The sequence below is a fragment of the Euleptes europaea genome, chromosome 8, assembly GCF_029931775.1.
Source record: "Euleptes europaea isolate rEulEur1 chromosome 8, rEulEur1.hap1, whole genome shotgun sequence".
Classification (NCBI taxonomy): domain Eukaryota; kingdom Metazoa; phylum Chordata; class Lepidosauria; order Squamata; family Sphaerodactylidae; genus Euleptes; species Euleptes europaea.
The window spans coordinates 64,489,102-64,561,190 of record NC_079319.1 but is presented as its reverse complement, the minus strand read 5'-3'; positions in this window follow the sequence as shown (position 1 = coordinate 64,561,190).

Sequence of the window (72,089 nt, the reverse complement as noted above, 5' to 3'; positions counted from 1 at the left end):
CTTTTCCTTTACAGTTTCTATCTAATCAACAATTATTGCTCTGTTCACAGTAACAGAGAGCCAAGTGATTTGTTTTGTTATGCTATTTATTTTGGATCAGGGGCATGTGGGGCAGGGGCCCATAGTGGCTCTCGGCAGCACTGCCTGGGCCTTCTCAGTGGTGGCCCCTGTTTTAAGGAATGGCCTGTCTGACCAAGCAGCCATGAAATTGCTCTTTTTTACTCTTTCACCTCCCCTCCCATCTCCCTCTGAGGGTTCTGAGGGCCTTGTTTAGTTGCTTTTGGTTTCTCCAGTATACAAACAAGGAAAAATGGCTTTCACACTCATGTCTTTCTTACAGCCTTGAATAATTACGTTTCCATTATGTCCTTGCAAGCTTTCATTAGCCAGTCTGTTTCGAAAGGTCACTCCTACACATTGTATCAAAAGACCAATCTAATTCAATCTTTCCATGGCAAATTACCACTTTCCCATATTTAGCAGGAAAACATTTTGCTACATCTCGAAGACTCCCTCTAGATGAGTCATTGTTTATTTTATTATAAAATTAAATATAAACAAGATAACTTTATTGGGGAGAGGGATATACAAAGAGAATCTGTGATGAAGTAGTTGACAGAGCTCAAGTTCAAAAGGGGAACTAAAGAAAAGAGTATCAAGGAAGCATTACCCTGACCAAGAAGGGAAAAATCTTACACAGTTACCTGTGGCTCTGTGGAATGAGCCACAGAGACATGGACCGCAAAGCTTGTTTCGAAATTGCTCCTTATCTAACCAACTAAGAAATATCAGTTATGGATGTTAGGGCAATCTGGCAGTGACATCTGTGACCCCATTGATCGCCAGGGTTGATTTGGCTGATTTGGCTGGCTAGGTGAGTGTCCCCTCCTTCCCTCACTGATAGGGTTGGCAGGTCCCTCTTTGCTACCAGCAGGAGGTTGTTGGGGCAGAGCCTGAGGAGGCCTGGTTTTCTTTGAGGGGAGTGACTTCAATGCCATAGAGTCCAATTGCCAAAGTGGCCATTTTCTCCAGGGGAACTGATTTCTACCGGCTGGAGATCAGTTGTAATAGCAGGAGATCTCCAACTAGTACCTGGAGGTTGGCAACCCTGCTAAAACAGCTGATCTCCAGCAGATAGAGATCAGATCACCTGGAGAAAAATGGCCGCTTTGGCAATTGAACTCTATGGCATTGAAGTCCCTCCCCTCCCCAAACCCTGCCCTCCTCAGGCTCTGTCCCAAAAATCTCCCACCGGTGGCGAAGAGGGACCTGGTGGCAACCCTACCTTCTCCTCTTCTCCCAACCAGGTCTGTGTTTTCATCACTTGTGGCCTGGGGGCAGGGAGGCCTTTCTGCTTGCTGTGGCTCCACCCCACTCCTATTATAGCCACTTTTATATTTGTTTGGGCTGGTAACGGTGGTTCTGATGGCCCCCTCCCTCACACATGTTTCTTAGCTTCCAAACGTTTGGCGCAGCTGGTTAGATATTATCTGCTTCATTCTTAAGCTTCACTATGCTTCGGCCTGCTCCTTAGACTATAGTTCCTGTCACGCTCAGATAGGGTTGCCACCTCTGGGTTGGGAAATAGCTGGAGATTTTGGGGGTGGAGCCTGAGGAGGGCAGAGTTTGGGGAGGGGAGGCACTTCAATGGAGTATAATGCCATAGAGTCTACCTTTCAAAGCAGCCATTTTTCTCTAGGTGAACTGATCTCTGTTGCCTGGAGATCAGTTGTAATCCCAGGAGCTCTTCAGCCATTACTTGCCAAGTACCTAGTGGTAACAGGCAAAATCCCACCAATCCACCTGGCTGCCTGCCGACCAGCTGAGGGTCGATGGGCCACGTGTGCACACATACCCACATGCCACACCCACATCACTTCTGGGTTTTCCTGGAAGCGACACAGATGCTCTAGCAACCTTCACTGAAACTCTATGAAAACCATAGAGTTTCGGCAGAGATTGCTAGAGTGTCCATGTTGCTTCTGGGTAAACCTGGAAGTGACGTAATGCAGTGTGTGGGGCACGCATGTACATCGCAACCCTAAACCCTATGCTCAGACCTCACACATCTCATGATTTTTCAACAAACTCTTAGGGCTATACTTTGTTTCAAACGGTACCATTCTAATTCCCATTATGCCTTTTTTGTCTGAGCTACTTTCTTGTTCTGTAGTGATATTCTACTGTGCCTTTTACCAGATAGACATTCATGCTCACCACATGTTATAGGTTGACCCCAACCGATCCCTTCTATTAACCAATAGTGCGTTCTAGTGCAAGGAGCTTTTAGCTTCCATTAATATAGGGTTGCTAGCTCCGGGTTGGGAAATACCTGGAGATTTTGGGAGTGGAGACTGAGAAGGGCGGGGTTTAGAGAGGGGAGTGACTTCAATGCCATAGAGTCCAATTGCCAGAGCGGCCATTTCCTCTGGGGAACTGATCTCTATCGCCTAGAGAGCAGCTGTAATAGCCAGAGATCTCCAGCCATTACCTGTAGGTTAGCAACCTTACATTAATAGAACATATCCGTGGGATGAAACCTGTTGAGTCCTCATTAGAGCTCCAGGCTACCAAGTTTGCAGAAACAAACAATTTTACAATATAGAAATAGAAGAAATAGAAATAGAATTTCTATATTTTACAATATAGAAATAGAAGAAAAAAAATGATGACAAGTTGGCGGGGGGAGTGAATTGTTCTGAGCACATTCTGCATAGTCTCACCTTCCTAACTGTGGCCTGTGAAATAGAAAAGACATGAAGAGACAGGACTTATCTATGCTAGTGATGAAAAGCAAAGCCATATATTACTCTACATGCTGCAGTATGATGATCCGTGTTGACAGACTACCCCTCTAGATTTAGGAATAACATTCATCACTTCAGCTACAGTAAATGACTTGCAGTGCTTTCGAAAGACAGCAAGGCCAGATGAGAAAAAGTCCTAAAATTACAATAAGAAGCTGGCATAGGACAGGATGTATTTCCAGAATGGACTCTGCTTACCTTTCTTCTTAGATAAAACCATGCAGATGAATTCTCATGGACAGACTTGCCATTGCCAACTAAGTGTCAAGAATAATTAGCGTGACAGAAAGGAAAACTTCTTCCTGACCTTCGGGGGCAGGTAGAGGAGAGTGCGGCACAGAGACCTCCAGTTAGCAATAGCTAATGTGAGATCAGTGCCTTTCTTTTAGCATTTTTCTTGAGAGAACTTTTCATTGTAGTTTCAAAGAATTATCTTTCCACTGGGCTATCAGTGAGGTCTGGCTTTGAAATGTTTTCAATAACTAGAATGCGGGAAGCTGAATTATCTGAATTATCCCAATTAAAAGAAGCTGAGCAAAGCTACTGCCCTCAGATATCATTCCTATCCAGAAAAAGAATAGAATTTGTTCCCATCATGACTGACTTGGATAGCTGAAGGTAAAACTAGAGAAGGCAATCAGATCCCACCCCAAGTTATCCAAGTTATTCTGATCATGAAGGATATGAGTGGGAATGGCAGGAAGCTGCCATGTACAAAGCTCTGCTGCTGATCTTTCTCCTCATCCCTCAGCTTGTTGGTACTGGTGAGGCAATCCAAAAAGGGAGGAAAATGTAGCATGAAAGGCCAAGCCAGTAAGAAGGAGGAACACTGGCTCCTTCATAATTGGAATGACGTGGATCACTTTGGGTGACATTGTCCCTATTTGGCCTTTCCTGCATCCTTGTGTGCCATCTCTCCTTGGTTTAGTTCCACCATTCTTGGCTTTGCAGCAAGTATATGGTGAGCAGGTGAGCCCTAGGTTGGGCCCCACTCCTTGCCAGATTTGTACCTTCTAAGAGTTGGAGTCCCTACTAGTTAAGGTTGGCAACCTCCAGGTACTAGCAGGAGATCTCCTGCTATTACAACTGATCTCCAGCTGACATAGATCAGTTCACCTGGAGACAATGGCTGCAATTAGACTCTATGGCATCAAAGTCCCTCCCCTCCCCAAACCCCACCCTCTTCAGGCTCTGCCCCAAAAACCTCCCGCTGGTGGCGAAGGGGGACCTGGCAACCCTACTACTAGGGTTGTGTATCCTTTCATAGGCCTTCAGGGGATATAACCAGAATACTGGATTAGGCAGACTATCAGGGTTGTTTTTTTGTTCTTGATATCATTGAAGACAAACTTAAACAGATTTAACTATCATTGTTTTTTTCCAGAAGATCTAGGAACACAGTTATTTTAGGAAGTCATGCATCAACATTTTCACAGAAGTACAATTTCCAGGGCTCCTTAGAAGCAGCAATAATACCATAATTTAAATAATTTAAACCTTCGTTCACATGTAGCATAGATGGAGATTTTGTGTACGTTTAGATTTTGGAAATGGGCATTCATGGCTCCTTCTTTTCTATCTGTGGCTTAACATGAATGCACAATTTATTAGATATCTTTAGAAAATACAGATTCAATAATCCAACAGGTACTTGCAGGGCTGATGCTATTCTCTGCCAACCCTCCATTCCTACACCCTAATATGTCCAGAATACATAGATTCTTTGGGAACATATAATAATAAATCATGCAAATCAAAGTTACAGTATGCAAAAGTGTGCAGCCGTTTCTGTGGGAATTTTGCCAAGGTCACTGTTAAATCTTTCCCCCTCATCAGCATCTACACATTCTCTTAGTTACTCCCATTGTACCCCAATGCTCTACAAAAGTAAATGCTTAGAAAGGCAGCCATTTAATTTGGTTAGTCCCAATATTTGATTTACCTTTTAAATATTGTCGGCCAAATGCGGGAGGATGTTAAACATCGAGTGTTAGTTAGCCTGCTGCCAGAAAGAGATGAAACCGAATGGACACTTTTTGTTCAGCTCATAGAAACATTACCATGTGCTCCCTCTCTTGCTCAGTGTGCTGCCTCCACAGTAGCAGTCAATTAACAATCAGACATTGTAGAGAGGTGCCAATAGCAGTGATTCGGTTGGCGCTGCTTCCTTCATACAAAGCATCGCGACAATGTGGTAAATTAGGGCTTTGGTCAAACATTATATAGGCAGCCAGGAAGAGCGACATTCCAGTGCTGGAGTTTTTGGCCCAGGCCCATAAACCCTCTGCCTACAAGCACATGCCTGTATTGTTTTTAATGGCAGTAAACCTAGATAAGCCATATATTTCTGTACCCCAAAGGTGGCCAGAAAAACATTGACTCCTCACTCGTGCCTAGTTGTTTTGCTTGGACAGTTTGAATGTACCTTTAAATCGAACAAAGGTCATTGTGCCGTTCCGGTACAGTTAGGTCCAATGTAGTGTGATGGAGAAGATCTTATTTCTCCTTGCAGATACAGAGCCAGTTGTCTCCCATAAAGTTACCCTTTTTGCTTTGGCAACAAAGAAAATCTGGGCCAGGCTGGTACAATGTAGCAATACTGAATAGAACTTAGACTAAAACTCGTCTTCTGATGGGAAGTGGGATTTACCTAGGGTTGCCAGGTCCCTTTACTCTACAGGTAGGAGCTCTGCGGGGGCGTGGCTGGGGGGTGCGTGATATGTGCACACACTCTGCACAATGCATGCGCCCCCCCACCCGACTTCACTTTTGGGTTTACCCTGCAGCAACTGGGTTTTCATGGAGTTTCGCCAGAGGTTGCTAGAGTGTCTACATCATTTCCAAGTAAACATGGAAGGAATGTTGGTGCAGCGCGCGGGTTCCACGTATGCACATAGCGCACCTCCCCCTCTTTTGCCCACCGACCCTCAGCTGGTCAGCGGGCAGCCTGGTGGATTGGCAGGCTTTTGTCCACCCACACCGGGCAATTGGTAAGCCTAGATTTACCAATTATAACTATGAACACTATTTGGGCAACCGTTCAAAGTTTGGGCTTGAGACCTGATTATTAGGGTTTATTTCATTTCATGGTAAGTCTGGAGTTTTAATCTTTTATCAATGATTGTTATATGGATTTTTATCAGTTCTTGTAATGGCCTTTGGTCAAAAGCAATTAACTTGAACCTAAGCCATTCCAGTACAGGTATCCCATGATTGCTGACAAGGTCCACATCCACAATGGCATTAGAAGACCAATCAAGAACTATATAATAGACCAAAAAGCACTCTGCCATGCACATAGAGAGTAATAATGATACTTAAGCCAGACATGGGCAAATGCCAAAGCAGAGGTAAGAGCAGCTCTTCATTCCACCAGATAAATAATTGTCTCTACACTCAAGTTGACAGATCTGTTTGCTTTGCTTCTGGGGATCCACATAAATCTATACAAATTGCACTGAACTTTTTACATGATCCCCTACAAAAGTTTAGCTTCATCATAACTGCATACATGTCATCTACTCCATACAATAACATTTCCTATATGGTCATGCTAATACTAAACAAGCACAACGACCAGGGCTTATCATGTCACAGACCTGGAATTTGATAGCCAATGAGCCTATGCAATGTAGTCTGTTTCTCTGCTCCAAATCACCACAGAGACTTCTCATGTATCTATGCTAAAGGGGCAGAGCTCTGGAAAAACAGGATCTCAAGTAAGTCTATTTCCAAATCAAGATGAGCTAAAAATACCCAATCACAACACCTCTACCAACTTCATTCTCTATCTAATCGTATGCTTACACCATCCTTTTAGAAGTCATATATTGAGTGTAGTGTTGAAATGAACTCATCTTGTCAGTCTTTTGGTGGTACTAGTTGGAGTTTCAGTGGCTTTATTCACAGTGGTTTTTACAGTTTCTAAAAGATCATAACATTTTGTGGAGCCTCCTTCACTACTCTTTTTCCTCTTTCCATGTCTCCATGAGATATTCTTAAGTGGCACATGTTGGGTACACATAAGGCATGAGATATAATATTAAGCATATTCCTGAAAAAACACATGAAACTGCCTTATACTGAATCAGACCCTTGGGCCATCAAAGTCAGCATTGTCTACTCCGACCGGCAGCGGCTCTCCAGAGTCTCAGGCAGAGGTCTTTCACATCACTTACTTGCCTAGTCCCTTTAACTGGAGATGCCGGGGCTTGAACCTGGGACCTTCTGCATGCCAAGCAGATGCTCTATCACTGAGGCACGGCCCAACAACTGCCGACTGCAGACATGTATTCATTCATTCATTCATTCATTCATTCATTCATTCAGTCAGTCAGTCAGTCAGTCAGTCAGTCAGTCAGTCAGTCAGTCATTTATTGAACTTCCCTGACTTTCAGGTCAGGCTCAGAGAGGCTTAAAACATTCTAACACAGTTAAAAACACAACAATTTGCAATTTAAAACCACTATATCTCATTAAAAATTACCAAGGGCTCCCTAAGACCATATAACAATAAACAATAGCTGGAACCAATTCACAGGGGAAAAATAAGGAGGACAAAACCAATTAGTTACTCTCAGAGAGGGAAGGGATGGGGATTAAAATAAATAGTCTCTCTTGGTATACTGCCCGAAGAGCATTATGCTCTGCTGATAATAACTTGTTGGTGGGCCCGGCCCGAGGAGTGTGTGGCTGTCCTCGACTAGGGCCAGGGCCTCTTCAGCCCTGGCTCTGGCCTGGTGGAATGCTCTGCCGAGTAACATTAGGGCCCTGCGGGACCTGAAAGAGTTCCGCAGGGCCTGTAAAACAGAGCTATTCTGCCGGGCCTATGGTTGAGGACGGCTGCAGGTGAGATTAGATGAGATCAGTGCTGGACTCCCTACTCCCCACCCCCTTTTAGTCTACAATTAGGTTCTTAGGGATGGATAGCCGACCCGGTTTTGAGCTGCTCTGTTTTGGGGTCAGCATCATTTGCTGCAGTGGGCACTATATACATATGGTAACCATCTTTTAAAAATTGAGGAAGGGTTTTATGGTTTTATATGTTTTATTGTTATACTGTAAAATTTAAATGTTATAACCTGCCTCCCGAACCGAAAAACAGCTGAATTTCCCCTGATTTGGCGGTTTTTAGTTCGGATGGAACTGAACTCAAAAAAGGTGGGAAAACGGAGAGCCGAATTCAGCAAGTTCGGGGTGTTCGGTGAATAAATTCGGCAAATTTGGGGTTTGGCGCAGCAGCATAACCGTCAATTAGTAAGCAGCATTCTCCCCCGGCCAATCGGTGGCCAAGCTGGGTCTTCTTCTGGCCAATCAGTCGCGATTGAGTGCATGAGCCCAGCTGCTGCGCGGCCCGGCTGGGGAGAGAAAGAGAGAGTATCTGTTTGGGTGAGAGAGAAATCCCCATGTGGGGGTGCTTGTGCACATTAGCTCCTTTCCGAGGCTGCAGGGGGCACATATTTTGGGGGTACAGCCCCTAAACTTTCAGCGTAGCTCCAGAGGAGCCTTCTTGCAAGAATCCCCAATTTTGTAAAGATTGGATCGGGGGAGCTGAGATATGGGCCCCGAAAGGGGTCCCCCCTTAATGTGCATTTTTATTCCATTTACAGCACACATTCGCTCCTTTCCGTGGCTGCAGGGGGCGCATTTTTGGGGGTAGAGACCCCAAACTTTCAGCGGAGCTTCAGAGGAGCCTTCTTGAAAGAATCCCCAAATTTTGTAAAAATTGGATCAGTGGGGGCTGAGATATGCCCCCCTTTTTCCCTATTGGGATGAATGGGATCAGCCGATCCTACGTGCATCTTGACAGCGGCAAATCCAAGGCAAAACCTCCCGTGCTTAAATGGAACCATATTGGATTACCCAGTCCTCCAAGTCCCTCCTGATGGAACAGAAGACATCCACAGTAAGACCCCTTTTGGGGCTTTAATCTATAATTTTTCTCCTGTGTGTGTGTGTGTGGGAGGAAGCAGAGTCTGTGTGTGTGTGGGGAGGGAGCGGTTTCTGTGGGTGGGGGGGAAGCCAAAGGGGGCTTTTGCCCATTCTGTCTGGGGTGTGTGTGCCCCCTCGAGTCTCTCTCTCCCTGATTTGAGGGGGGGCTTCAGTTGTGTGTCCTCAGGTTTTCCCTCATTCATAAGATTGGTTAGGTCTATTTTGATGCTTGCTCAAAACTGGTTTTCAAATGGTGACTTAAAGAATGCATTTTCCTGGTCCTGAGTCCGATGCAAAAGGGGAAATTCCACCCCCTCCTGCTCCTGATGCTCAGCTAGCATGCCTCTGTCCCTTTCCATGGTTTGCAAACTTCCAGGTGTCAGGTGTTGCTTTGCATGATTGCAAACGTGTTGCTTTGCATGGTTGTGTTGCTTTGCATGGTTTGCAAACTTCTTCTGTCCCTTTCCATGGTTTGCAAACTCCTAGGCATCAGGTGTTGCTTTGCATGGTTGCAAACATGATGGTTTGCATGGTTGTATTGCTTTGCATGGTTTGCAAACTTCTTGGCACCTGCCCCGCCCTTGCTCCCCACAGCTCAGCTGTTTGTCGGGGCTGGGAGCTTCGAGTGGGCGGCAAGCTCTGCTAATTGCAGATGCACATTAAGGAGGGGGACCCCATTCGTGGACCATATCTCAGCCCCCGCTGATCCAATCTTTACAAAACTTGGGGGTTATTGCAAGAAGGGTCCTTTGAAGCTACGATGAAAGTTTGGGACCTCTACCCCCAAAAATGCCCCCTCGGAGCCACGGAAAGGTGCTGTTGTGATTTTAATGGCTTTATTCGGCCGAATTTTTCCCTGAACTCCAGACCTCATGCCGAATTGCACAGACCCGAAGCGGGGGAGTTCGGACTTCGGCATTTCCCGAATAAAAACGGGCCAAATTTTCCTGAATCCGAATTTTACCGATCTTTTTTTTTCCAACAGCCCTTAACCTGTCCTGAGCCTGGCCTGGTTGGGGGAGGGCAGGTTAGAAGCATGAAAGATAGATAGATAGATAGATAGATAGATAGATAGATAGATAGATAGATAATAATGGGAAAGGAAGCGGGGAAAGAGGCCAGAAAGATGGAAAATGTTGCTGTCCTCAACCATAGGCCTGGTGGAACATCTCAGTCTTACAGGCCCTGCAGAATTTCTTCAGATCCCACAGGGCCCGGGACTCACTTGACAGAGTGTTCAACCAGGTTTAGGCCAAAGTCGAGAATGCCCTGGCTCTGGTTGAGGACAGCTGGATGCTTTTTGGACCTGGGACCACCAGTAGGTTGTTCCCAGCTAAGCATAACAAAATTGAGCTCCTGAGTAGATTGTGAAAATAAAATTTTATCCTTTCTACCTTGAAGAGGCTCTAAAGCTCAAAGGATGTAAGATTATGCTTTCTCTAAAGCTGAGTTCAGATTAAAAAATCTCCAGATAGTGAATTTTAGATTGAATTTGAATATCCCAAAGGATTGTTTCTATGTTATCTACCTAATTAATCTACACTTCATTATAAGACCACATGATGGTCGGGCAAAATTAATGCTTCTTACTGAGCAGGTCAGGTACAGTTAAGATAGCACCTACAATATTGTTCTCTGTTCACCACAAATTCAAACCCACCAATGGCATTCTAAGTTACAAAATCCAGATACAATCCTGTTCAAGTTCCTTATTTTGCACAAATTCAACCAATCATGCTGTTCCCTCGGTTCACACAGAGGAAACCCGAAATTTATCGATTTTTTTTGGTGTGTGTGACACTATGTTGAAGTAATAGAAAATTTGGTCGATGCTGCTCAGTACTAAGGGTGTTCCCGCCAGAACCTACCCAGCCACTAAACCCAATTGGTAGTTGGCTTGGAAATGGCCATTAAGGCCATCCTGTACTTTAGAACCTGCTCTAATTGCTGCCATACCTAGAAGAGGGGTAAATAGAATTAATTACCAACCCTCTAACAATGTAGATAAGGTAAAAAAAGAAGAAGAAGGTCCCCTTCAATGCCAGTTGGAAGGAAACCCTAAATATCCTGACTGGCTCCTAACCAGCTAATCCCACATGATTCTATACAGATAGCGAGGGAGACAACTTGCAGTTCCCCACTGGCTTGACCACCCAGGGGAAAAAGCTCTGCAGTGTGAAGCCGAGAGTCTCTTGCCCCATTTAAAATAGAGACTGACACAAAAGTGTTCCCCAGCTGGATCACCTGTGAAGTGGATAGCTTTTAAGAAAGTCAGATGTGATAGGTATATCATTAAACAAGCATTTCTTGTCTTCTACACTTGTTTCTGCCCAAGCAGGCTTTCCGTATGTTTTGAGGCGCTGTAAAAACCTGTGAACAGAAACATCAGTGGGATAATTGTGTGCTTTGCCAACAATAATGCCTCTATCTTAGCATACGCTACTCTCTGAGAAAAATTGCTGTCTCCAGCCAAATTGCTACATTCTGTCTCTTTAGATGCTTGAGCAGATTATTTATTTGAACAATAGCCAATTCTGTGTCCCACTGATGAAACCGAGCACAGAGGACTGGGTGTAGGATTTGCTTTGCCAGCACAAAATGATTGAATGTCCACAATCGCTTTAAAGCTAACTTACTGCAGATGCCAATGTATCATTATTATTTTTTTTAAATTAAAAGCCTGTACCTACTAAGCAAGTGGAAAGAAGTATGTATTTAGTGAAAACATACAACCGTCAAGCTTTACACAAGGATGGTTTGCCCATTGTGTCATACATGAATTGGGTCTTTGGAACAGTCTGATGTGAGTCGTGAGTTCTTTTGAATCCCCATGTGTACAGTGCCCCATTCAGATCAGGACCATGGCGCACAGTGAGAAGAGGTTTCAACTATCCCCTCACATATTTTTCCCCAAGTGAAAGAGTCCATGAGTGGACCAAATTGTGCTCCCTTAGGACTGATTCATGACAGGGAAATGGTGCAGAAAGAAAGCTGAAGCCTCTTCCCCATCTCCAATGGGGTCCTGATCTTAATCAGGCACCGTGCACACAGGATTTGTAGAAGACATGCTGCAACTCACACCAGCCAAAAGTGAAACAGTCCAGGGCCCCAATCCAAACTGTGTATTCTGTAATGTGTAAATCAGCCATCACCTAGGGTTGCCAGATACCAGGTAATGGCGGGCAATTGCTCACCAATTAAGGGGGCTGCCCGCCATCCCTCAGCTGGCTGGCGAGTATACCCTGGAAGTGACAGGGATACTCTAGCACATTCCTCCAAAAACTCTATGGAAACCACCGAGTTTTTGGGAGGAATGTGCTAGAGCGTTCCCGTCACTTCCAGGTAAACCTGGAAGTGGTGTTATTGCAACTATCACCCCCCCTGCCCCACCACCACAAAGCTCCAACTGGTGGCAAGGGGGGACCTGGCAACCCTAGCCATCACCAGAAGTTCTGGGCCCATGTTCTCCTGAGAATTCAGTGCAGAAAATGGTCCACTTCGGTATAATTACTTTTAGTGTACGGATCCAGAGGTAAATCTGCATTGATAGCATTATGACATCATTACCTAAAAAGGGAGAATTTAGCCCTGTGCAATGGAGCTCTTCTGTGGCTGCTACCACTGAAGCTATTCCCATTGCAAGTTCAGTTGGTGCTGACTGCTTTGCATATAAGAGACAGCCTCCATACTCCCCCAGCGTATTGTAGTCCATTCTCAATGTTATTTATCTAATCATGAATATTTAAAGATATCACTATGGCTGTACATGGTATTTAACCAAGGATTTTGAAGTCTAAAATAGACAATGGGGAGAACAACTAAGGAAGAGGAAGAAGAAATAAAGGATAGACATGGGAAATACACACATCTACACAAGAACATAAGAACATAAAAACATAACAAGAGGCCAGCTGGATCAGAAATGCGGTCCCTCAAGTCCAGCTGTCGGCTCTGGACTCACCATACAAATCCCACAAACGACTTCTAGGCAGGTTCTCCGTAGAAAGTTGATTTACCTAATCTCAGCTCTGGGCTCGCCGGATAAATCCCACAAACGAATTCTAGGCAGGTTCTCCTTAGAAGGTTGATTTAATGGAAAATATGCAGCAAGTTACAGAAACCAACTTGGAAAGAGCAAGCATACTAATGGGGGTAGGAATGAGAATACAGTAGATTTAAGTTGAAATGAACTTTCTGGACGACTCCTGGTTGCTACGGCAACCCATAGATAGCCCTTGTTCCCAGAGAAGAGCGAGTCAAAACATCACAGAGTTGAACAACAATTCGACCTTGGAGCACCATCTGGCCTAACCGCTGAGTACCAGCCCGTGCCTGACACCAGCATCCTGTATTTTCTGAGAAGGAGGAAAAAATTGTGTTTCTGTGCATAATTTTATAAAAATCTATCATATCCCCTCCCTAGCCGTCTTATTTCTAAACTGGTCCCAGACTAGGGTTGCCAAACTTCAGGTAGTAGCTGGAGATCTCCTGCTATTACAGCTGATCTCCAGCCGGTAGTGATCAGTTCACCTGGAAAAAATGGCCACTTTGGCAATTGGACTCTATGGCATTTAAGTTCCACCCCTACTCAAACCCTTCCTTCCTCAGGCTCTGCCCCATAAACCTCCCACTGGTGGAGAAGAGGGACTTGGCAACCCTATTCCAGACTCTTCAGCCTTTCCTTGTTCTTAAAAAGTGGTTACAGTTAGGATTAAGGGGGAAATCAAAAGTGACATGAAAAAGTTAGGTTTTGAAGAGAGGGCTTTTTGCTTAAATACTTCTAACGAAATCAGAAATTATTATCATGTAAATAAATACACCACCACCATGAGAAGTAGAATATTATGTTTTGAAATAGAAAAAAAATCTAATGAAGTTCTGCAGGCTGTAGGTCAACTGTAACATAATTTACATATCTACATGATCTAGTAACATCAGTATTTAAGTAATAATTCCTCTGTCTATTCTATAAATATCCTCTAACTTCTAATGAGGCTGTGTCATAGTACATAATGAAGCATATTGAGTCAAGTAAGTAGGCAGGCAACAATTGATCTTTTTAAAGGTTTAATGACTTAAATAAATGTTGTCAGTCATGCATCTATTGCTTACCATTGTATGATACTTGACTGGTCCTTCCTCTTACATTTCATTTTATCCCTTTTGGTTTTGAATGTAGTCTTCCTTTGTTGCTAACCTGACTAGTTGAGGAGCTGTAGAAATGCAAGTCTTGCAATGAAAAAGAATATTGTTTCTAGAGCAAATAATACCTCAATTAGTCTGTGGAACATTTAGGTTTCTTTGAAATCTGGACTTTGTTGTTTCCCTGTTCAAAGAAATTGGCAACCCGGATGCATTTGATTGAGAGAACTGCAAGTGGGATTTTATTAATCAAAATGAAAGTAGAACATCAAAAGAGCTATTGGAGTATGGCACAGTTCAATCAAGTGCATGCAATTTAAGTATAATTTGTATCAGCAAAGTAGTTAAACTAGCTTGTGGAAAGCGAGTTCAAGCAATCGGCAAGTGAACACTATTTGCTGAATATATATAGGTTTGGATGGGAAAGAAGATTTTCAGAGTGACCCTGTCATTGAGTGTCGAAGGCTGTACAGGTTAGGCTCAGGATCAGTGCCCCATTTAAATCCAGAAAGAAATCAGCATACAGAGAATCTTGATCCAGTGTATAGCTCTTGTGTTTGCAGAACTGCATCAGCACAAGGTAAAAAAAAGAAAACATGAGCATGGCAGAGAGGAATGAAAGTTATTCAGAATCTACAGTCATTGGTCATTCAGGGGTGGATTCTGCTGCTGATGTTGTAAAAGAGGTGGCATGAGTTAAAACTCAGCATCTGAAGTTAATAGAAAACTCCTAACATCGGAGTAACTCTTCAGCCAGTCATAGCATCCCAATAGGAGTATATAAAGGTGTTTTATGCATGGTCGCTTTAACCTCCTTTATTCCCCGTTTCAGCCAGGATCAAATTTTTCAGTATGCGCGATTCCTTGGAAGCTCAATGCTGTTTCGACACAAAATGAACCTGGCTTTTCCCATTCCTCTTCTGGCCCGAATTAAACCGTTCATCCTGGCTCATTCCGGAGTCACAGAGCGTACATACTCCATTCTCGGGTTGAGCTTCCCCGTGCCATCATGCCCCATCCTTTACCAACCCCCTCCTCAAAGCAGCATGCCTATGGTTAAACAAGGAAAAACAGAAGATTGGCTTCTCTCACATCCAATTACAAAGCAGTGGGTAAAGAGGTGGGGATTCAAGTGCTTCCTGCTACCTTGGAGCTCTTTCTGAGAAAAATAAAGACTTTGTTAAAATGAGGCTTGGATTTCTCCCCCCCCCCTTTCAGATTGCTCCATTTTTTGATTTTTGGCCTTAAAATGCTTTTTTATGTGGCAGTTGGGTTTGTGGGGAATGAAATCTCTCATGGGGAACACTGGAGGTAAGCCAATTACAGAGCAGCATTTAAAGGGGTGGGACTTGATTTGAGCTTAGGAGACTGTTTTTCTGCATTCATGGTTCGATTAGCCTACAGTTTCGTCTCGGATCATTCAAGCCAATGCATACAGTTTTCCTCAACCTGGGTTACTTTAATGTGCGATGAACCCAGGTCCAAGCAGGGAGATCCAACCCATGCATAAAAGGCCAAAGACTCAATCAGGGAACACAGATTACATATCTCAAGACATACAGAAGGTCACGTTACTCCATTCCTACATTTAAAGTACTATGAACACCCAAATGGGGACTTAGTGATGGAGATGTTGTGGGGAGGCATTGCACACAAAGGGAGTACTTCATTCGTGCCCAAAAGCTGGAGAAGAAAAAGATCATCATCAAGACACTTGTCAAACCAGAATCCTTACAGATACCTTGCCTCAAGTCTCCAGAAATTAAGATCTACCAGAAATAGCAATTCTACCTGTAACTGAAAGTTCTAGCAAAGGCATCCCACACAGGTATGCCAAGGAGTGGTATCACAAGTACAGGGAATACCTTGTCTGTTTAGAACAAAGTGTCTTAGTAGCTTGAACAGATGATCTTTATTTATTTTATTGGACTTGTCTATGGACTTTGACACACTCTATCATACTACCATATTATACCAAGTGGAGCAGGAATTTGGGGTGTCTGGACTGATCCTCCAATGTCTTTGGTCTTTCTTTCCTTTCCTTTATCCCTTAGAAGCTCTTTGATCCATTGATCTTGAGCAGCATAGTTTTAAATCTATTGTTTGGGGGATAGAAGGACTGAGATAAATTTTTGCCACTGCCAGTGTAGCCTTAGGATCCCTATCACTTAATAAAAAAGGCATTATATCAGACACAGAGGCATTATATTTATCTATTAAAAGAGGAGATATATATCGTAATCTAAGATCCTCATAGAAATGACATTCCGAGATCACATGAGCTAGTGAATCAGTGGAACCGGAAGAGCATGGACAAGTCCTTTCTGAATACGGTAGGTTCAAAAATCTACCTTGCAAAACCATGGAAGGGTTAGTGTTTAATCTAGCTAGAAAGAAGGCTCTATAGAGACAAGGATTTGTCTTTCTTATGTGATAGATGACAAAAGAATTAACATTAGGAAGTTGAATTATCATCATGGGAATATAAAAGTAGTGTTCCATCAAGATTCAGTATTCTCCTCTAAGTTTTAACATCCATTTGAAGCCTTTGAATAAGATCAGGTAGATTCAGAGATGAATTAAACATCTCGACGCACAGATGACACATATGTTGGTCAAAGCCTCCACATCCCACAATTGTTCTAAATTACTGCTTAGAAGCTTTGCTCAGGTGGTTGAGAGGAACAAACTGGAATTGAATACAACAAGATGGAAATAATGCTAGTGGGGGAAGTGGGTATTCTTGAAGGGATAGATTGGACATCTGGACGTATCTTTAGTTCAGGGAGAGCAAGTTGGTGTTGTTTCTAGAAGTGCTTTCTGTTAGTCTCATCTAGTGTATAAATTGTCCTGTCCTTCCTTCTTGGGCTAACCATGCTGATCCATAGGTCTGCATCTTCAAGGCTTTAGGACTCTAACATGTGCCACATAGAACTTCCCTCAATCTTGGCATTTTAAATTAGGGCAAAATGTGGTTGCCCATCTTTTGACAGATGTAAGTGACCACATGCATATGAGAGCAATCTTGATACAGGTGCATTAGCTATTGTCTTTCTGGTGCTTTTTTTAAACCTATAAAGCACTTTATTCAAGATCTTTGACTCACATACTTGAGGTATGGCCTTTCCCTGTATCAACCCACCCACCAACATAGGCCCTCATAGTACCTCCTTTTAAAAGGTCCATCTATTCATCAGGTATGGTTCTTCCTCAGCTAGAAGATCTTTTAACATCCATTTTATGGACTCTTCTGTCTGAACAGATCTTTAAAGCTTGCTTCTTAACTGCTCCCCACGGATTACGCAAGGTGAAACATCAGCAGGCTTTTAGTGATTATTGGAGAGGTCATTATTATTATCTTTAGTAGGGTATTACGATAGTCTCCTGTGATTTATGGTTGGTACTGCTGTTGATTGATTTCTTATTGAAGGTAATGTATTTTAAACATCTTCATTATGCAAGCCACTTTGAACTTTCTAGAACAGTGAGGTATACATTTTCAATTAAAATACCATGGTAAATGGAAACCCCATTGGTGAGCAGAAGAGACAGAATAATTCTAAAAAATCTTAGGAAAAGCATGCACAGATCTTGATGTCTTTCATTAAAGCCCTGCACCGTAAACAAATTATTTGAGACAGGGAGAGTAGCAGGGTTAGCAACTCTGGGCTCACTACATATAATATAATCATACAGGAATGTCTTTTCTGGCACACATGTTTGAACAATCTGCCATTTCAGCTCATATTCTGTTTGCTAGTCACATACAGGGAAAGGATATCTAATGATCAATTCAATTTTTTCTCAACCCCTTCATGGCTGTTTGCTAGGCGGTTTCACTGTATTCCTTCCCAACCCTGCAGTACAGTGCAATCAGCTGTTTGCACATGTGATTTTCATGCAGCCAGGCAATTGATTAACTAGACAAATAAATCAGTCATACATGGTGTCAGTCAAACATAAATAAATGTTACGTTTAACAAATTCTTACCCTTGTTCCCCTAAGCAGTCCCTAGTTAGACTAATGGCTACAGATGGGTTTGAATCAGCAGCATCTTGGTGCATGTGCAGTCTTCCACAAACCTGGTGCGAACCTGTTTGGCAGGCGTTCACCACTGTTTGGCACAAACCGAAACACTGCACCCTGCTTTTTAGCAGCTAGCTGCTGCATCATCATCTCAGGGACACAAGAGCTTGAACTACATCCAAAGGAGAAGCTCCAAGAAAAACTCATGCACTGAAAAATCCATGCTGTTCCAAGATGGACACCCTAGCTCAGACAAGCCTGAGGCCAAACTGGGCTGAACTAACAGTCAAAAGTACAAGATGAGCATTGATTTTTTTCTCCCAGTGTTTCTAGATATACTGCCGCTCCACAGCATAACACTAACTGGGAATGCTGGGCCAATCTCATCATGCAGCACTAGCATGTCAGTGACTCAGCCTGTGGGGCCACAGATCATTGGATTACTAATGCCGCTTGTGAAAAGTCTGGTACATATTTATATGGGGGAAAAGCAATCTCAGAATGTTACTAAGGCTGATAATACTATGGCTACTTGGACAGTATGCGTCATGGATTCAAGAGCAAATGGGACAGAATGGTTTCACTATGTGTATCTACATAAATGGTTTTAGAAACCACAGTAGAAACCACATACATGCATTTATGGTGGTTTGAATATCAATAGATCCCTTATACTGAGTCGGTTGATCCAACTAGCTCACCCCTATCTTCTTTGACTAGCAGTATCACGGCAAGATATTGGGCAGTGGGTTGCCCTGTTCTTAGGGTTGCCAGGTCTCTCTTTGCTACTGGCAGGAGGTTTTTGGGGTAGAGACTTGAGGAGGGTGGGGTTTGGGGGAGGGGAGGGACTTCAATGCATAGAGTCCTATTGCCAGGTGAACTGATCTATATCAGCTGGAGATCAGTTGTAATAGCAGGAAATCTCCAGCTGGTACCTGGAGGCAGGCAACCCTACCTGTTCTGCTGCTTGACATGATGATAACTGGTGATTAGGGATGCACACATTAAAAACGATTGTTTCAATTCTATATCATAATTTCCCCCAACCCAATTGTTGTGTTAACTGGGGGCAGAGGGCTGCTATTAGGACTGGAAGTAGTGGAAACTGTTATTCCCAGTTATCACCACCTTCCTGGGGGTGTGGCCAGCCCTGACGATGGCTGTCCTGCACCCCACCCCTCCAGAACCCCTTAAGGGGACTCCCCTTTTGGTTATGCAGGCAGCCCACCCTGCACAACCTGCACTATGTTCCCCAGCCAATGCCTAAACATCAGCAGCCAGTTGTGACAGTTTTGCTCTTTTTAACAGTGCAAATAAGCATATATAGTAAATATATTATTTTTGCTATGGGGAGGCAAAAATCTCAGGACCTATCAGCCCTTTAGCCTTGGGTGAAATTCCTTCCTGGGCCTGTTAACCAGTGACTCATGGCAGTCATAGCAACGGATGAGTAGCCACCCCAAAAATAAACCCCATGACCCCTGACTAGTTTGACTAGCAGTAGCACTGCAAGATCTTGGGCAGTGGGTTTCCCTACTCTGTTGCTTGACATGGTTTTAACTGGAGAGGGAGGGGGGTCTTTGCTGAATGCCAAGCACCTCTGCAGCTGGCCTCTTTCAATCTGAGCTCTGTGCCAGAGACAAGCCTGCAGCCCAAAAGTCTGTGTGCCCTACCCATTCCATGATGGGTCAACCTCTGTGGCGGGCGACAGGAAGCTGCTTGAGAGGTGTCTGCCTGATAGCAAGTGCTGGGCCCAGTTGTCCAAAATCACCCTGGCTTCCCCTCTAGGGCTGTTCATTTGGTAAAACCTGAACCGAAAAAATACTGAAAAAGCCATTTTGGTAAATTTCAGGTTTGGGTTTACCGAATCCCTAAAGCTGGGGAGGATGGCAAAGCCGAATTTGCCATCCCCGAAAAAGCCAGATAAATATCTGGCTTTTTTGGGATTGGCTTTCCATGGCCCCTGGGGGGGCGTTTTTTCAGGTAGAGCCCCCAAATTTGCAGTGTGGCTGCAAGGGACTCTCCTTGCAAGAACCCCAAGTTTGGTGAAGATTGTGTCAGGGGGTCCAATTTTATGGGGTCTGGAAGGGGTCCCATCTGATTCTCCTCCATAGAAAAGTTAAGCAATAGTGAAATGGCTGCAGTCAGAATCTCTATTGTGAACACTGCTAGTATTTTTCAATGGAGGAGCCGGGGAAACCCACCGCTTTAAACAATGGGCCATTTAAAGCAATTGCATATACAGCAAGATGAGGGCTTGCTGTAGTCCTCATCTACAGTGAGCATCTACAGCAAGACAGGGATTCAAACCTGGATCTTCCAGACCCGAGTCTGAAGCTCTGACCACTACAACCTACTGAATTTTGTAGGTGGCCGCTGAGTAGCAAGCAGCCAGGGCTAGTTGAGTCATGCAAGTAAAGGAGTCACTCAGTGGTTGCTCCCAGGCCCCAGTTAGTCCTCCCTTAGAGGCCAAAAAACCCCAGAAAGGACTCTGCCCCCCACCTTTTACTCTCAGAAACTGAAGCCTGGAAAGCTGTGGTTGCCTAGCAACAGCCACTGAAGGAATCTGTTTTTTCAAGCTCCTTTTATCATTTTGGGTTTTTTTAAACCCTTCAACATTTTTTTTTTAAAGATTTCGCTTTTCTTTTTTTTTTGCAAACCAGGGGCATTTTTCAGGTTTGTAAAAAGATCTTTCTTGCCCATTCACTGCTCCAGTCTCTGGATTTAAGTATCCTCAGATTTGGCCAACTGCTAATTTAAGGTATTAAATTAATAATGTTTATTATTTCTTCTACTTCTTAGAACTAAACTTTTTGGTCAAAAGTACTACAGTGCACTGATTTGTGCACCATTTATTCTTATTTAATGATTTTCTTTCTTCCAATGCTATATCTAAATAATCTATCACATTAATGGCAATGCATTTACCGTGACGTAATAACAGCAGCATGACATTTGAAGTGAACATAAATTTTACATATATATAAAGTAATTTAAACCTATTTGAGAGGAACAGGGTATGCTGAACAGTGCTACAGAATGACTTTATGGGTAAACTAGTAACAATAGATGAACGAGTCATGATTGTGTGTGGAGATTTCTCTTAAGAAAAGCAACCCAAGAGTGATAAAACTGTTGCAAAACTGAATAAATCCTTTTTTTCCCATTTAAAAAATGAGGAACATGATGTAATGAAACATGTCTGAAACTTAAAGGGAAATGTTCAGGAGTTTAATCACCAATGGAAGGTACTGAGTCTTCTGATTATGCAGAGCTACATAACTCAAAGCAAATTTTATTAGTATAAGCTATTTCAAGGGCAGAAAAAGGTGTAAATTTGTAATCAAATATTTATGCCAAACTAAGCATGTTATGAATCTTCATTGGTCTTTTGGCCTCCCACTACTTTGAACTGTATTTCAGATTTACAGAAGAAGAAGGCAAAAGGCCTTCTACACTTGTTATAGTAATGGCATTAATCTATAATAGGGACTAAAATGAATGGGCTAACACAAAACTGTACTGTTACTAATCTCCCATTTTGGGCTTTCTTTTGGTCTTCAACTTGAGAACTTGAAATCAGCATTGGCCTGTTAGACATAGTCTGTCTGTGATTGTGCAGAATGTAATATAAACTGTTGACTACCTTCCACCCCCTCTAAGTTTCCATCAAAAATGTTTTATTTCCTGTAAGTCATGAGAGGCCAAGACAGTTTTTGGCCATTAGATTGAGAGAGAAGAAGAAAAAGAAGAAGAGTTGGTTTTTATATGCTGACTTTCTCTACCATTTAAGGGAGACTCAAACAATCACCTTTCCTTCCCCTCCCCACAACAGACGTCCTGTGAGGTGAGTGAGGCTGAGAGTGTGTGACTAGCCGAAGGTCATCCAGCTGGCTTCGCGTGTAGGAGTGGGGAAACAAATCCAGTTCACCAGATTAGCGTCCGCCGCTCATGTGGAGTGGGGAATCAAAGTCGGTTCTCCAGATCAGAATCCACCACTCCAAACCACTGCTCTTAACCACTACACTACGCTGGACTGCGCCTGAATTTTATTGCACTGAGGAGAACAGCAGCTCCAGAGAGACACCAAGTCATAGGGGGATGTGGAGGTTTCACACTGGACTGAGGGGGATGGCAAACATTTCCCTTCCTTGCACCCAAGGGATCCAACCCATAGCCTTCAGTATGCATAGCTTTTTTTTTTAACCTCAGAGATCAAAGGGGAGTGGATATGGGAGTTGACAGAAGAAGGAAAGAGTTGGGAGGGGGATCCCGGGGGAAGTGAGGTGGCCCCCCACAAGTTCTTGAGGATTCCCTACCAGGCAAGTGGGCCTGGCCCAATGGCCACTACCACACAACTGAGTCATAGTTTTCCTAGGCAGGGGCTGCTGGGGAGGGGAGAGGGAAAGCTGAAGACAGAGGGGCAGAGAAATGTAGGTTGGCTTTTGGGTGTAGGGTCGCCAGGTTCCTCTTCACCACTGGTGGGAGGTTTTTGGGGTGGAGCCTGAGGAGGGCAGGGTTTGGGGAGGGGGGACTTCAGTGCCATAGAGTCCAATGGCCAAAGTGGCCATTTTCTTCAACGGAACTGATCTCTATTGGCTGGGGATCAGTTGTAATAGCAGGAGATCTCCAGCTAGTACCTGGAGGTTGGCAACCCCAATGATCAGTCAGAATTAACAGCAGAAAAGAGCAAGAGTCCAGTGGCACCTTAAAGACTAACACAATTTCTGGCAAGGTATGAGTACCTGGAAGTTGGCAACCCTAGTTGGGTGGAAAGGTGTCAAGGAAGCAGGCAAAGGGAAGAGACCATGGGAGTGTTCAGGAAAGGAAAAATGGGAGTGGGAAATGTGATGCCTCCCACAAGTCTTTGAGGGTTCCCACTTGTTTGTTCTAATAAGGATTGATCAGTTTCAACAAGACATCAGAATTCTTTTATAGGAAAAGAGCCATTCAAAATTAATCTCTTTTAAATCTACAGTCCAAATTGCCGTTGACTAAGGAGTAAGCATTATTGAACTCACTAAAAGTTATTTCTCAAGTATATATGGGTAGGACACATTTCATTCGATTGGTTCAAATGTATCAGAGAGCCATGGTTTAATTAAATTCACTATACACAATTGATCATCAAAACCTGTACCACCACGCTAACTCTTTATGGTTCAGATGCATCAAATCAGATCATGAAGCTGATTTACTAGCCATAGTACTAGCTTGCTTGCCCAATTTGTTTTAGCTTCTCTATTATCTAAAATGGCAGCGCTCCAGTCAGTGTTTTCCAAAGTATGGAACATTTCATTTAACTTCTTGTTACTTTTCAATGCTGCTTTTCCCCAGGCGCAAGGACTATAGGTACAAGAAGTGAAATGGACTAATGAAGGCAGGTGTTCGGCTATTCCTGTGCTTATTATGAACCTTGGTCTGCAAAGTTCTTTTGATTACAATTCAGTGCATTTAAAACGTTTAAAGCACACCTTGATTATCCCAGCAATTATTCACTGTGCCGACAGTTCAATCTCTGCTTTGTCAAAACTATTTGGGATATCTCCTTAATGAATTAAGTTGGAAACAAGCAGCAAAGCACCATGGAATCTTTAACAACCAGAAGATCTCATGACCTCAGTTTTGTGTTATGTCGGAGAGATGCCAATTTGACACACTCCGTTCTCTTTCTTCCTGTGTCCATTCCTATGTTTCCTCTGAAGTTTTAAGGACTGGAAAGGATACCACAGTAGCCTATAACAGTGGCTTGTTTAAATCAACCATTTAACAAGATAATAGTGCTTTTCAAATGTCTTTCTGAGTGACCAAGTTCATGCAGATATCACTGACATACATGTACTTAAGAAAAATCAAAATAAAATCCTGTGTGAGGGAAATGTCCCAGATGTCGGCCAGCATGGTGTAGTGGTAGGATTGCAATCCGGGTTGGGAAATACCTGGAGATTTTTGGGGCAGAGCCTGAGGAGGGTGGGGGTTGGGGAGGAGAGGGACTTCAATGCCATAGAGTCCAATTGCCAAAGCAGCCATTTTTCTCTAGGTGAGCTGATCTCTATCAGCTGGAGATTAGTTGTAATAGCAGGTGATCTCCAGCTAGTACCTGAAGGTTGGCATCCCTATGTAGTGGTTAAGAACATTGAACTGGGGAACTGGGATTTGATTCCCCACTCCTCCTTATGAGTGGCGGACTCTAATCTGGTGAATTGGGTTGGTTCCCCCACTCCTACACATGAAGCCAGCTGGGTGACCTTGAGCTAATCACAGTTCTCTCCGAACTCTCTCAACTCCACCTACCTCACAAGGTGTCTGCTGTGGGGAGAGGAAGAGAAGGAGTTTGCAAGCCAATTTGATTCTCCTTAAAAGGTAGAGCAAGTGAGCATATAAAAATCAACTCTTCTTCTTCTTGGGTAGTGATTCAGAGACATGGGGTGGGAATGCTTGGTGGATGTAGGTTAGTGCGAGCATGTGTTATGAATTCTGCTGATTTCAGGAATCCTGTAGATCTTGTCAAATGCAAAAGGCCTCTCTCCCCTTGAGAAGAAAAGATGAAGATTTCACCTGCAGGCCAATCAGAGTGCAAGCCTCCAAATGAGAGTGTTTTCCCTTTAAGGTCCTACTATGTCTCTCTAGCCCTATTCTGACAGTATCTGCTATACCACCCTGGCTTCTTTTTGCTTATTCACTTGCAGCCAAATATTGATGATATTGGTATCAAAATTTACACTACATAATTATTAAACTCACATTACATAATTGTTAAATTGCTTGAACTTTCTTACTGGGTTACCAAAAGCATGGAAAATCTTCGTTTTCTGTAAGCATGTTTATTTTTCTGGTAAGAATCATATGCTGAGTGAGCTGTGCAAACAGAATGTTCTGGTTAGGGTTGCCAATCTCCAGGTGGTGGCTGGAGCTCTCCCGCTATTACAACAGAGATCAGTTTCCCGGGAGAAAATGGGCACTTTGGAAGGTGGACTCTATGGCATTAAATTTCGTTGATGTCCCTCCCCTCCCCAAACCCTGCCCTCCTCAGGCTCCACCCCCAAAATCTCTTGGTATTTCCCAAACTGGAGCTGGCAACCCTAGTTCTGGTGACAAGGAGTTTCAAATGTTCTTAGAGTCTGCGTTCAACATCACCTTTGCAAAGTTGCAAGTTTTTACACAGATTCCTGCACCTTGCACATCAACAAGTCATGTAAGAAGGTGCACCATGCAACACAAATAAAATCATTATTGGAAATTACTGCAGACGGTTAAAATCTAGGCAGCAGATAGGACATTACTTACCCCTTGTGAGGAAGTCTTTCAATTCATACAGAGGGAATACTATGCTATTCAATGTTTTCCCCCCTGTTAGTTAACTACCATTTCTTTATTCCCTGAGGAATTCTTTCTGTACTGTGTCCTTATCATGGTGCTACTTTAATTACTGCTCTCCTACATACAGTTGTCCTCCCTCGGTAAATCTAATATACACTCGGGAGAAGACCCAGGCATTTTATCATGACCTGGCTTTCACAGTTCTGCATGTAGCCCTATTTAATTCTCACACAGTAGAAGCCAAATTAATGTGTCCACAACCAATGCTGCTGCTGAAGACACAATGTATGCCACAAAGATTTTTATTCTAGTTTTAACTGAAGATCTCTGCAGAGCTGTTCTGACATCTGGGAATGCTGCCATGTTACTCCCAGACTATCAGAGAAAGAAGGCACCTTTTATTAATTCAGGCTCTGTTATTGAGAATGTGAAAGTATTCAGGTTCCTTGGAGCATTCCCCCCCACCCCGACAGAAGTTCTAGTTAGAAGCTACAGTTTCACCGGCCTAAATTCATGGATGCGAATATTCTAAGATGTCTGTACCTAATAGGCATTACGAATCAATAGGAACCGCTTCTTCTGAATGGAATAAAGTACCATATGCTTTCAAAGTAAAGAAGAGCAGTGTGTACCTTTTATGTCATCTAGTGTAGTGTGAATTCAGTTGTCCCAAATTACAACACTGTATGCTACAGGGGTCACACAGGGCTTCAGTCTGCGCAGGTATCCGTGTTACTTTAATGGCAGGCAGCTTTCTGTGTACCTCCTTATGAGTTCATTCGGAAATGAACAGGGAAATCAGTTTGGATGAGGAGATTGAATGTAGAGTGAAGATTTGTACCTGGTTGATTGTGGGCAACGTAAAAAGTGGATAAAAAGAAGTAATTAGCTCTTGCAGCTCGCAGAATGTTATGTTCTTCTGCTCCATATAAGTAGCCACCTCCAGCAGTAAGCCTGCATGGAGCCATAGCTGTCCATAAAACAAAGGACAAAAGTCATGAATCTTCCTAGTTGAGTTTTTAAGGGTGACTGAAGGGTGCTCCAGGTATTATTTGAGCAATATCTTGGCCAGAATCTCAATTATTAATAGGATGCTTAGATAGTTTGTCTCTGCCATTTTTAGATGATGGCCCAGATATCCCTGTCTCTTCTTTCTTACTGACTATGGCATGCCTTTTAACATTTCTTCATATTGTTAATTGTATTGGTCTGCTTTACAGAGGGTGTGCTTCAGAATCCTGCATATTTCTCCTAAAATGTGGTTGGGTACAAAGGCTCAGTCCAGCTGTATACAACCATTGTGCTAAATGCATATGAACCAACACATGGACAAGCCTATGGAAAGATTGTGTTTTGAATCTGAGACATTGTATTAACTTACACAGATTTATTCACTTAGGGTCAGTTCAGATATGCAGTTGAATGTCCACAGTATGAATGAAAAAGGACTTTTACAGTGCAATCCTAAGAACACGTTCCTGGGAGTGAGTCCTACTAAGCTGATTTCAGTAGGATTCTGAGTAGACCCGCTTAGGATTGCACTGTTACTCATATATTTTATAATGCAGAAAGATCATTAAGCAAGGTGGTAGCCCATATATAAGGTTCATCTGCATATGAGTTAGTTTGGTACATGGTAATGTATGTAAGAATTTCCCACAGCCTCCCCGCCACCCCCCGGACTATGAATTTTGTCAAAAGCAGCATGGATAACGTTTAGAGACCATTATAGAAGAAAGGTATGTACAACTTCCATCTCATGAAGAAAGAGAAGGGGTCATCCTGCCATGCTACTGTTTTGTTTCTTAAGAACATAAGAAAGGCCATGCTGGCTCAGACCAAGGCCCATCAAGTCCAGCAGTCTATTCACACAGTGGCCAACCAGGTGCCTCTACAAAGCCCACAAACAAGACAACTGCAGCAGCATCCTGCCTGAGGTTTCACAGTACCTAATAGGATGGGCATGCTCCTCTGATATTGTAGAGGAGAATAGATATGCATCATGACTAGTATTCATTTTGATTAGTAGCCATGGATAGCCCTATCCTCCATGAACATGTCCACTCCCCTCTTAAAGCCATCACAACATCCTGTGTGAAGAAATACTTCCTTTTATGTTTTGAATCTCTCACCCTCCAGCTTCAGCTGCAGTAATGTAAGAATCAACTAGTACCTATTAAAGTTTCAATGTGTTCCACCAAAAGGTTCTTTATGTGCAACTGTTTTTTTAAAAAGAAGCATATCTTTACGTACATCAGTGCTTTTCAGGTTTGTTTTCCCTATTTATGGTTTCCACCACAGTGGACATACTATATTACGCTCATATGCCCACAAGTAAGGACTGAAAGAAATCTGAATATAAATAAAAGTTGTTGAATAGAAACCTTGGTTCTATATACAGGGACTCGACTCACCCGAAGACCCCAAGGTTGCTGGGTTGGGCCATGGAGGGCATGGGGGAGCCGGCTCCCCTTGTTGTGGTGGCGGGCGGCGGCAGGGCGACCGGGGTCGGGACCTGCCGGCTGGAACCGGCTCGCCGGCTTTGTCTCAGGAGGCTGCCGCAAGAGAACGAGGCCCCTACCCAGAGCCGCATGTCAGGCCAGGTGTCAGCCCCTGATTGGCTGGGAGCCAATTCAAATGGGCCAGTCGGGGCCGGGCACAGGGGTCCGGTCTTTTCCCTTCAAGCCGGACCTGAGGGTTTCACTCAGGTCTGGCATCAGGTGATTTAGAGGGGCCTCGCCTGGGATCTTCTCAGTCGGCTTCAGTTTGTCCCCCCCACCCACCGCAGTATAATTGCTTTGGCTTTGGTTTACTTTTCAACACAACTTTAGTGGTTTGGCATCGAGGCCGGATCCAGTTTGGGGGAAAAGCTGGCCTGGGGGCCCCTTTTTCCAACAAGGAGGATCCCAATAAGGGATTTTGGGGGGAGGCCAGAAGGGGACATGCCAAGATGGGAGGCTGACAGGAACAACCCAGTGAAGGGGTTGTCAGGGGGCATGCCTTGCCCTGGGCTGTCAAGGGGGCCTCCCTCCAAGAAGCTGGGGACCACACAGCTGGCTGCTGTCCGCGTGTGTCCTAGGAACTGCCATCTCAAGCAAGATCCAGCATGTGCTGGGAGTTGAATTGCGCATCGACCTGCAGCCATAGTGGGTCGATGGAAGGATAACCCCCCCCATGCCATGCCAATGCCTTGCTGCTGCAATCAATAAAGTTGTGCCATTTCACCACGTTCGGGCTGCGTATGTTTCTTGATACAAGGGGGAACGAGGAGGGTCGTTTGGCCTGATAGTAGGCTGGTACCTGGCCAGGGAGTGCCCTGCATAACTAGGCACTAAGCCGGCAACCCTCTTAGAATAAAGTCTCAAATCAGTTGCAATTTGGAAAGCCCGTATAACAGTCCTTGAACATATCGTTGCTGTTTTATTTGACTATGTATACTTGGCTACAACTTCACAGCATAATTGTCCTTACTTGCAATGTTTGAATAGTGTTCCTGTGAGCAGAGGGGCGGGGGAAAACAGACAAAGATTTTCAGAAACCAAAGTAAATGACACAGCAGCACAGTGTGCCAGAGGCAAAAAGAAAAGAAAAAGCTGCAACTGAAAAGGACTGCTTAGTTTCTTTCAGAATAAAAGATATAGCAGTAAAATAGCTAGTTTAAACACAAATTCATGAATACCACAGTTGTCTGTTGCCACAAAAGATTGTGTGTGTGTGTGTGTGTGTGTGCGCGTGCGTGCGAGTATCTTACAGACTAACAAACAAAATTTTATCAATGTTTAAAGTGGCCTGGAGATTTGGTAGGTTGATAGAAAATAGGGCAGAAATACGCAAGAAACCCTCTCTTGAGAAACGTTGCTAACATTACTGAAGCCCTTAATCTTTTGCCTTCCCTCAGAAGTCCATAAGAGGAACCTCCACATTTACTTTGCATTTTACTGAAAACATATTTTGCTAGCCAGTCAGAAGACTTACACAGTGATGCTTGCAGTTGGATGTGTTGCAGTTCTATTCAAAATGAAAGGCCACAAATGAGTGTCAAGCACAGTCAGTCAGAATTAGCAGTAGAAAAGAGCAAGAGTCCAGTGGTACCTTAAAGACTAACAAAACTTTTGGCAGGGTATGAGCGTTTGTGAGCCACAGCTCACTTCTTCAGATCTGTGGATCACGAAAGCTCATACCTTGCCAGAAATTGTGTTAGTCTTTAAGGTGCTACTGGACTTTTGCTCTTTTTCTACTGCTATTGGCAGATTAACACGGCTACCCATCATGATCTCTCTCTACAGTTAGAATTAGGTTATCCTTGAAGTAGGGTAGAATTATATATGGGATATGCATATGATAAAATTGCATGTGTTTAAATTAGGTGTTGTAATTATGTGGAGAACAAACTGATGTATTGCATGCTACCTCGAAGGAGGAAGTCAGGGACTAGCAGCAGAAGAATGGCAGACCCAGTGATTTCCCACTGTCTTGCTGGTCCCAGAACTTTTAAAGGGGATTATGCAGTCCTATCTCTAGGCCAGGAAAAGGTTTAAAAATATGATGCCCCTTTTACAAATATCCCACCTCCAGCTTTGATATGCAGTTTCAGAATATTAACCAAGAATCTTTATGTAAGGATAACAAACATAATTTCATGGGGTCATTGTTTTACAAAAGGGTACCATCTTTTGAAGGTGTCATGTTTCATTAATTTAAACCTATTTAAACTGATATTTATTTTGCCAGTCTAGAAATGGGGCTATTTTCTACTGTCCATTCATATATAAAAACCACACTGTTAAATTCTTGACAATTCACTAGATTCATTTTTTGGTTCCTTGGATGATTCATGATTGATTTGCTTTGAATCCAGTTCATTTCCATTGGAGCTATATAATGAATGATATTACCTAACCCTGAACTATCTGCCAATTAGTGACTTCACTGAAGTCTGTAATTATCTGGTTTGATATATTGGTCCAGCTCATAATGCTTGGCTAGATTATTAAGTGCACTCTCCCCAGAAATTGTTCTTCAGATCAAAATATTAATCACATTCCATACATGTGCAATCATCATTCAGTAGACCAGTTTCTCCAACCCAACTGCTTTGCAAGTATACAAGCACACATTCTTTAATGTTAATATACCTTGTTTTCCTTGAAATTCTTGTTCATTCCTGTGAACTGCATGACCTAGCTATCCAGCCTAGATGAATGCCTTCTCTATGGAAGTAAATTGTCATCACTTATAGGATTGTTGATCCCATCAAGATCTAACCCCTTTTTTTGTTTTTTGAGTCTGTTGCACATCAGGTGTGCCTTGTTAAGAAGGAAGAGACTGGATTTCCAAGCAGATCTGTGGTGGAGGAAAGTGTTGTCAAGTCACAGCTGACTTATGGTGACCCAGTAGGGTTTTCAAGGCAAGAGATGTTCAGAGATGGTTAGCCATTGCCTGCTTCCGCATGGGTTGAGAGAGTTCTGAGAGAACTGTGATTGGCCCAAGGTAACCCAGCAGGCTTCATAAGGAGGAGTGGAGAATCAAACCTGGTTCGCCAGATTAGAGTCTGCCGCTCTTAACCACTCCACCACACTGGTTCTCATGGGGTGGATAATAGGCCATGTGAAGCCAAAGTACAGTTCCCAGTGCGAAATATGTTAACTTTCATAATTGTGTTAACATCAGAATGCATATACCCGTAATACCTGCAGAGAGAGTTTTCTTGGAAATCAGATGAGTTGCACCTCCCCCATTCATTGAGAGAATCCTGCTGCAAGGCTCCTTTTTAGGGCCCAGTAATATATGCTTTATCTTTAAGAATAGGAAATCATTCGCCTTCAAGCTATCCAATTTACTGTTATTAAGTATGTAGTACATCTTATGATCCTGCTATATTTAGATAGTCTTGCAGGGATTAGTGTGATTTATTCATCCACTGACAAATAATTAGCTAAGGAAAGTATTGAATATATTCCATTTGTAGCCTGAAACATTCACCTCTGCCACTTGTAGTATATAGAATCAACAAGGACATCTGCCATGGTTGGCGAATGACATCACACACTTTGCCTTCCTATGTGAAAATTGGAAAACACAAAATTATCCTACCTTTGAAATTGCTGCTCAGATTATTTAAGATTTAATGAACAAAGTGTGTTATTTATTGAAGATTTGTAGCCTGGGGTATCTTTTTAAAATATTTTGTTTGCTGCATGCTCAGTAGTCTATGCATAAAGTGCCTTTCCTTCCATGCATGAAGTGAAGTCAAAGAGGGAAGGGGAAAGAAAAGGCGAGGAAGCTAAAAATTCATAACAGGTAACATCTCTGAATTCTTCTGCCCAGCTACAAACACTTTCTTTTTTCCCTGCTGTGGATTACGTTAATGACAACTAGCAGTGGGCATGTTGAGTGCTATCAAGGTGCTTCCGGCTTATGGGGACCTTATGAATTAATGACCTCCAAAATGTTCTATCATTGACATCCTTGTTCAGGTCTTGCAAGCTGTGAACTGTGGCTTCCTTTATAGAGTCAATCCATCTCATGTTGGGTCTTCCTCTTTTCCTGCTGCCTTCAACTGTTCCTAGCATGATTGTCTTTTCCAGTGAGTCTTGTCTTTTCATAATGTTGCCAAAGTATGATCACCTCAGTTCGTCAATTTAGCTTCTAGGGAGAGTTCAGGCTTGATTTGACCCAGAACTCACCTATTTGTCTTTTTTGGCGGTCCATAGTATCAGTAAAATGCCACATTTCATATGAATCAACATTCTTCCTGACAGCTTTCTTCATTGTCCACCTTTACACCCATACATAATAATGGTGAATAATAGTGTGAATTCTAATATCACCACCAATATATGCCGGGTAGTTACTAGTTGTGCACAGAGCCAGTAGAAAAACCCACTGTCATATTTATAATGATGAATAATAACCAGAAGCTTGCTATCACTTTGGACTAAGCCCCCCTCAGTACTTTCTCTTGGCACATGTAGCAAAGCTGTGTGGGTTTTTTTGCTTTTTGTGGGGAGATGTTCTAGGCAATTGGCTAAAAAGATGAGTAAATGCTTCAGGTTCATTTTGATATTTAATCACCTACACTGTCCATTTGTTGATCCCTATTAAGAATGAACTATAGATTATAACAGTAGACCAATGTCTCTGGAAAAGCACAAAGTGGATTATTAACCCAAATGGAAAATTAATATTTGATAATGTGTCATAAGCATTAATAAAGCTGTAATCTTATCAAGAGGTTGAGAATTAAATTTCTTCCTGTTCAGGAAGGCATAACTGCACAACTTGGGCAGAATATATTTAACCTTCTATACAGTGATAAGATCATCATTATCCACTTAAGGGGCCTTTAGTTGTTTATGGTGCCTGTTTTATGAGTCTCTTGGTGACAACTGTGTCTAGGCCAGTGAACGATTAAGGCATTGTGATTAATCACTCCAATGCACCAGAACTATGATGGTTCTGAAATTCCTACCATGCAGAAATGCTCTAAGGGAAACAATTTCTACATTTTTTGAAGAATTTTTCAGCTATGTGTAATTAGGTTTCCCATGGACCAGCTAGCAATGTGGTTAGAGTGTTACGTTAGGATTGGGAGTATTGAGTTCAAATTCCACTTAACTATCTACCCATTTAGTACAATCTACCTTATCTAGTAAATTTTTATTGTGCCCTTCCTCCAAGGAACTCAGAGTGGTGTACATGCTTCTCCTTCCCTACATCGTTCTCACAACAACCTTATGAGGCAGGATAGACTGAAAGCTGGGCTTCAGGTCAGTCTGGAGATTTGAACCTGGACCTCTCAGATCTTTCTCACTACACCACAATAGCCTTAGGATGACATTAGGCCAGCTAATCTCTCTTTCTCTTTCTCAGTCTGTTGCTGCAAGGATGAAATGAAGAACGAGAGAACCATACATGTTGTTAAGTGATCTATAGAGGAAGAGATGGATAAAGATGTAAAAGATAGATAGCAGGCTGACAAGGAGAAGACAGAAAAACAACAACCAAGTGTGTTAGCCTGCCTGCAGGACTGCCCAAATGTTTCCTCACTTGCTCCAAGCAGCAATTTCAGCAAAATGGACTCAACGGCTTTCTCCCAGGCAACATTAGAGGCGTGAAAGGATGTGGGAATTGGGAAAAATCACTTGGGAATGAGGAACAGCTGAGAAAGGTAAGTTGCACAAAATTAGGAACTGTCCTATTAATTAGAGGATCAGGGAAGCCAAATAAAGCCCATGGGTGAAAACGCAAGGTCGCTTCAGCCTCTTTTACTCCGTTTCAGCCAGGATTCAGCCAGGATTGAACGCATGCGTTTCGTCAAACGTGTGTTCAATCCCGGCTGAATCCTGGCTGAAACAGGGAATAAAAAAGGCTAAAGCGACCATGCGTTTTTGCCCCATGTCTCCGTTCTGAGCCCCCTAAAGAGCCCAGTATGTAAGGTCTATGTCTGTCACATTGATGGCAGTTCAACAAGATGAAAAATGTGGGTGTTGGCAATGAAGTAAACACATATTCAGCTTCATTTTAAATCCCTTTTAAATTTTTAAAGGCTTAAACAAATTACTGGTATTTTTTAGAAAATTATTTTAGGGAGGGCTGTTCATTTACCACGTTTGCCATTGTAGTATTTAGTTTTGTGGATGCCCTAGAAATGCTTTTTGGAGTCTCTGGGAGTTTTAGAACAAGTTCCACCACCCCCCTTATTTCCTTCAGTCAAGACCCAATGTATCCTGAGGGCAGAAACACTGACTATCCCAGGGGATTTAAGAAAGAATGAACTTGGCTCTTTTTTAAAATTAAGTCATTGAGAAACTGCTTGTATGAAAACAAACATTTTCCTCAAAAGGAATTTTTTTTAACTGATTGGAGAACAGCCTTGAGTTTAATTAGAAAAAGCTTTCTGATTATTTTGCAGCGTGTATTCCCTCAAGTTTCTACATGAAGGAGGCTTTCTGAAGAGCTGATTCTTTGATATAACCATCAGCAGGGTAACCTTAGCCTAGGAGGCTGCTTTATCAAATCAAGTCAATGTTTTACTTTTGTGCACTTTCCCGTTTGTTCTGTGTTTTAAATTCAAACTTTGTTTTGATTGGTGTTTAACCCCTTAAAATATTTCACTGTTCAGAATATCTGAAAAGGTAGCTAATTCCAAGGAAAATTGAGAGTGCGTATGATCCCTACTGCAATTGTAGAGCTTGTTAGAATGCCAGCAAAATTATAGTTACAAGGTCAGTTCCATACTGAAGCTATTCTCCACAAGCCAGTTGCCATTGTTTCATCATTAGCTGCATGCAGATTGGCCATGGAGGATCCACGTTGAATGGCTATTACACTGTTGAATTCCTCCCTCTTTTGTATTTTTCCTATCGAAGAAGAAGAGTTGTTTTTTCACATGTCAATTTTCTCTACCTTTTTCAGGAGAATCAAACCAGCTTACAATCTCCTTCCCTTCCTTGCCACACACAGATACCTTGGCCGTTTATGATTGGTAATTAGCAGTGTGTTCCAGGCTGAAGTGCTTCATACTGAACTGTCATTCCAGAAGTCACTGCGATACCGGCACATACCTGCTTTGCATTTCTTAAGAGCCCCTTTTATGCGACCTTTTTTATTTGCTCCATCCCTGCCTTGAAGCATCCACTCAATGAAGCAAGAACATAAGAACATAAGAAAGGCCCTGCTGGATCAGACCAAGGCCCATCAAGTCCAGCAGTCTGTTCATACAGTGGCCAACCAGGTGCCTCTAGGAAGCCACAAACAAGATGACTGAAGAATCACAGCCGCGGGTTAGCTATGCAAATGACGATTGCTAATGGCTATGCAAATGAAGGAACAAAGGAGTAGGAGAGTGGGGTGGGGCGGAATTTGTTTGACTGGTCATCTGTCTGTTTGCAGCAGGCAAAACTCATCAGAAAATAAAGCCAGGTATTTGAAAATTGGCCACCAGCTTTAGGATGATGATGGGAGTTGCAGTGCCTAAAAACGGAAGGGAATTGGGATATCTTGGCTCAGGTTTTCTTCGATTCGACCTACATCTTTGTTATTTGCAATGGAAGCAAAGGTTACCTATTTACGGCAAGGATAACTCATCAGAAAATAAAGCTAGGCATTTGAAAAATGACCAACTGCTTCACCATGATTGAAGCACCCAGGTTTGAATCCACATCCTTCCATGCAAACTTGCTGGGTGACCTTGGGCCAGTCACATACTTTCTGTGTAAACTACCCCATAGGGGTAAAATGGAGGAGAAGAGCACAGTGCCAGTCATTTAGGGTCCCTACTGGGGAGGAAGGTGGGGTATAATGAAGTAAATCCCTCTGCCATTTGCAATGGAAGTGATGGTTATCTGTTTGTGCAAGCATAACTCATCAGAAAATATGCTAGCACAGTTAGAGGGTCAGGCCTCTAGTACTACATGAGCATGCAATGCTTTGCCTTGGGATGGTGCCCAGCAACTTTAGCTAGGATGTTTCAAAAGATATATTCTTTGAACTTTTGCTTCATACTTCTCAGTATCCTCTGCCTTATTTCCCTTAGGTCTAGTCTTCCAAGCCCTTGTTTCCGCTTCTTTCTTCCTGGTTTCTTTTGTTGTTGTTGTTGCTCCTCACCCTGCTACCCTTGGCAAGTGATCTTCACTTAAGTTGGGGGGAATTAACTGGAGACAGAGCCAAAGGGGGTAACTGGGAACAATAACCTATGTATACCAGGATTGTCCTAGGTGAGAACTCTTAAATGAACAGGCGGTAGTTATAATTGAAACGGGTTTTATTAAAGAATAAAAAGAAGAAATAAATTAACAATGAACATACACATGCAAGGCATATGAGAACTAATAGAAAAGGGAGGAGTTGGGATAACTTTCCTCCTATTTTGTTATATAGAACTTCTCTGAATCTTCCAGCAACTGGTTTGCTGATGGTACATTGATGTAAGTGTTTTTTTGGATCCTAAAAGATTCACCCTATACTTGAATGTACAACTCCTTTCATTTTCCTGTGAGAAACGCTAGTCATTCCTCACTTCAAGCAGCTGCCTTTTTGGAGTTCCCCCCTCTGATCAGTAACTATAATTCCCCTGGGTACCACTCCCTCTTGCCTTTTATTTCCTATTCTTGAATGTATCAAAATTTGTGTATTTTGCTGTGAGGGTGTATACAAATTTGAGTACTTTAATAAAACCCTTAAAATTAATCCAAAGCTTCATTATTAAAGCTTTTCCACTGATGCACTCATCCCTGTAAAAATAGGTCGGAAAGATTCCCAATGCCACCCTCTCACAAAGCTCTCCTAGCAAATTTCCCCCAACAAAAGGAGACCCCTCTAACTGGCTTAACAGGTGTGATGTGGATCAAGGGTTTCAGCTGTGGATAGGAATCAGTGGAAATTGGAAAATTCACTTCCTTATGCAAGTAGAATGGCCTTCCATTCGTATGAGGAATTCTTTGGATTTAAAATGTTGTAAATGGTTTCAAGCTATAGGAATAAATTTTACATCCAATCACCATCTTTATGTGTATCAGTGCTAAAATATATCAACTCAGAGGGTTTCATATGATTGAGAAGGTGTATCTTGATACTCCACAACCTGTCATTGGGCGGGTATCAATGAATTTTTAAATTTGAAATGTAACTGAAAGGCAAAATATTAAGTTAATAATGTAATTATTCCCTGAGGGCCAGTAAAAATTCTATTGCACTGCATGTTCTTTAAAACACTGAGAATAATTTAAAAAGGAAGAACAACCCCTGACATAAAACTGATTATTCTCCCAGTAACTTTGGTGAACAATATTAATTGCAAATGCTAAATTAGTAATAGTAAGGTTAAATAAAATTACTGCCAGGTCATCAGTGCAAAACAAACAAAAAAACCCCACACAAAACACAAACTTCAGAGATCATCAAATGCTTGTTCATTACTAGATGCCTTCTCTTATATGCTGTTGGTGAAATATGGGATGAAATGCTCCTCTCAGCAAATTCATATAAAAGTGTCCACACACACACACACACACAATTTTGAAAGGGATAAAATGCAGGGGTCACTTTGTACAGTGATTTTTCATGAAGTGAGGCAAAGCGGAACAGAAGTGCTTTGTCCAGGTAGGAGCAAACAGGGATGGTGATTCATCTCTGATCTGAGGCAACTGGGCCAAACACCTGTATTGTGGGACTACAATGCTGAAAATGTACCACGGTGGTCTAACACAAAGAATGTTGGTCTTCTTGTTTTGGGAAAGGGATGTATTCTCTCATTTTGCTACCTATTCAGAATGTTGGCAGTGCACCTTCCTTTGTCCTCAGGACCGCATAGCCAAATCCAATTCGTTCCGAGGTGCTATAATCTCACCGCGTTCACATTTACTAAGTGATCCCTGTTTGGCTAGGATCACATGGTGAAGAAGAAAGAAGTACTATCCAACATAACAACACTGAAGAATCAGCGTTAGGTGAACAATGGCTGTCAAGAAGTGCGGAAATTAGGGCTGTTCAAAAAAAAATTCAGTATTGTTCAGATTCGGCCAAATTTGGCCCGTCTGGATTCGGGATATGCCCAAGTCCGAACTCCCCCACTTCAGGCCAGACCCCCCAAGTTTTGTAAAGATTGGGTCAGGGGGGGCTGGGATATGGGCCCCGAAAGGGGTCCCCCCACCCTTAATGTGCATCTCTGAGCAGAGTTTATTCGTGAACTCCTGAACTCGCTGAATTTGGCTCCCCCCTGTTCCCGCCATTTTTGAGTTCGGTTCGTCCTGAACTAAAAACCACCGAATCAGGGGAAATTCGGCTGTTTTTCGGTTCGGGCTGAACCGAATCGACAGCCCTAGCTTAAATTGTTAATTTTTGAAAAATGTAGGGTCTGGAGAGAAGTTTTGCCCCTTTCAGAACCATAACTTTTATTCCAAACAAGTTAACAGGTGGGCTAAATTCCACAGCCCTATATTTATTACATGTTCTTGACATTGGTCAATCATAATCAGTATAAAGATCAGAAAGTTGAGAAGAGGAAGAAGAAGAGTTGGTTTTTATATGCTGATTTTCTCTACCTTTTTTTTTTTAAAGGAGAATCAAACTGCCTTACAATCACCTTCCCTTCCTCTCCCCACAACAGACACCGTGTGAGGTAGGTGAGGCTGAGAGAGTTCGAAGAGAACTGTTACTAGCCCAAGGTCACCCAACTGACTCCATGTGTAGGAGTGGGGAAACCAACCTAGTTCACCAGATTAGAGTCCACCACTCATGTGGAGGAGTGGGGAATCAAATCTCCAGATAAAAGTCTACTGTTCTTAACCACTACACCACGGTGGCTGTTCATGCGCTGTTCACTGATGAATTGCCCGGTGCTGGCCTGTGACTCCTTCAGGATTAGCTAGTGATGTTGGGATCCCCCAAATCTCAGACCCTGAGGCATGGGATCTGGGAGGTAAGGGGTGGCAGTAATAGATTAAGGGATATATTTGCTTTCTCTCCATTGCCCCTCTTGTGCCTAATGCACTTCTCAGTGATACCTACAGGACATTGGACTAAGGATTAATGACATTTCCTAATTAATTTTGAAGTTCCTTAATGTTTCAATATATTATTTCATTCATTTGTTCATTTTTACTCCCCTTTCTCCCCTGTGGGCACCCATTGCTTTCCTCTCCTCCATTTTACTCTTAAGCACTCCTGTGAGGTAGGTTAGGCTGAAAGAGTGTGACTCTCCCAAAGTCACCCTGCGAGCTTCCATGGCACAAATTGGGATTAGAACCTGGGTAGTCCATCACTCAACCACTACACCACCCTGGTAATGATAACTGTATCGATACAATGATAACAATAATAATTGTACTAAATAACAGGCTGCATTCTATTCAGGTTCTGATTAGTTAATATCCAACTGTACATTCCTCTTGTCTCGGAGCCAATGCTTCAGCATGCTGGGACTTGGCCTCTTGTCCTGGTGCTGATAGAGGGAAGAGTCAGCACAAAGCAATTGGTTTTAATTGCATCTAGCTTAAATAATTCAGAGTAACCATGTCCGATTGGTTCCCACAGGTCTTCAGCATTAGATTGCTCTGCAGATCCGTATGCATGTGCAAGAGACACACTGAAAGGGTGCCTTACGAGGTATCTGTTGGTATTGTTTCATAATCTGAAAACATGTGAAGGTGAATTGGAAACAACAGAAAAAATTGTTTTCTTCCTGAACGAAAAAGGGACTCGCTCAAGGTAATCAATGAATTAATCCATTTATTAAAATCCTCGTAGCATGCACACTTTAAAAATTATTGAACATGCACATTTCTGCACAGCATTCTGGTAGGCGAAGTTTTCCTTCCATGTCATTTAATTATCTGACCCTGATGGAGAATAGATTTCACCTGCTGCACAGATGCAAATGTGCCTGCAAGGCAAGGGAACGAAACTGCAGCACCACAAGGAAACAAAACTCTACCACAGTGTAGCAGCAATGATGACCAATAGCTGTTTGACTCAGAGAGCAATGAACCCAGGGGTGGATTGACCATTAAGGCCACTGGGAAAAGTTCTGGTGGGCCAATGACAATGAGGAGCAGTTCTTCCACGAGGTTGACGGGGAAACAACAAATTCGGCTTGCAGCCAGGTGCAACAAGCCGCTCAGGAGAAGGTGCAGCTGCTCTATCCTGGAGCACGCCACAACTGCCCCCCCACTTACTGTAAGTATACATTTCATGGTGGTTTTTTATTTTTTTTGCAATAATGTTGTATTGCCACTTGTGTTAATTCCACTGTTCTGGGTCTGGTTATTTGCACTATCCAGGATCAACTGAGTTCCCAGACTTGCAGGAGCTGGACACACTGAATTGGCAGGACTGCTATCTGAAAAATCTTTCATTGGAAAACATTTTTATTATCAGAATCTTGAATAGGGCACATCATACTGAATGGAAGTCTTGTTTCTGCATCTTGTGTTAGCCCTTCCCCCTTCACATAGGGTTCACTTACATACTCTGCACTGACAGTTAAGCTCACAAAGCAATGAAGAACAATTAGGGAACAAGCACACATCATCTGTCTTCTTGTATCTGCAGAGGTAAATGCCCCAGCTAGAGGATATTCAATAAACGTTGACGAGTTTTGTGGAACGAGCATGCATACTTTGACAAAATAACTGGAAATCCAAGCAGCACTTTGCTTAGTGCAAAAAACCCTTCCCCGCCAAATGTTATGATTAATTTCTGAATTTTGTCATTCTAGATTTGCATCAGACATCTGATAAGCACAAGAAACGTATGGAAGAGTGACACATTTCCTTTTTCTGACTTTGATTGACACAACAGACACTCACTGTGGATAAGCAAATTTGAAAAAAAAGGAGAATCCTTTGAATGGCAGAATAAAATGGAAAACAGCTGTTCAGTCTCGTCACCTTCTGGACACTGTGGCTAAACTACCTGCTTTGAAATGTTCACTGTGCATATCATTCAAAGTCTTGCCATACGTCTTTGAATAGGGATAAATCCTCGGTTGCCATAGCGATTGCACTTCCATTGCAACCTGCGAAAATTAAATGGCCGTATGGTTATAAATCTCTAATATGAAAGACTTGGAATAAGAAATTGGAGAGATTATGGATCATTTATTGTCTGATGCCTATGTTTGTTTTCCTAAGCCAAGTTTATAAATGTATCCTTTTCAAAAAGTTCATCAACACATATTGTAGGGAGTGGGCTGACCAGAAAGTTCTTGCTTCAACTCATCGTTTTCTTTGACAAATCCATTCATGTATTGTTTGCTTTCTTATCCAGATGGCTGAAGCAGGTATACAATCCTTTTGTGACAGGGGACATCTCTGCCCAGCTGTGCTGATGACAGGGGGCCAGATTTATTTGGATTCCTGCTATTCCACTCTCAGCATTCCAACGTTCTCATCAAACCAGTAACAAAATTCCATATATTTCTTCAGATGCCCCCAGCGAATAACTTGCTTGCTTTTCTTGTCCGTTCCTAATGGCCTCCAAGGAACATGATTTAAAACAGTTATTTGATGATAATTTCCTTGAGGAGATTTTCCAGTGTGGGAACCAAGGGGTTCTGGCCCTGTCTCCCTTCGATCTACCAAGATGGTCCACGGGACCCCTGAGGCCTTTAGAAGGAGAAGGAGAGGGAATTTGGTTGGCACCTGGGTCCTCCTCGTCTCTCTCTGGAGCTCTGTCCTTTCCTGTTAGGAGAAGAGCACAACTAGTATGTCCCCATAGGCTGGAGCTCTGCCATGTTTTAAGGCAACCTCACAGGCTGCTCAAGCTTCATGAAGGTCTCCACTCCTTTGTGGGCAGGGAACATTTTTCATTGTCCACCCTTCCCCTGACTCAGCCTCCTGAGGGCTGAACAGATCACTGACCTTGGCTTCCACCATTCTGCCAGTCAGCCCTGTGGTATATAGGGATATAAAGGACCATGTTATCCTTGTGCTTGCCAGCACCATGATTTGCACTTCACTAGCTGATCAGGCACCAAGTTTGGGGAGTCAGGGTAAGCCCCAACTTTTCTCCTCATGCCTCAGCTCCAACCCGGAAGCTGGTGGTCCGGCTTCCCTGCCCAGCTTCGGGAGGGACTCCAATGCCACCATGTCCCCAGAGCAACTTTCTTTTGGGAGGGTTGCTGCTGGTATCTCCTGACAAATGTGATGTGCAGTGATTGAAAGGCTGAACTCTATGGGGAGACCTTAGTATAACTCATGACTCTGCCCCGCAAGGTTGTTGTGAAGATAGTATAGAGGAAGGGACCATGTATGTGGCCCCAGGTTCATTGAAAAAAAAGAATGTGATGAAATAAACCCTGACTCTCTTCCACTGGGGACTTTCCCCCTTAGAGTTCATCATGTTCTGCTCCCTATGTGTAAAGTAGGGCTGTTGAATTAAAAAAAATTCAGTATAGTTCAGATTCAGCTGAATTCGGCCCGTTTAGATTCGGGATATGCCGAAGTCCGAACTCCCCCGCTTCGAGTCTGTGCAATTCGGCGGGAATTCAAAGTTCAGGAAAAAAATTCGGCCGAATAAAGCCATTAAAAACAAAACCGTGCCTTTCCACGGCTCTGGGGGGGGGCATTTTTGGGGGTAGAGGTCCCAAACTTTCAGCGGAGCTTCAAAGGACGTTTCTTGAAAGACCCCCCAAGTTTTGTAAAGATTGGGTCAGGGGGGGCTGAGATATGGGTCCCCCCAGCCTTAATGTGCATGTCTGAGCAGAGCTTGCCACCCAAGCACAAAGCTCCCAGCCCCGACAAACAGCTTTGCAAAGCATTGCAACACGACTGCAGAGCAACACAACCTTGTAAGCAACACCATTGCAACTGTGCAAAGCAACACCGGACACCTGGGAGTTTGCAAACCATGGAAAGGGACAGAGGAAGCTAGCTATGCATAATGAGAAGGAGGGGTGGAATTTCCCCTGTTGCATGGGACTCCAAATGCATTCTTTAAGTCACCATTTGAAAACCAGTTTTGAGCATGCATCCAAATAGACCTAACCGCTCTTATGAATGAGGGAAAACCTGATGACACACAACTGAAACCCCCCCTCAAACCAGGGAGAGAGAGACTCCAGGGGGAACACCCCCCCAGGCAGAACCGGCAAAAGCCCCCTTTGGCTTCCCCCCCACCCACAGAAACTGCTCCCTCCCCACACACACAATGACTCTGCTTCCCCCCCCACACACACACAGGAGAAAAATGATAGATTAAAGCCCCCAAAGGGGTCTTACTGTGGCTGTCTTCTGTTCCATCAGGAGGGGCTGGGGAGGACTTGTAATCCAAGACGATTCCAATTAGGCACGGGACGTTTTGCTCTGGAGATGCACACAGGATCAGCTGATCCATTCATCCCAATAGGGAAAAGGGGAAAGCCCATATCTCAGGACCCTCTGACCCAATGTTTACAAAACGTGGGTGGTCTCTTAAGAAGGCTTGTCTGAAGCTCCGCTCAAAGTTTGGGATCTGCACCCCAAAAAATGCGCCCCCTGCAGCCACGGAAAGAGAAAAGGGGGGAGCCAATATTTCTGCCCCCACTGAACCGATCTTTACATAACTTGGGTGGTATCTTAAGAAGGATTGTCTGTAGCTATGCTGAAAATTTGGGGGCTGTATTCCCAAAAAGCACCCCCTGCAGCCACATAAATGGAAAAGGGGGAAGGGAAAAGGGGTGGAGCCCATATCTCGAGACCCCCCTGACCCAATGTTTACAAAACTTGGGGGGTATCTTAAGAAGGCTCATCTGAAGCTCCACTGAAAGTTTGGGGTCTGTACCCCCAAAAATGCGCCCCCTGCAGCCATGGAAAGAAAAAAGGGGGAGCCCATATCTCGGGACCCCCTGACCCAATGTTTACAAAACTTGGGTGGTCTCTTAAGAAGGCTTGTCTGAATCTCTGCTGAAAGTTTGGGGTCTGTACCCCAAAAAATACGCCCCCTGCAGCCACAGAAAGGAGCAAATGTGCACAAGCACCCCCCCCCACACACACACACACACAAGAATGGATGGAACCACAACCTCCAATACAGCAGAGATATTTGGCTGGAACTGGCCTTTGTAAGTCCACTTTATCAGTTTTACATGGTCAAAATGTTTTGCACATTTCTTGCAAACAAGAGATGAGGTGCTTCAGTTTTTGCATCCATAATTTTCTTATTAATGGGCCCTGTCAGAACTCATTCTGTTAGCAGGTGTAGTGATCCAGACTTATCTTTAGAGGCCTTCCCATTGACTTCATTTTATCAAAAGACTACAAAGTTAGTGCTAAAGGTAAGAACTTGGTGTACTGAATTTTTAAGAGCACCTTAAGAGAAGTTCTGAGTTTGCAGTTCATCGGAGTTGATACATTGTCCCTACTCAAAGCTGAACTATTGATGCCCATTTGATTGCTAACATTGGATTAATTTATGCATGACATTATCCATATCACATCCAGTTTTCTGGAGTGACAGGAAGTTACCACATGACTTACCTATTACATGGAAATTCAGACCTTTGATGCCAGGTGCCCTATCAGGAGTCTAAGGCTTGCAAATGAATTCTATAGATGATACGGAGGACTCACGTGGTACCTGATGTTGTAAAATCACCTTGAACATGTTCTGGTGGATAAGGTAAATCATAGACTCTTCTCTTATAATTACTGACGAAGGCAAACATTTTGGGTAGAAAAGCAAGCGAAAAGGTTGCCTGAGGCAATGCTGTTTCTGAATCCCTTGACTGAAGTGAAATTTTTAGCATTTTTCTATTGCATTGAAGACTGTTGAAAAAATCTTAATCTTTCAAAGCAGGAATCAGTGTTACTAAAGTTTATTTATCTTTTTCAGTTGCAGGATTTAAGTAAAATAATCAGGCTCACCTATATTAATACACAACAGTTGCAAATTTGAAGTATGGCTATATAATAGTGTAAGTCCATAGTCAGGCATCAAATTGTAATATATTTAATAGAAAGAATATATATTTCCATGAACAAAATATTATCAAATTGTAATATCTTTAATAGAAAAGATATATATTTCAATGAACAAAATATTATCAAATTGGCATCTAAAGCATCATCCATCTAGAGCTTTGCTAATTACATCAACAATAAAGTGAAACCACAAAGAGAAATGTATAGCGTAAATATAATTTATCATGATTGCAGGGAGGTTGTGCAATTTCACAGGCTATTCCACATATAATAAAAGTGAGTTTTATCTTCTGTAACAAGGCATGTTTGTTATAACTACAAACACCTAAGATGAAAGCTCATAAATCTCATCTCAACTGGGTCTTGTGGACAAAGGCTTGATCTTTCGCCTGTGAAAATTTGCCTTTGATTTCTTTTTTTGCAGGACCAGCACACAGACTTTCTTAAAAAGTGCTCTATAAAGTAGATGCGTTGTTCATTTGGCAAAAGAATTAAAATGCACTGGGCAACATTTTAATTACCACCAATGAAACATTAGAAGCCCAGTGCTGATTGACTGTATTAACACAAATCCAACATCAAACGCCTATTGTACTTATCACAAAACAGAAAGTCACACTAAGCTTCTATTGTTCAGGCATCCAAGAATTCCAAAGACATCAATGGGAACTGAAAGTGCAAAAAGGATAGTTATATAATTGAAAGAATGAAGAGATTCCCAAGACTTTAGAATGAGTGTGTTTATTATTTTAATACCTATGACTGTATTGTAAGCAGACTCCTAAAAAAAGGAACTTCTATATTTTTAGTCAACATTGACCATGGTAGGTTCAGTTTACTACTCTTCTCTGTACCTCTGGACAGTGATACAAATAAGAGATGGGCCAGGAATATACCAGACAGTTCTACACCCTTGAAAAAAGCAGCACCCAAGTATGTCAATATATTCCAAACTCATGCTTTATAATCAAGAATTACATTGTGGAGCTCCTAAAAGACAAACATGGGGTTTCTAGTTTCTCAGAAGAGCAAGCAGAGTATAGACTAAATATAATGTTTGCATCCACTCTGATTCAAGGACACAGAATAAAATGGAGCATTGTTGAACCTTTATCAGCTGACCTAACATGTTTTATTGTTTTACTTTCATAGATGGTTACTGAAGAAACCTAGTAAGACAGAGTTACAGCTCATTCCTGAGCCCTGCAGCAGCCAGGGACAGCTTGGCCGCGATGCCACTGCGGAGCCTCCAACGAGGTTTTGTAGCCACTGCAGGGAAAATAAGGGGCATTTTTAAAGAAAAAAAATAAAAGGGGGGAAAGCCCCATAGGGAACAACGATGTTGCACCAGCAAAAACCTGACACACCACCACTGAAGCATAAGGGGGTGGGGTGGTTCACGGCCTGAAAGGGGTTAGGAGTCTGCCTACTGGCAGCTCTTTCCCCAGGAACACCTCAGGAATGCCTCCTGGGACATTGGTGCGAGGACATGCGCTGACAGGATGCCAGCAGGAGGCCGAGCCAGTGTCCAAGGGCCATGCTGCCACGGCAGTCCTGGAGGGCCAGCGCAAGTGGCACTTCGCCAGCATCCGTGCCAGTTTGCATGGTGCAAGTGGCATGGATGCTGACATTGGGGTCTGGGTACCTCCTAAGACCATTTGGCCCCCAGGCTCAGGAATGCACTGTAAGTAAACACTTTACATCAGGGCTGTTGATTCGGTTCGGCCCAAATTGAAAAACAGCCGAATTTCCCCTGATTCACTGGTTTTTAGCTCGGGACGAACTGAACTCAAAAATGGCGGGCAACCGGGGAGCCGAATTCAGTGAGTTCGGGAGTTCACGAATAAATCCGGCCAATTCGGGGCGGCAGTAAGCAGCATAACCGTCAGTAAGCAGCATTCTCCTCCCCCTGCTAATCGGTGACCAAGCTGGGTCTTCTTCTGGCCAATAAGTCAGGATTGAGTACTGGAGGAATCAGCTGATGTGCGGCCCGGCCGGGGAGAGAGAGAGAGAGGGAAATCCTCGTGTGTGTGGGGGGGTGCTTGTGCACATTCGCTCCTTTCTGTGGCTGCAGGGGGCGTATTTTTGGGGGTACAGACCCCAAACTTTCAGCAGAGATTCAGACAAACCTTCTTAAGAGACCACCCAAGTTTTGTAAACATTGGGTCAGGGGGTCCCGAGATATGGGCTCCCCCTTTTTTCTTTCCATGGCTGCAGGGGGTGCATTTTTGGGGGTACAGACCCCAAACTTTCAGTGGAGCTTCAGATGAGCCTTCTTAAGATACCCCCCAATTTTTGTAAACATTGGGTCAGGGGGTCTCGAGATATGGGCTCCACCCCTTTTCCCTCCCCCTTTTCCATTTACGTGGCTGCAGGGGGCGCTTTTTTTGGGATACAGCCCCCAAACTTTCAGCATAGCTTCAGACAATCCTTCTTAAGATACCACCCAAGTTTTGTAAAGATCGGTTCAGTGGGGGCAGAAATATTGGCTCCCCCCTTTTCTCTTTCCGTGGCTGCAGGGGGCGCATTTTTTGGGGTGCAGATCCCAAACTTTGAGCGGAGCTTCAGACAAGCCTTCTTAAGAGACCACCCAAGTTTTGTAAACATTGGGTCAGGGGGTCCCGAGATATGGGCTTTCCCCTTTTTTCCTATTGGGATGAATGGATCAGCTGATCCTGTGTGCATCTCAGAGCAAAACGTCCCTTGCCTAATTGGAATCGTCTTGGATTACAAGTCCTCCCCAGCCCCTCCTGATGGAACAGAAGACAGCCACAGTAAGACCCCTTTGGGGGCTTTAATCTATCATTTTTCTCCTGTGTGTGTGTGTGTGGGGGGGAAGCAGAGTCTGTGTGTGTGTGGGGAGGGAGCAGTTTCTGTGGGTGGGGGGGGAAGCCAAAGGGGGCTTTTGCCAGTTCTGCCTGGGGGGGTGTTCCCCCTGGAGTCTCTCTCTCCCTGGTTTGAGGGGGGGTTTCAGTTGTGTGTCTTCAGGTTTTCCCTCATTCATAAGAGCGGTTAGGTCTATTTGGATGCTTGCTCAAAACTGGTTTTCAAATGGTGACTTAAAGAATGCATTTGGAGTCCCATGCAACAGGGGAAATTCCACCCCTCCTGCTCATTATGCATAGCTATCTTCCTCTGTCCCTTTCCATGGTTTGCAAACTCCCAGGTGTCCGGTGTTGCTTTGCACAGTTGCAATGGTGTTGCTTACAAGGTTGTGTTGCTCTGCAGTCATGTTGCAATGCTTTGCAAACTTCTTAGCTGTTTGTGGGGGCTGGGAGCTTTGTGCGTGGGCGGCAAGCTCTGCTCAGACATGCACATTAAGGGTGGGGGGACCCATATCTCAGCCCCCCCTGACCCAATCTTTACAAAACTTGGGGGGTCTTTCAAGAAACGTCCTTTGAAGCTCCGCTGAAAGTTTGGGACCTCTACCCCCCAAAATGCCCCCCCCAGAGCCGCGGAAAGGTGCGGTTTTGTTTTTAATGGCTTTATTCGGCCGAATTTTTTTCCCGAACTTTGAATTCCCGCCGAATTGCACGGACCTGAAGTGGGGGAGTTCGGACTTCGGCATATCCCAAATCTAAATGGGCTGAATTCAGCCGAATCCAAACTATACCGAATTTTTTTAAATTCAACAGCCCCACCTCTAAGCACAGTGTGTACTGGTGATGATATACAATGCCAGCTGACCAAGTTTGGAGTCAGGGTGGGTCTGCCCAACAATGGCAGCCACAGTTACACTGCCTAGCACAGACTGCCCTTTAACTGTGCTAACATATTTAATATGATGTAATCAGCTTAATTAATTAAACAAACCAGTTAAATCCAAGCTGTTGTCTCATGTCTTCATTTGTGGGGTGCCTGGGGGAAACGTTTTTACAGGCTGTATAAAATGTTATTCCAAGTTATTTTGCATATTTTGGCAAGAAACGGCTTAGGGTTGCATGATGCCTAGACCTCTGATCTGGTAAAATTTTCAGGGACCCCTTACAAAAAAATCTTAGTAGGTTGCAAGATTGAGGTACAGTTGCTCACTTCCACTTCTAATAACTTTTCATTGATCCTTTAAAAGTGTTCACTCTTACACTGTCTTGACTTATTCTTGCTATCAATAGATGTATTTTCCCTTAGTGACTTTATCACATAGCTAGATCTGTGGTTATTCAATTTTTGAACCTAGATTTGTTTGGTTGGAATCTCCCATGTGACTGATGCAGGGGAAAAAAAAGGAAATAGTAGCCAGAAAAAAATGGTGCAAAGCAGCAGCAGGAAAAGGAAATGATGGTACAAAATAAGGACCAAAAAAGATGGTCATTTTAGCAATTTAAATGTTTCTGAGGAAATATTTATACCAACCAATAGCATTATTATGAGTCCAAAATTAAAGCTGTTGACTTTTAATGCAGCCTGATTGCTTTATGGGTTACTCAATCCTGTGTTTATGCAACATAGGTTTTGGAATATCTGCCTAAAATGTACTTTCTTTCAGGAATAATTATAGAAAATGCTCTCTTACACCCTAAATGCGCAATACAGAAGACATATATTACTTCTTGGTTAATAAGATGCTCATATTTTATCAAAACAGACATTTGTAGCAAAGTAAGTAATAAAACTCATTACATTTCAGCTTATAGACAGTTATGGCTTCAGATATCAATAAACCTTTCCTGTCCTTCCATTTTTATTTGTAAAAGACATCATTCACCATAATCATGGTATTGCCATTGTAACTGTAGAACATGAGTTAATTAAAAAAGGAGTGTGAATGAAGGGAAGAGTCCTTCTTTTAAAGGATAAAGGTTCTTAAATTATTTTACTACATGCCCCGAATGAGTACATCAGTCAAAACAGGGATTTTGTTAGGCTTGCTTTGCTATTTGATCTTGTAGTCTAGTTAGGGAGATTGCATCTAGTTTAATTATGAAGCTTATCTTAATTTGGTTCCTAGGAATAAATGGACTTTGATGAAGACTTCATTAAAATAGCACAAACCACACTGTATGGCAATAGAGGCATGTCAGCAATAGAACTTTCCATGTTCTTGTTTTGCTACATTACCTCTACAATGGGAAGTGGGAAGCTGCATCCTCAATAAGGTAATTATGAGGATGGGCAGAGCTTTCGACATCAGACATTTTCTTGCTGATTCTCTGATCTACCGCTCAGCTATGCAGAAGGAAGGGCATCCACCCAGGTTGAGTCCAGGTATCAAATGGAAAAACAGAGCTCCAAAAACACAAATCAGTAACTGCCAGCGTGGCGTAGTTGTTAAGAGTGGTGGTTTGGAGCAGTGGACTTTAATCTGGAGAACAGGGTTTGATTCCCCACTCCTCCACATGAGTGGCGGAGGCTAATCTGGTGAACTGGATTTGTTTCCCACTCCTACGACCACAATACGGGTAAGATGTAACCCCCAAGGACATCTCACTGATCCTACTGAAACAGGGAAGGGGGTCAAACAGGGCTGCATATTGGGATCACTTCTGTTTAACTTTTACATCAATGATCTGGTATCATGCCTAAATAAGTCAGAGTTGCATCCCCCCAAACTGGTGGGAAGACACATCCCACTGTTATTGTATGTGGATGACGCCGTTCTTCTTTCCAGAACACCTATTGGGCTTAGAAGGGCCTTGTGCTCGCTTGCATTCTATTGTGCTGACAACCAACTTGAGGTTAACTACTCCAAGACGAAGATGATGGTTTTTGCAAAAAAGCCAAAACTCCCCTCTTGGTGGTTGAACAGGGTCAAAATAGAGCAAGTGCACTGCTATAAATACCTGGGGGTGGCCTTTCAGGCATCAGGTTCAAAAACGTCTCACATAACTTATGCTGCCTCAAATGCCCAAAAAAGTGCTACAGCTATACAAATGTTTTTCTGGATGAAAGGGGGACGCTCAGTTATGGCAGCTGTTAAGCTATTTAAGGCTAAACCTCTTTCTCAAATGCTATATGGGGCGCCACTTCTGACCATGGCAAATTACTCCAAGATGGAGAAGATTCAATCTACCATATATACTCGGGTATAAGCCGACCTGAGTATAAGCCGACCCCCCAAATTTGAGGCCAGAAAATTGAATTTTTTATTGACCCGCGTATAAGCCGAGGGTCAATAAGAAATTCCCCTTACCGGCAATGCTGCGCTCTAAAATGGCGGCCACCATTTTAGAGCGCAGGGATGATCTCGCCCCTGCCCCAGGTTGCCCTACCTCTGGCCTCCCGGGCCCTCCCGACCCACCCCAACCCACCCCGACCCCAGTGCCATCCAAGGGGGGGAGGGGGAAGAGCCCCTGAAGCCCCTACTCACGGGAGAGGAGGCAAACCGGCGGCGGCGCGGCCTTCCTGGGCTGGCAGGAGGCCCCTCTAGGCCGCTGCCGGCCGGAGGAAGGCACGTGGGCGCGTGAGCGGCGGCGGCCCGGCCTGCAGGGGCCTCCTGCTGGCCCAGGAAGGCGGCTGCCGGCCTGGGAAAGGTGCGCGGGCCCGGCAGCGATGGTGGCGGTGATGGCGGTAAGTTCCCCCTCCCTCCTCCCTCCTCCCTCCTCCCCCCTCTACCGTATTGACCTGCGTATAAGCCGAGTTCGGCTTTTTCAGCCCTTTTTTTGGGCTGAAAAACTCGGCTTATACGCGAGTATATACGGTAAATTTTTGAGAGCTGTTTTACAAGTCCCCTCCAGTGTCTCTAATGCTGCAGTCCAAATAGAGACTGGGGAGGTTACGATTGAAGCGAGGAAATGGATAGCGGCAATTTCTTATTGGCTTAAAATAGCACTCTGTTTTAAAGGACTCGTCAATCTGATCCTGTACGACAGTTTTACCTCTCCCTGGTTGAGGAGTCTGAAGAAAAAATTAGGCTTCTAAGGTCTCTCTCAAGAACTACTTTTATCTATGGAGTATTTGCAGGCCAGGGTCTTGATAAGGCAAAGAATACAAGACGTAGAAAGACAGCATGATCTGAATAGACTTAAAAATGTCTGTTACAATCTAAATATCCTTACTAATGTGACCCCGATGCCATATCTTGTTCATCTGGAAAATCCTGATTATAGGAGGGCCTTTACCTTGTTACGCTGCAATGCTCTCCCTTCAGCTATAATGGGAGGTAGATACAAGAAGATCCCCTATGGTGAATGTCTATGCCCTTGTTCTGATGGGAGCATAGAGACCCTTGAACATGCCATTTATGACTGCAAAAATTATAATAAAATAAGAGAAGACATTTCCCTTGTAATAGCTGACCACTCAGGGAACACTAGAGCGACTCGCCTTTCTAACGTGCTCTCAGCTAAAGACACTGAGCTAACTTTTAAAATGGCCAAATTTGGATGGCGAATTATGAAGGCTAGACGAGCATGGGTCGAACCCAACGAATGAGTTTTAACTGTGTTCTAGTTACGCTTATGTTTTTAACAGTTCCCCTACGAATGTTTGATTATATATTTATTGATGTATTGATGTATATAGCTACTCTTTTTATTATGTAAAAGTTTTTTATTGTTGGTCTGGGACCATATTAAACATTTCGTTCGTTCCCACTCCTACACCTGAAGCCAGCTGGGTGACCTTGGGCTAGTCACACTCTCTCAGCCGCACCTACCTCACAGGGTGTCTGTTTGTGGGGAGGGGAAGGTAAGCTGGTTTGATTCTTCCTTAAGTGGTAGAGAAAGTTGGCATTTTAAAAACCAACTCTTCTTCTTCCGGAAGCACCACACCACAGTGAGAAGGGACAATTTACCACTCAAATGGGTGTTTGAGTGGTAAATCATCCCGTTGCACTGCTTCGGAAGTTAACCGGAAGTGATGGGATCGCGTCGTGTGCAGTCATGCGTGTGCAATCCCTGCCCCCCCAAATTTTCTACCAGAGTAGAGAGGGGACCTGGCAACCCTACCTGACAGCCCCTGAGCCCAAACAGGCCAACAAACCAGGACTCCAGGAGATCTCCAGCTAGTACCTGGTGGTTGGCAACCTTAAGCTAGACCGACCAATAATCTGACTGGTTATACAGCCTTTTCATATGTTCTCAAGGTCATTTTACCTTTGTGTTGCTTTTCTTATGTCACAGTGAATCATTATTGAATCTAAGAGGCTGCATCTGTTTCATTTAAGCCTATTTTCAATTAATATGATTTCCCCATCCACTTCCAATCCTGCTGGGTTCTATTAGGAACATGATAATGTTGCCATTGTTTTATTTCCATTTGATTCCCCCCCCCATTTGTGCCAGGCGGCCTAATAATTGCCATCATAAGCTCACTGTATTTTGCAAATCGTTTTCTATGGGCTCCTACTTAGAAAATAAATAGTTCTGCTTTTCTTGGGGGTTACTAGTGGCAGGTGATCATTAAAAACTCAGAGGGGACACTGTTGTTTTAATCTGATACATATTCCCACTAGAATACTATCTACCTACCCACTCTGTCTCCCTTTGGAACTGTTATACTAAATTGTTCCTTGCAGGCAGTCTGCCATGGTGCACTTCATTTCTGCTTTCTATTTATGGCACTCTGCAGTATGGAGGGGAGAAATCAATGTATGAAGGTTCTGCCTAGGATGACCAGCTGCAAAGAAGCACGGGGCTCCTGTACCTTAAAAAGAAACTGGGATATAGTTGGCAAAACTAGTCATGCTGGGGTCAGAAAAGTGACATTTGACTCAAATTCCCTTTTCTACAGTATTATTAAAGGTACACAAACTTTGGCTTTCACTAGATTTTTTAAAACCGCCTTTTCCTCTGGTGCTCTCTCTCCATTATATTTTCACAACAACAGCTTAGTCTGAAAGAAAATGACTGGTCCAAGGACACCCAGTGAGCTTTATAACTGGGTTAAAACTCTGGTCTCTCCCATCAGGCTTGAAAGCCAGCATGGTGTAGTGGTTAAGAACAGTGGACTCAAATCTGGAGAACCAGGATTGATTCCCCACTCCTCCACATGTAGGGTTGCCAACCTCCAGGTAATAGTTGGAGATCGCCTGCTATTACAATTGATCTCCAGCCGATAGAGATCAGATCACCTAAAGAAAATGGCAGCTTTGGCCATTGAACTCTATGGCATTGAAGTCCCTCCCCTTCCCAAACCTCGTCCTCCTCAGGCTCCGCCCCCAAAACCTCCTGCTATTGGCGAAGAGGGACCTGGCAACCCTATCGACAGGAGTGGCAGACTGTAATCTGGTGAACCGAATTGGTTTCCCCATTCCTACACATGAAGCCAGCTGGATGACCTTGGGCTAGTCCAGGGATCTCAAAACTGTGGCTCCAGAACTTGGTTCGGAGCCCCTGCTCTTGCGCCCAGCTCACGCCGGCAGCCGGGCTGCGGAGCCGGCACGCCTGAGAGAGAGAGAGAGCTGGCGAGCGGGCGCACTGTCTCTCCCCGCCCCGCCATGGAGAATGGCTGGGTCCCCCTTTCCCTTGCCCTCAATGGTTGGGAGGCTAAAGCCTCCCCTCTAGCCGCGCGATTGCAGGGTGGGCGGCTCGGGGGTTCCTGGCCCCCCCGCCTATCAGCTGTTGGGTGGGGCGGGCTTCCTTTGGTAGACCTGGCCTCCGGCTGAGTCCCATTGGGAGGCCATGTCTACCCACTGGCTTTCTTGGCGGTAGAACTGGACTCCGAGGAGAGGGAAAAAAAAGTCCCCGTTCAGAGGCCAGGTCTACCAATTGGCTTCTATGGGCCTCCAGAGGCCAGGTCTACTGCCAAGAAAGCCAATGGGTAGACATGGCCTCCCAATGGGACTCAGCCGGAGGCCAAGTCCACCAATAGGCTTTTATGGCGGTAGACCAGGCCTCCAGATGAGGACTCCAGACAGGGAGAGGGAAATGGCAGGGACTTACAATTTAATTTTTATCAATAAATAAGATCACTATTAAGTATAATATCAAGTTTTATTCAGTGTACCTATAGTTTAATTAAGACTTAAAACTTTAATTACAGTTTATTAAGTTAATAAACAGTGTACCTACCTATATAGTTTAAGTTTAAGAAATTTGGCTCTCAAAAGAAATCTCAATCGTTGTACTGTTGATATTTGGCTCTTTTGACTAATGAGTTTGCTGACCCCTCGGCTAGTCACAGTTTTCTTAGAGCTCTCTCAGCCTCACCTACCTCACAAGGTGTCTGATTCTCCTTAAAAGGTAGAGAAAATCGGCATATAAAAACCAGCTCTTCTTCTTCTTCTTCTTCTTCTTCTTCTTCTTCTTCTTCTTCTTCTTCTTCTTCTTCTTCTTCTTCTTCTTCTTCCATTATATCACACTGGTTCTTTTGGATCTGATCACCTTCATACCGCATTATATAAGGTTCTAAATAGATGACCTTCAGCTTACTTCCTGATCGATGACACTCCAAGTAAGTCCACAAATATCCATTCCATTATTGCATCCTATTTTGATATTTAATGGTAATTATGGTGCCTCTTAACAAATATAAAATGATAACTTTCAGCATATCCATAGAGGTATAGAACTGGCACTAGATCGAGACGACAGCAGTGCTTTTTTATCACTTACAGTCTATGGAAGTGTTGGGAGGGGGGAAGAGGAATGTAGTTTCCATAGAACAACTTCTCTTACTTCAGTTGTACACAATGTGCAGTGAATCAGAATACAGCCTTCCAGCCTTTGTTTGCATGAATGGATGTATTAATTTAAAACATTTATTAGCTGCCTGTCCCCTTTGCGGTACAATATAAATAAAACAATTTTTAAAAAACACAATAAAACATTATGGATAAAACAATAATGATAAAAACACATAAAATGTCACAATTCAAAAACTCCTATTAGGACTGCCAATAAATAAAAACAAAAGTGGTCAAATGCACTCTGAAACAAAACTCCCTTCGACTGCCTCCTGAAAGACAAAACAGCGAGGGGGTCAGGCACATCTCCCTGGGGAGATTGTTCCATAATTGTGGGGCTACCGCTGAAAAAGCCATCTCTCATGTGTCCACTAGATGAGATTCTCTGATTGGTGAGTCAGTCAGGACAGCCTCTCTGTGATCTTAATACCCAGGCAAGAACATATGGGAGAAGACGGTCCTTCAGATACCCCAGTCTCAAGCCAAATAGGGCTTTAAAGGACAAAAACTGATGCCATGGATTGTCATCTAAACCAAACTCAAGAATACTCTATGCTGTACCGATAGCTACACGAAACTAGCAGCATGCAAAATAAGTAGTGCAAAAATCTATTCAAAAAGCCTAATGCAAATTCCACTGTAACACTGACATACAATAAATATACTAAATACACTAAATACAAATGCTACTATAACATAAACACACAATGAATATACCATTACAACAATTGTTTAACAAGTAAATTTGTTCATGTATCCAATAAGGCAAACAAAGTTTGTAGAGATGAGGAAAAGTGGGCTTCGAAACATGGATTGTCACTTCCCAGCCAAGCTCTGCTCACGACCTGAGTTCGATCCTGATGGAAGTCAGTTTCAGGTAGCCTGATCAAGGTTGACTCAGCCTTCCATCCTTCCGAGGTCGGTAAAATGAGTACCCGGCTTGCTGGGGGTAAAGGGAAGATGACTGGGGAAGGCACTGGTAAACCACCCCGTAAACAAAGTCTGCCGAGGAAACGTCGGGATGTGACGTCACCCCATTGGCCAGGAATGACCCGGTGCTTGCACAGGGGACCTTTACCTTTATAAATGTAGGGTAACTCACCAGGTCTGTTTGGCGCTCAACATCTTTCACCCTTTGGCTTATAATTAATCTATCTTGGTTCTTACCCAACTCAAGGAGTGATATGTATCTAGGCACACACTTCCAAGGACTGAATGGCAAATCTTTGGCAGAGGGGACAGTGATTTCTGGTTCTGACCTCCCACTGCAAACCCCCCCTTTGCCCCAGTGCTGGTCTTGATGCTCTTTTGTTGGCTGAACTTTGTCAATGTGTTGTCAATGAGTACCCAGCTTGCTGGGGGTAAAGGGAAGATGACTGGGGAAGGCACTGGCAAACCACCCTGCAAACAAAATCTGCCTAGTAAACATCGGGATGTGACATCACCCTATGGGTCAGGAATGACCTGGTACTTGCACAGGGGACCTTTACCCTTTTAGGAAGGCACCCAAAATGGGACCACTAAGGAGACCCTGTGGGCCTCCATATTTGGCTAGTGGGTTGCTTGTTGGGTCACAGGTAATGCGGCTATCATCTGATTTTTTTAAAAAAAAATCTGGTCAGCAGGCAAAATGAAGAGAGTGACATGGGAGCAAGGCCAGGAGAGGATTCTGTTGGTCAGTGGTGAAGGCTAGCAGTTCAGAGTCGTCCTAGGGCTTGGTTGAGGAGTGGTGGGTCACATCATGTTAGGTGCGTGGGATTGGCAGCTTGGGTAAAGGGTGTGAAGTCAAAAGAAAAAAAACCCCACTCTCTGGTATAGAATACTGGGTTTAAAGGCAGAATGATAGAAAGCCAAAGGCAAACATGCCAAATGAGCAGATCAAATACCTGGAGGCTGGCAACTTTAGTGTAAATCTGTTTCAGCAGCAGAAGAGAAAGACAATTGAGTGGGTGGCACAGTGCAGCTTTTTGTCAATGCTCTTGTACTTCAATCCATCTAAAGGATCAGACAGCAAAAAAAAAATCCTCTGAGATTTCCTCCATCACTATTGTGAAGAAATGTTTCGCAAAAAGCAGGGTGGGTGGAATAATGTTACTTCAGTTTAAATTTAACTTAGTTTAAGTATATTTACATCTTTTCTGTCTAATTAAGGATCCCCAAGATGGCTCTTTGGTCACATTATGAGAAGATAAGTATCACTGGAAAAGACAATAGTGCTAGGAAAAGTTGAAGGCAGCAGGAAAAGGGGAAGACCCAACAAGAGATAGATTGACTCTATAAAGGAAGCCATGGCCCTCAGATTGCAAGATCTGAGCAAGGCATTTAAGGATAGGATGTTCTGGAGGACATTGATTAATAGGGTTGCCATGAGTCAGAAGTGACTTGACTGCACTTAACACACACACACACACACACACACACACACACACACACACACACACACACAAGATGGCTCACCAAAAGATAAAATCACACAAAATTCATTTACCCCCACCCCAACCACCCAAACATCTACAAAAGTAACAACAATATATCCATTAAATAGTGGGTCCCAATAGAAATCCGGAAAATCCTAAAAACAAACAGGACCACCCCCATTAATTTGGTGTCTCTTTTGGACTTCCACTGAGGAGTTCAGAGGTTTCAGATCATAATGCCTCTAAGAAGAGTCGAGAGTAGAAATCTGTGTTGTGTTACAGTCTCTGTGGGCAGCTGATGAGCCATAAAATACAGCAGTAGGTCTACACCAATATATTATGTTCAACTAAGAGACTTAATAGACAGTCAGCGCAAGTTCCAGATTGAAGTGTCAGGTTCTCACATCAAGATATACAGCTTAATAACTAGGCTGTCTAATAACCTGGTTGCCATATACTGTAATACCTTTTTAATGGAGGAAAGGTAGGGTCATAATAAAGAGGACATCTACTTCACACATCTCTGGGTGAAATAAAATCTTAGTTGCTAAATGTTGCTAACCCATGAACCCATTATCCACTGAGATTGCTAGTTCCAAGTGATTTGCATTCCTGTTTCATTTCTCAGTTTCTGAGGGTAGTTCCGTTCTAGTTCTTGGAGTATTAAAACTTTCCTGCTTTTGCTGCTTATTTGGAAATCTGACAGGAAGCCTGTAGCAAAGTTTGCATTTTTCTTTTGATGACCTTGGTCGTGCATTTCTAATTATTCAAAACCAGACTTTCAGCTCATTCCTGAGCCCTGCAGCGGCCGGGGATGGCGTGGCTGAGGCACTGCCATGGCACCTCCAAAGAGGATTTGTAGCCGCTGCAGGAGGGGGGACCTTTTAAAAAATAAAAATGGGGAAATGGGGAAATAGCCCCATTGTGCCAACAAAAACTGATGCAGCACCACGGTTTCTGAAGGGGGCATTCCCAGGCTGAAAGGGGTTAAGGGTCCCCAGAACACCTTGGGAACGCTGCAAGTGGCACTATGCCACGTCCATGCCAGTTTGCATGGCACAAGTGGCATGGACACCGGCATAAGGGGCTTGTCGCCTCCTAAGCCCATTCGGCCCTCTGGCTCAGGAATGGGCTGTGAATTTTGCTATGAGAAGAGATGTTATCTTGAGTAACCAATAATCATAAAATAAATTTCTTTTGGCTTTAAGATCCAAAATGATTCAGCCATTATAGCTGTTTTATCTTACAACATCTTCATTATTCTCTGGCTTCTGGATCCCCCCACTTATTGTTTTTCTACGTGGATGCATATCAGTTGTCTAAAGACCCCAAAATAGCCTCTTGTGTATTGAATATACTCTACTAGCAGTGACTAAACCATGTTGGATGTAAATACTGGTAGGGATCTGCGTTCAGAAAGTAACTGATCTGTACAACTGACCTGAAGTTTACCACTAGCCAAGAAGTCAAAGAAAACTGGTACAAAACGTTTTATAGATGGTATCTCACGGATTCCGTGGACTGCCAAAAAAAATAAAAATCAGTGGGTTAGAGATCAAATCAAGCCTGAACTGACTCTAGAAGCTAAAATGACTAAACTGAAGCTATCATATTTTGGTCATGTCATGAGACGACAAGAGTCACCGAAAAAGACAGTCATGCTAGGAAAAGTTGAGGGCAGCAGGAAAAGAGGAAGACCCAACAAGAGATGGATTGACTCAATAAAGGAAGCCACAGCCTTCAATTTTCAAGATCTGAGCAAGGCTGTCAAAGATAGGACATTTTGGAGTACTTTCGTTCATAGGGTCACCATGAGTTGGAAGCTACTTGATGGCACTTAACACACACACACACACACATCTCACTCCCAACATGATGCAGAAGATGAGCAATGTCAAAGGGAAACAGGGAGCATGTTGGAAATGGTAAGAGACAGATGGCTATTACTTTCATGTTTGGTGGACCTGCCCGAAGCTGCAATCATATTGGAAAAAGATCCACAACGAACCACAAAACATGCTTCAGCAAAAATTTAACTTGAACCCCAAGAGTTTCTTACTTGGAATAATGCCACCGGAACTGTCCTTGCAACTAAAAGACTTATTCAGATATGCCACAATGGCTGAGAGAGTTGTTCTCGCAAGAAGGTGGAAACAACCAACATTGCCAGATGTAGATGATTGGAAAGATAAACTGATGGAATGCGCTACAATGGCTAAAATGACCCACATGATTAATACAACTGATGAGGAGACCCTCAATCAGTTTAATGAAAAATGGAAATGGTTTTATAGATATATAGAAACTGACGGTTGAAACTCTATCATGATAATAGTAGATTAACAGCCCATTCCTAAGCTGATGGCGTAGGGGAACGGCGGGGAAGAGGGGCAGTGGCGCCTCTTCCTAAGCCATTTCCCTATGCTGTTTCGCGGCTTTTTTTTTTTTAACTGGGGCTTTTCGCCCCATTGAAAACAGCGAGGCTGCGCTGCAAAATAGCAGGAGCAGCAATGCTGTTCTGGCTGCCGACGCAAGTGGCTGAAAGGGGGTAGGAAGCCACCTAACCAGTGGCTCCTCCCGCCGCCCCGCCCCCAGCCTGCCCCCCTGCGCTGGTGCAGACTCTCTATGCCATTGCCGGCGCCACAGAGAGGCCGCGCCGGTGGAGGGGAGAGGCGTGGCTCCATGGCACTTGGGCGCTGGCGGAGCCGCCCTCCCCACCGGTGTAAGTGAGTGTAATCTCGTGATTACACGCACTTACACCGGCGGCGGAGTCAGGCTGCCTCCTAAGAGGTTTCACACCCCCCCTCAGGAATGGGCTGTAAATGTTATAAACATAGGTTATCCTCTTTTCCCCCTCTGTATCCCCTGTTTGAAATTTAAAAAAAGGAACTGTTCAAAATCTAATACCCTCACCCTGTTTGCAAGATACAGAGAACACACATACAAAAAAAGGACAGTGTACATTTGAATTTTATACATACCATGAGTAATTCTCTTGTTACATTAAGTGCACATACAGTTTAATGTGTGATTGAAACTGCACATTGATCCAGGTACTGGTCCCCAGTTGCACTCGTCAAGTGAACCCACATTGGCTCTTTCTGAGAAACAAATGTACATACACCATGCGGGAAGTTCATGAATTTACTGTAACATGTGAACAGGATTCAAAGGAGTAACCAATAATCATAAAATAAATTTCTTTTGGCTTTAAGATCCAAAATGATTCAGCCATTATAGCTGTTTGTGCAGATGTGTAATGAACTCCTCCTAACTTGAACCCTGTTATCATGGTTTGTTGTCAGAATGTGAAGCAGTATCCTTGAAAGAAGGCCACTGGAGAAAAGGAAAAGTTACACCTTTAGCCCTGACTTTCTCCCCACCTAAACCTGCATACCAAGGTTAATGCTGAATTACTGTTAAAGATGTACAAATTCTGAATTTAGCTTTGACATTAATGTTGGACCCTTCCCAACCAACAGCCAACCTACATTTATCTAGACTTCTGTCTTCAGCTCCTCCCTCCCCCCCGGGCAGCCTCTACCTAGGAAAACTATGGCCCAGTTGTGTGGTGCTGTCTGTGGAGCCAGGCCCACTCGCATGGTAGGGATCCCTGAAGGACTTGTGGGGTGGAATCACTTTCCCCTCTATGCCCCTCCCCATATTATTTCCCCTTTTCCTCCTCTGGGCAACCCCCATATCCTCTTTCCCCTGCCTCATTCTCTCCTTCTCAACCATACCCCAGCAACCTACCTTTCACCTGCTGCCCATCTTCAGCTATATTTATTATGTATTTACTTCATTTATACCCCACCTGTCTCCACAGTTGGGACCAAAGCTGCTTACATAATTCTACTCTTTTTAACCTCACAACATCCCTGTGAGGTAGGTTAGGCTGAAAGTATGTGACTGGCCCAACAACTCCATGGCAGGCTGGTGATCTGAATCTGGATCTCCCAAACCCTACTCTGATGCTCTAACTCAGGGGTCCTCAAACTATGGCCCGGGGGCCGGATCCGGCCCCCGGAGGGCTTTTGTCCGGCCCCCGGACCAAGAAAGCCAGTCCCCCCTTGCCCCCCTCCCCAGAGCTTTTCTGGGCTTCCTGGCCGCATGCGCCCAGCCGGAAGCCTCCCTTCCGCCCCAGTTGCCCCCTTCCCTTCTCCCTCTCCAGCCCAAAACCCCCTTTCCTGGGCAAGCGGGGTGTCTTGCCGCCTTGTGCGCCACCCAGTCGCCCCCTTCGCCCTCTCCCTCCCACCCTCCCCGGCCCAAAACCCCGTTTCCTGGGCACACAAGGCGTCTTGCCGCCTCACACGCTACCCAGTCGCCCCCTTCACCCTCTCCCTCCCAGGGCCAAAACCCACTTTCCTGGGCCCGGTCGCCCCCTTCTCTTCCGCAGCACGCCCCACCAGGAGACTTCACCCATTGCCTAGCTTTGTGGCTGCCTGGGCCTGGCCTCCTCGAGCTCCATGCAGTTGCGCCTGGTCCTTCGGGCCCTCCACGATGCAGCCCAACGTGGCCCTGGCGTTCCTAGTCGGGCAGCGTTCTCTCTCTCCTCCCGGGGCTATCCTTGTTACCTGGAGGTAATTGTAGGGGGCCCCTTGGGGGGGGGGCTGGGCATACCTCCAGGGAGAAGAAGAAAAAGACTAGTAGCCATTTATGCACAGGAGGTTTTGCCTTGGATTTCCCGCTCTCCAGATGCACATTTTCCCCATCCGAATTCTCAGAACTAAGCTCCCCCCACCCCCGGGCAGAGTTTGGAGAATTCGGATGGGGAAAATGTGCATCTGGAGAGCGGCAAATCCAAGGCAAAACCTCCCATGCATAAATGGCCTTGGTTTTTATATGCCGACTTTCTCTACCACTAAAGGGAGACTCAAATTGCCTTACAAGCCCCTTCCCATACCCTCCCACAACAGACGCCCTGTGAGGCAGGTGGGGCTGAGAGAGCTCTAACAGAGCTGTAACTTGCCCAAGGTCAGCCAGCTGGCTTTGTGTGTAGGGGTGGGGAAACCAACCAGGTTCACCAGATTAGCCTCCGCTGCTCATGTGGAGGAGTGGGGAATCAACCCAGGTTCTCTAGATCAGAGTCCCCGCTCCAAAACGCCACTCTTAACCACTACATTTGTAAGGCACAGGCACTTGCCGGGGACTCCAGCCTCTTTATTCCCCATTAACTCGCCTCTGTGTGTGCGTGCGGAGAGGGCAAGGGAGGCCGGGGCAGGGGTAAGGCCTTGTCTGCCGAGGGAAGGCCGAGCCCCAGAGCGAAGAGGGAAGGTCCGGGCTCTGGAGGAGGATGCTTTTCAGGAGCCCCCTCGCGCCTCCTCCTCCTCCCCCGCACACGCGGGGAATTTATTCATATTTTTTTCAAACTATAGCCCGGCCCCCAACAGTGTTTGAGGGACAGTGCACTGGCCCCCTGTTAAAAAAGTTTGAGGACCCCTGCTCTAACTCCTACACCATGCTGGCTTTCATCAGGTGGCTACTGTTGAATGGTACCAAGCAGCCAGGCCTAGGTGAGTCATACAGTTGGGTGGAGTCAAGTCACCAAGTGGCTGCTGCCAGGCCCAGGTCTGGTCCCACTTAGGGCTGTCGATTCGGTTCGTCCCGAACTGAAAAACAGCCGAATTTCCCCTGATTCGGTGGTTTTTAGTTCAGATGGAACCGAACTCAAAAAAGGCGGGAAAACGGGGAGCCGAATTCAGCGAGTTCGGGGTGTTCGGTGAATAAATTCAGCAAATTAGGGGTTCGGCGCAGCAGCATAATGGTCAGTTAGTAAGCAGCATTCTCCCGCGACCAATCAGTGGCCAAGCTGGGTCTTCTTCTGGCCAATCATGCGCGATTGAGTGCATGAGCCCAGCTGCTGCATGGCCCGGGGAGAGAAAGAGAGAGTATCTGTTTGTATGTGAGAGAGATTCCCCTTGGGTGTGTGTGTGTGTGCACATTCGAGCCATTCTGTGGCTGCAGGGGGCACATTTTTGGGGTTAGAGCCCCCAAACTTTCAGCATAGCTTCAGAGGACCCTTCTTGCAAGAACCCCCACGTTTTGTAAAGATTGGATCGGGGGGGGGCAAATATGGGCCCCGGAAGTGGTCCCCCCTTAATATACATTTTTATTCCATTTACAGCACACATTCGCACCATTCCTTGGCTGCAGGGGGGCATTTTTGGGGTAGAGCCCCCAAACTTTCAGCATAGCTTTAGAGGACCCTTCTTGAAAGAACCCCCAAGTTTTGTGAAGATTGGGTCGGGGGGCTGAGATACGAGCCCCGAAAGGGGTCCCCCTCCTTAATGTGCATCTCTGACAATGGGGGTTTGCAATTAGCAGAGCTTGCCGCCCACGCCCAAAGCTCCCAGCCCCAACAAACAGCTGAGCTGCAGGGAGCAAGGGCGGGGAAGGTGAAAAGAAGATGGAACAGAAGACATCCACAGTAAGACCCGTTTTGGGGCTTTTCTCTATAATTTTTCTCCTGTGTGTGTGTGTGTGTGTGGGTGGGGAAAGCAGAGTCTGTGTGTGTGTGGGGAGGGAGCAGTTTCTGTGGGTGGGTGGGGGAAGCCAAAGGGGGCTTTTGCCCGTTCTGCCTGCGGTGTGTGTGCCCCCTCGAGTATCTCTCTCCCTGGTTTGGGGGGGGGGTCTTCAGTTGTGTGTCCTCAGGTTTTCCCTCATTCATAAGATCGGTTAGGTCTATTTTGATGCTTGCTCAAAACTGGTTTTCAAATGGTGACTTAAAGAATGCATTTTCCTGGTCCCGAGTCCGATGCAAAAGGGGAAATTCCACCCCCTCCTGCTCCTTTAGCGTGCCTCTGTCCCTTTCCATGGTTTGCAAACTCCCAGGCGTCACGTGTTGCTTTGCATGGTTTGCAAACCTGTTGCTTTGCATGGTTTGCAAACTTATTCGCACCTTCCCCACCCTTGCTCCCGGCAGCTCAGCTGTTTGTCGGGGCTGGGAGCTTCGGGAGTGGGTGGCAAGCTCTGCTAATTGCAAACCCCCATTGTCAGAGATGCACATTAAGGAGGGGGGACCCCTTTCGGGGCCCATATCTCAGCCCCCCCTGACCCAATCTTTACAAAACCTGGGTGTTCTTGCAAGAAGGGTCCCCTCAAGCTACACTGAAATTTTTTGATATCTACCCCCAAAAATGCCGCCCCGGAGCCGTGGAAAAATGCGATTGTGTTTTTAATGGCTTTATTCGGCCGAATTTTTCCCTGAACTCCGGATCCCATGCCGAATTGCACAGACCCGGACTTCGGCATTTCCCAAATAAAAATGGGCCGAATTTTGCCGAATCTGAATTTTACCGAATTTTTTTTTCAACAGCCCTAGCCCCACTGAGTCCTCCCTCAGAGGCCAAAACATCACTGGAAAGGACTGCCCCTTCCCCCTGCCTTTTACTGACTGAAACTGAAGCCACACAGGGGTCCGTTTCTTAAAGCTACGGACATTCCTTTTATCATTTTGGTGTTTTTTAAACCCCCCAATAAAATTTTTTTAGATTTTACCTGGGGAACTTTTTAGGGTAGTAGAAAGATCTATCTTGCCCATTCACAGCTCCCATTACCTGATTTAAGTATCAGCAGATTTGGCCGACTTCGCTATTTGTATATAGATGATGATGATATAATGACTTGCAACACAATACACTTCACAGAGCTCACCATATAGTGCCTCTTTATACTGTATACACATCTATTACAGCTAACAATTTTCTTTTCTTTTCCAATGTACTATATTCTGGCTATATCTAGGGGATGAACAAAATGAGAGAATGTATCTATTTCAAGCAAGTGGATTTATTGAAAGGTGCTATGAATGAAGTGATACATCTGATGATAAAGATTTCTGCTTAATTAGAAGAGTATGTGTTAGCTGAAATGTATCAAAGTCAGTTAGTGATGGAGAGATACCAGAAGTAATGACCATCACATATACCTAAACAAATGGACTTCCCAATTTATTTCAGTACATGGGACATGTCTGATCTCCCGATTAAATCAGAAATTGTTTTTGTTGTGTTGTGTAGTACTCATTGTTTTATTTGAATTACATTGTTGGGAACTGCCTCAGATAATGGTGATGACAGACTAGATATTAATATTTTAAGTAAATCATAAATAAATACATATGAAGAATGCATTGTGGACAGGGGGACTTCATGTGCTCTTAAGGAATTGTGGGATCACAGGCAAAGTATCTCTGTTTTTAAATATCTATTATACAGCTCAAAGACAGATTTGCTTTTGTGAATTGATTTCAGTGTACTTAAACTCTCTTTAAACATTTCCAGACTGTGGTCAATGTTTTTGATAAATTATTACCAATTGCTACCACAGTAAGTATGCTTTTCTGCTTTATGGGGACAATACACGTTCTGTTCTCTAATATTTATAGCCTGAACATCTGGTCTTACTAACTGGTCTCATGCCATTTCAGGTAACTATATCTTAGTTCTGCATGGTTATCAGAGTGTCACACAAACCTGTTTTGCAGCATCTCAAGGGATGCATTTAGAGTATGGCTATCAACTGAACACAAATTTTTACTTGATTAATGATACACCTTTTAACCAACTGATTAATTCACTGATTAAATTTAAATAAATCTGCATATTAACTATGCAACAGAAATGCTTTTGGAGCCAGCTGGTGCAGGACCTTTTCAACTCCTCCCCCCACACACATTTCAGCAATGGCTTTGGTGAGGGGCAATACAGCTACTTCCCACAGATGATAACCTGAGAAACGTTCTGAGTAAAGGGGAAAGTACTCACACCAACTCCTCCTAGCATTGCCAGCTCCCAGGTGGGAAATACCTGGAGGTTTTAGGGATGGAGTCTGAGGAGGGTGGGGTATAGGGACTTCAATGGAGTATAATGCCATAGAGTTCATCTTCCAAAATGGCCATTTTCTCCAGGTGAACTAATCTCTGTCGCTTGGAGATCAGTTGAAATAGCAGGACATCTCCAGCCACCACCTGGAGATTTTATTCAATAAATTGTAAATTCAACTGTGAAAATAGTAGTAGTCAAAAAGGTACAGTTGTAGGCTAATAATTCTAAAGATAATGTGTATTTACAAAAACATAGTATATTGTTGAGTTGCACTATTGCTTCATAGTGCACAATAACACAATATTAGTATAATACAGAAATAGTATAGTGCAACAAGGCACAATATCTCAGAAAAATATATAAATAATAATAAAGTCAACAGAAATCAGCAATTACACTTTTTAGTGTCTTTCGTCATGAATTATGAATTACAATGTCCATAAATGTCCATAAATACAATAAGGTAGAACAGGATGCCGGTAACATTGCCTGTTTCAAAACTTCTTCAGCTACCCAAAGGGACAATTATATTTATGACGTCTGGTGCAGTGTAGGTTCCTCCTCCTTTGCTCAGGGTTTCTTACATTGCCCAGAAATATAGGAAGAACCGTCAAAGTAGTTGCCATGCCAAGACCTGCTACTTGGGATTTGGAAGGGACAGTCTGCTTACTATTTTGGTCTGCAGATTGCCAGCTTCTTTACTTTTCTTCTCATCTTTGTTTGTTTGTTTATTAGTATAGTATTTTTCTTCAATGTTGAATTTTGTAAGAATAGGGTGTGTGGTCAATGGATGGTTTGATGAATTATATGCTGCTCTATTAAGATCTGGAATATGGAGGAAGTGATCTAGTGAAGGGGATTTGATATCTCATTTTCAATGGCTGATAGTTGGGGAGGAGAATACTGATTTTTGTTCAAACAGTCTTTTAGGAAGTTAGGAAGAAAGGTAAGAGCAAGTGTGGTGTAGTGGTTAAGAGCGGCTGGAGAACTGGGTTCGATTTCCAACTCCTCCACATGAAGCCTGCTGGATGACCTTGGGCCAGTCACAGTTCTTGCAGAACTCGCTCAGCCTACACAGAAGCAACCAATGGCAAACCACCTCCGAGTTCTCTTGCCTTAAAAAACCCTACAAGGCCGCCATAAGTCAGCTGTGACTAGACAGCACAAACACACAGGCAAAAAGGTAGGGTGGGGCTTTTATGCTAAGGGATGTGTAATACAAGGCACCATCTTCCTATATTAGTTAGAAAATCAGGTTTTAAATTTTCAGTGTTGTTATATTGTACATTTTAACTGTAGGAAGCTGCCTTGAGTCTTGCTTGGTGGGAAAGGTGCGGAGTAAAAGCTGAATGAGATTTTAAAAATATAAAATAATTAAGTGGGCTGTACTGAAATTAGCTTGTGACCTTGACTTGGGAAATGTCTGACCAGCCAGTTAAAATCCTCTTCCCAAGTGCTGCTTTCTATGCCCCTGCCTGCAGAGAATATGGGAAGTACCAACAGACAGGGCTTTTTGGTGGTGATAGAGTGCCTTTGGAAAGTTCTCTAACTAAATAATTGTATTTGGATTTCGATTTATATTCTTATCTTAGATGGTTAAGGATGTTAAAGTGTGTAATTCTCTGTGAGCCCAATGTTCCAAAAGAAAAGTGGCATATAAATATACTAAATAAATAAACAAACAAACAAACAGAAGATAAGGTCCTCCAGTTAGCTGAATGTAGAGTTGTGGTGAGTTTTGTGAATATTTTCATATCCATTGAAAGCCCCCCAATCTGGCTATTATTTCAAGGGGTCTTGAAAGGTATGCAAGCATACACTGGAAGGGAATTTGCAGACACCCCCCACCCCCATGCAGGTGTTATGTGCTCTAATGCATTGGATTTAAAACTATTTGAAAGAATAGTAGGACACTGTAAGGGTATTAAAGGATATATTAGTCTTGAAATTCTCCCAGGGGTATTTTTCATGGAGATTTGCTGCTGTTTCGACGCTGATTTGCATCGGAGTCAAATTTTGGTTATTCACTGCAGATCCGTGTTTCCCCCCACTGAGCAAAATAAGCCACGTTAAAAGAGAGGCAATCCAAACCACTTTTAAGACAATCTTTCCTGTGGACGTGTGTTTTGTTGCTTGGATGCCCATGAAAAAATGTTTGCTTAGCTCCCCGGGACGTCTCCTTTCTCCTCCCCCAAGAACGGTGATTGGCTGGGGGAGTTTTGCGCTCAGACAAGAATACCGCCCCTTTTGCTGCCTGCCTGCCTGCCTAGAATCCTGGCACTTCTCTCCCTCCATCCCCGCACGCCTTCCCCACCCCTCGCTCGGGATGGGCCTTGGAGCTGGGCCCACACCTCCAAGCCCAGGGGGACGTCGGACGGACTGCTCCAGGGGGAGACCGGCAGGGCCACGCCATGTGCTCCTCGCATGCTGGGAGTGGTGGTGGTGGCAGCTCAGTCTAGGGCAGCTGGACCCATGGGGGGATGTTCAAGGGAAGGGGCTGTTGGCCCCTCTGCCCCAGAGGGGAGGGGAGATTTTTGAGAAATCGGATGGGAAAAATGTGCATCCTGAGAGTGGAAAACCCAAGTCAAAACTCTCTCCCATCACTCTTCTGAAGAGGGGCGGCCAGCCTGCTCTTATCTCCCTCCTCTCTCTCGATGCACTGTGGCCGGATCATGGCCAGCGTGCAATCCAGAGGCATTCTTTTCTCCCCCCCCCGCCATGCACACTGGCTGGATCGGGGCTGGCGCGCAAGCTAGGAGCCCTACTGTCTCTCACGATGCAATGTGGCTGGATCATGGCCGGCGCGCAATCCAGGGGCCTTCTTTCCTCTCTCTCCCCCCCTGCCATTCCCACTTTCAACTAAACACTTCTCTGGGCACATGGATTCCCTGCCCCCCCCAATCCTGTCTATCATTAAAGGGCAATGGGTTCCACACCTATAGAAAATAGAGGGAAGCTTTGAGGAAAGCGCTGCCTTGCCCCCCCCAATTTGGAATCTGACTGTTCCAAAAGCAGAACAGAGCGAGGGTGGAAGAAAAATGGAAGAGACCAGAGGGACTGGTGCTTGTTTTTTGCGCTGGGGCTGGTGAACCGCACGAGGTAATCTGCTGGGCGGAGTTGGGGCGGAGCTGGGGGCAGGCATAAGCAATGAGCCTGTTGGAAGGGGAGGCCTCCTGCAAAAGGGACAGACCAAACCGTTGTCAAATACAGCGTGCTTTGTTCCCATGAAAAACCAAAACTACATCAAGATTGACAGGGATAAATCGCGGCCATGAAAAAAAAAACATTTAAATCGTGTTTTTTTTTAGTCTGTGGCAAAACAGAAGCAAAATCTACCGTGAAAAATGACCCCCAGTCTACAACAGAACTGCCAAGAGCTACCACAGACCTCAGGCAAATGTTCCCTACAGAATCCCCTTCCACAGCCCTCAAACCCAACCCAAACATCATATGAAAACAAAGTACATGACTTGCCTATTTAGAGCAAGAGTGGAACATCAGAACTCAGTGGCAGAGCATCTGATTGACATGCAGAAGGTCTCAGGTCCAATTCCTGACATCTTCAGTCAAAGGATATAGTAGTAACTTATGTAAAAGACCTCTGCCCAAGACCCTGGAGAGCCGCTGAGTAGACAATAGTGACTTCAATAGATCAATAGTCCAATTCACCTCAAGGCAGCTTCAATACACACACACACACACACACACACACACACACAGTGGTGGAAAATGCCATCAAGTCACAGCTGACTTATAATGACAGCTGACCCCACAGGGTTATCAAGGCAAGAGACGAATGTAGGTGGTTTGCCTTTGCCTACCTTTGTGTAGCAACCCCTGAACTTCCTTGGTGGTCTCTCATCTAAGTACTAACCAGAGCCAACTCTGCTTAGCTTTCAAGATCTGACAATATTGTGTGTGTGTGTGTGTTCCTTTGAACCCTTAGGTTGATCAGGCTGCCAGGATACCTAGTCCCCATCTCTTGTGATTCCTGTTTATAAAGCCAGCCCTTTGTGCTCAGCATCTTAAAGCAATGAAGTTGAAGGAAGAACATGTGAGACATGGGGCAAAAACTCATGGTCGCTTTAGCCTCCTTTATTCCCTGTTTCTGCCAGGATTCAGCCAGGATCAAACGCACGTTTGGCGAAACACATGCGTTCAATCCTGGCTGAATCCTGCTGAAACAGGAAATAAAGGAGGCTAAAGCGACCATGAGTTTTCGCCCATGGTTTCAAGTGAAAGAAGAGTGCCAAAGCATTAGCAGAAAGCATGAAAATCTGGTGCGATATCATCTAAGATCCTGTATCACATCCCTTTACCAGCTCTGCCACCCTTACCTTTGCAGTTGCTCCTATGCTGGTGGCAGCCCTAATTTTCACATTCTGGGAGATGGATGAGCATCTGACTCAAGCTCCCAGGGAAATTGGGAGGAAGCTACTGACATAGGTTTCCATAAGCAATGTATTGTGCATTATGAATTTAAATAATTGCACAGTAGTGCATTTCTCTTCTGGAACATCAGGTCTCATGCAGCTTTTCCACCCCACAAATGAACCATGAGAGTAAAAAATGGGGCTACTTTGAAGAACAGTCAATGTCCACATATTATTTGTTTTCTTTTCCCTCGAGCAAGGATTATAAATGAGAAATATATACTGGGAAACCGCATCGCATTGCATTTATCAAAACAGTAAGAATTCATTTTAATAGTTGCTCTGTCCCCTGCACAGGAGAGACAACAGCACAAAGTAAGAATGTTGCTTGGCTGTACAAAAATTCAATAATGGGGAATCAATTAAAGTCACTTCTGTAATCTTTCTTCTGTATCCTCTTGTAGCCGCAGATGAAAATGTCAGCCCTGCACCAGTAAATGTCTGGGCAAGCCATATATACTTGCAAATGTTCTCCTCCAACGCTAGGCAGGGCTGCTTGAGGAAAGGCTAAAGTGAATACGGAAGTGCTGTGCAGTAATCAGACATAGCATAAGAGTGTATTTATTTATTTATTTTGTTAAATGTATAGCCCACCTTCATTCCCAGCCAGGCTGGGTTCGGGGTGGGGGGTGGGTAACAACATTAAAGAAAATAAAACCTTAAAAACATCAGCTAAAACCATAAAATCCTAGAACAACTATCAAATGTCAAGATGGCATTTGCATAGCAGGACAATAACCTGGTTGGGCAGTTAAACTCCCACAAGTCAACAGAAGGTGGGAGGAGAATGGGCAGGCCAGTAGGGCTGTCAAAAAAAAAATTCGGTACAGTTCGGATTCAGCCGAATTTGGCCCTTGTGGGTTCGGTACGTGCCGAAGTCCGAACTCCCCCACTTCGGATCCGTTCAATTTGGCGGGAATTCAAAGTTCGGAAACAAATTCGGCCGAATAAAGCCATTAAAAACACAACCGCGCCTTTCCGCGGCTCTGGGGGGGGCATTTTTGGGCTTAGAGGTCCCAAACATTTGGCAGAGCTTCAAAGGACGTTTATTGAAAGACTCCCCAAGTTTTGTAAAGATTGGGTCAGGGGGGGCTGAGATATGGGCCCTGAAAGGGGTCCCCCCCACCCTTAATGTTGTGCATCTCTCAGCAGAGCTTGCCGCCCACGCACAAAGCTCCCAGCCCGACAACAGCGGAGAAATTAGCAAAACAACTGCAAACACA